At 42.9% G+C, this 72,089-nt stretch overlaps 1 long non-coding RNA gene and 1 other non-coding gene across 3 annotated transcripts; one reads left to right on the forward strand and one right to left on the reverse strand.

Moving 5' to 3' along the window:
• Positions 1-776: 776 nt before the first annotated feature.
• On the forward strand, positions 777-56,921 carry LOC133260309 (uncharacterized). Of its 2 annotated transcripts, XR_009740740.1 has the most exons (4): positions 777-1,039; positions 6,205-6,299; positions 40,719-40,893; positions 56,590-56,921. It is a non-coding gene; the product is annotated as an uncharacterized LOC133260309 (long non-coding RNA). The 2 variants fall into 2 exon arrangements; XR_009740739.1 differs by lacking the exon at positions 6,205-6,299.
• TRNAC-GCA (transfer RNA cysteine (anticodon GCA)) lies at positions 28,712-28,783 on the reverse strand. The gene has a single exon. It is a non-coding gene; the product is annotated as a tRNA-Cys (tRNA).
• Positions 56,922-72,089: the final 15,168 nt, after the last annotated feature.

Consider the following 72,089-nt stretch of genomic DNA (forward strand, 5'->3'; position numbering starts at 1 on the left):
AGGCTGGCCACCCTGCACTGGAGCCTTCGTCCAGCAGCAGGTCTGTGTCTTCAGCTGGCAGCATCTTCAGGGCCAGGTCCCCAGCCCCTGCGTAGCCATCACCATCAAGGGAGCCAGGTGCCCAGGACACAGCCGGCCCTCAGGCTGCACAAACCAGGGACCAGATCCCTCGGACCACGACCCAGGGGAACTGCTGCTGCAGGGCCCATCACCATGCAGACCCTTGGCAGAGCCGCCCCGCCCCAGTAGAATACTAGACACGCCACAGGACCAGTACCAATGTATTTGTGCTTTAAGATAACGTAACAAAAACTTACTCCATTTCAGGTTTCCTTCTGAGGACCCTTGAGGTAAGTACAAGATACAGTCCAACTTTAGCCCCTTGAGGTAAATACAATGATTCCTTTCCATTTCCGAGATTAAGACACAGGGGCTTTAAGAGTAAAGTGTTCCAAATTGCGCATCTAAGGAGTCCTGGAGCAGGGATGAAAAAGCGACTGCGGTAGCCGCACTCCAAGGGACACTCATTGGTGCCTGCCCCCTAGGGCTCACCAGGCAGAGTCTCCCCTGGTTGCACAAGGCCTAGTCTGTGTGACCGACAGCATACTGCAAAGCAACATCAGGGCAAAGAGGGGACCGCGGCTTCCACTTGAGTCTTGGGCTCTTTCTCTTGAACTGGAATAGGGGCAGGGCGAGCAGCAGCCATTACCTCGAGACCTGTTAGTGCAGCTGTTACCGCGAGACCTTCCGCGCGAGACTGTATCAGTCCAGGCTCCACCAAGAGTCAGTCTGGCAGTGGTCCTCGCGGTAGAGAGTGTGATAAGATGCGATCAGTCACAGCCTTCTCCCCTGGCGCCCTCCAGCCCGGCAGGTGAGCTGAGGACCTGGGGACAGGCTGGTGCACTGACCCGTAGCGCCCCAGAGCCCTTGAAGGAGCAGCGGGCCTCTCCCCCATCCCCACCTCTGCGACCTCATGACAGTGGCGGACTCCATGGGCTGTGGTCCTTGGCAGCTGGAGCATACGGACACTGCCATTAAGGTAAGAGCTTCAACCGCCTTCAGCCTCTCTGTTCAAGTTTCAGAACTTGGTCCAGCTTAGCTGAGTTCTCTACCCCTAGGAAGTGGCCAGAGGTCAGGGTAAAGGTGCAAAGACATTGCACGTCATTACTTTGGGTCCGTTTCTGTGGTCGGGGCTATTCTCAAAGAAGAGCAGTTATGGTGAGCTGGGGATTAACCTGATTGCTATTTGCTACAACATGTGTTCCTGTTGATCTTGAACAAACGATTCTTTCCAGTTTAAATAAAAAGCCTGGGTCCTGGGAGCCTGGCTCCCCAAGTGATAATGGCTGGGCAGGGTCTGGGGACCAGGCCATATGGGCGCTGCCAGCTGACATGTGCCTCCTCAGCTGAGCTTGGGCGCTGGCAGGAGGACCCAGACTGGGTGCTGGACTTGGGGTGATGGGGTGATGCAGGGATCCACTCCTCTTAGCCAGGACTTGGATCTCAGAGGGCAAAATTCAAGCCTTGGAACCTTGCCTTTCTTGTCAGAACAGAGAATAACAGGTTTTAGGGGAGATTTACAGGAACATCCTGACTTGTCCATGACCTGACGTCAAGAACAAAGGATCTGACACCCAAAATTTGCAACAACTAATCATACGCCTCTCTCACCTTTTCCATAATAACGTTTTGCTGAAAGCTTTTAAGGAGTTCAGTTTTTACGACAGGAGCCGCCTGTCTCTTTGCAGTGTCCTGCACTAAACCTTTCTCTGCTCCAAACTCCAACATTTTGGTGGTGTTTGGCCTCAGTGTGCCTGGGGCATAGGGGAAAGGTGATAGTCGCTCAGCCACATCTGACTCTTGCAACCTCATAGACTGTAGCCCTCCAGGCTTCTCTGTCCATGGAATTCTCCAGTCAAGAATACTGGAGTGGGTTGCCATTCTTTTCTGTCGGGGATCTTCCTAACCCAGAGATCCAACAGAGGTCTCTTGCACTGCAGGCAGACTCTTTACTGTCTGAACCACCAGGGCATAAGGACTTCCATTCAATCACAGAATCACTTGCTTTGCGGGAAACCAACTGCCGCATCCTATGTACTGTCAGCAGTCTGGAGAGGCCCACTTGGCAAAGAGCTAAGGCCTCTTGCCAGGGGCCAGGGAGGATCTGAGGCCAGTCAGCCACCAAGGAATAAACTTGAAGGAGGACCCTACAGCCTTCAGATAACTGCACCCGCTCCAGGACTTGACTGCCACCTCATGGGATGTCTCAATGCTAGAATCACCCAGCTGAGTCTCTTCCAAATTCCTGACCCACAGAAAAATGAGAGGGAATAAAGTGTGCTGTTTTAAGCCACTTAGAAGTCTTAGTAATTGTTTATGCAGTCACAGGTAATGCAAATAGCCACTTTTTCCAAAACCCCTGTGACAAAGCACTGCTTTTACAGTTTATAATAATAGTTCTTTAAAAATAAATATAAATATTTCTGTTACCTTTACAGTTTATAAACAGCTTCTTCATGCTCTTCTAATAGAGGAATCCATTCTCTTTGCTTTACAAGGTGCTGACTCATTTCAGGATAGTACAGTTTCCAGTGGTTAACATTTTGCCTGATATTCAGCATAATATAGCAGGAAAATATGTGGGCACTGGAATCAGACAGACAGGATTATCTTAACTAGATAAAAATTCAGTGCGGTTCAGTCGCTCAGTCGTGTCTGACTCTTTGCGACCCCATGAATCACAGCACGCCAGGCCTCCATGTCCATCACCAACTCCCGGAGTTCACCCAAACTCATGTCCATTGATCCATCCAGCCATCTCATCCTCTGTCGTCCCCTTCTCCTCCTACCCCCAATCCCTCCCAGCATCAGGGTGTTTTCCAATGAGTCAGCTCTTCACATGAGGTGGCCAAAGTACTGGAGTTTCAGCTTTAGCATCATTCCTTCCAGAGAACACCCAGGACTGATCTCCTTTAGGATGGACTGGTTGGATCTCCTTGCAGTCCCAGGGACTCTAAAGAGTCTTCTCCAACACCACAGTTCAAAAGCATCAATTCTTCGGCGCTCAGCTTTTTTCGCAGTCCAACTCTCACATCCATGCATGACTACTGGAAAAACCATAGCCTTGACTAGATGGACCTTTGTTGGCAAAGTAATGTCTCTGCTTTTTAGTATGCTATCTAGGTTGATCATAACTTTCCTTCCAAGGAGTAAGCATCTTTTAATTTCATGGCTGCAATCACCATCTGCAGTGATTTTGGAGCCCAGAAAAATAAAGTCTGACACTGTTTCCACTGTTTCCCCATCTATTTCCCATGAAATGATGGGACCAGATGCCATTATGCACAAGTAAATAAACATTTTTAAAGGCACAGTTCAATGAGTTTTGACAAGTGCTCTTCAATGTACCGAAAAACACCAGTAAAATTAAGGAGCACTTCTGTCACCTTAGAAAGTTCTCCATAACCCTTCTAAATTTAATCCTTACCACCCTAGAGGCAACCAGTGTTCCGATTTCAGTCACCAAAGGTTAGTTTTGCCTTTCTTGAATAAATGAATTTTACATTTGCATTGTATATGATAACTTTCACTCACTAGAATATTCTTAGAATTCATTCATGCTGCTGTGGATAACAACACTTTATACATTTTATTGCTAATTAGTATTTTGTTGGGGGCTTCCCATGTGGCTCAGTGGTAAAGTATTCACTTACCAATGCAGGAGACACAAGAAATGAGCATTCGATCCCTGGGTAAAGAAGATCCCTGGAGTAGGAAATGGCAGCCAGCTGCAGTATTCCTGCCTGAAAACTTCCATGGACAGAGCAGCCTGGTGGGCTACAGTCCATGGGCTTGCAAAAAGTCAGACATGACTGACCAACCAAACACATTTTGTTAATATATTAATATAATATAATACACTGTATTCTCTTCTCCTATTGCAGGTTGTTTGCAGATTGGGGTTATTAAATTAAGCTCTCATAAACATTTTGGATAAGTCTTTTCTAGACATATGTTTTCATTTATCTTGGGTAAAATATCTATGAATGAATTTGCTAAATCATAGGGGAGATATATAATTTTCTAAGAAATGGCCAAACCATTTTTCCAAAGCATTTGTATCACTGCATTCCCACCAGCAGTATATGAGGGTTCTGGTGGCATTCCATCCTAGTCAACATTTGGTGTTACTGTTTAAATTTTAGCCATTCTAGTAGATATGTAATGGTATTTCATTATGGCTTTAATTTGCTTTTACTTGATGACTAAGGATGTTAAGCTTTTTCTCAAGCTCATTGCCCATTTATATACTTCTTTTGTGAATTATTTGTTCAAGTCTTTTGTCTGTTTTTATAACTTTTAAAAAATTATTAATTTACAAGGATTATTTTATATTATGGACATGCATCTTTTGTCAGATATAGGTACTGTGAATAATGTCTCTCAGTTGGCGGTTTGCCTTTTTCTTTTCTTAACAGGCTTGTTTTTGTTTAATGACTAGAGCTTTTTAATTTTTATAAAGTCTGATTTTTTTTTTTTTTCTTTTGGGTTTATTTTTTTATTTTTTCTAAGAAATCTCAGCCATACTGAAGTTTGAATACATTCTTCTTTTTCTTAAAGAAGATTAATAGTATTGACTTTAGTCAATAGTATTACATGTCCATGATTCATCTTGAAATAATTTTTGTGTTTGATGAGGAAAGTATTGGATTTTTTCCTCCATTTGCTGCATAAAATTTTCTTTGTTAAGTTGTTGGCATGCATTTTTTACAAATGAATTGATCCAAATGTACAAATGTATAGATTTATTTCTGGATTATCTAATTCTTTACTATTGATCTATTTTTATATCCTTAGGCCAATACTATACTGTATTGACTGCTGTAGCTTTACAGTAAATCAGAAATCAGATAGTTTAAGACTTTCAAGTTTTCTTTTATAATATTATTTTATTGTCTAGGTCTTTGCATTTTTATATACATTTTAGAATAAAAATTTCAATTTGTAAAAATCTTATGTAACTTTTATTGAATTATGCTTGTAAAGGAATTTATCCATGTCCTCTAAGTCATGGGATCTATGATCTTTTTAACATCGTCAAAATCTGTTGCTCTCTTCCATTCCAGTGTTTCTTTGTATTTATCCTGCTTTAGGTTAGCTGGGCTTTAGAGGTCTATAGGTTGATATTTTCATCAAATTTGAGACATTTTGACGATTATTTCTTGAAATATTTTTTTTGATGTATTCTCTCTACACTCTCCTTTGGGAACTTCGATCACATGAATACTAGAGAGTTTGTATTACTGCACTTGCTATTGAGGCACTTTTCCTTTTTTCAAGTTTCCCCCTGAATTATTAAGATTGTATCACTTCTACTGATCTATCTCAAGTTTATTGATTCTTGCTCTGCCATCTCTAATATATCGTCATTAAATAAATTTTATTTATGTATTATAATATTCACTTTTAGAATTCAAATTTTTTTCTCTTTTTAATTATTATAGCTATCTTTTCCTTTATATCCTTGAATGTATTCATAATAACTGTTTTATAGTCCTTATTTGCTACTTCCAATGACTGGATCAGGTACTGACTTATTTTTCTATAAATTACAGATCAAATTTCCCTACTTCTTCACATATTTAACAATTTTTAAATATACACTGAGCATTTAAAAAAATGCATTGTAGGAAGTCTGGATTGTGTCTTTTTTTAAAGAGCGTTAAATCCTGCTTGAGGAGTTATTAAATTGCTGTTAGATTTTCTCAACTTTCCAGGCTTGGATTTTTTTTTGTTTACATTGTTAATGGCTGGTTTGTTTTCACTTTTTCTGTATCCTAGGGATTGATTCTGTGTCTAGGATTTGGTCATTACTCCTCAGTCTTGGCCTTTATGAGGTCTCAACTGAATCCCTGAGGTGCTCTCCACTCTGTGGAGTGGGAGGTCTCTCCACTCTGGCTGGATTGAAATTCCCATACCTACAGGTTCTCCATGATCTCTGTGATGCTGGTGCCCAGCAGCTGCTCTCTGCTAGACTTTGTGGAGTCTCACCTCGTGCACATGCAGTGGGAACCCCCCAAACATATGTCTCAACTTCCCCTCCTTGCAGATCCCACCTCTCTCTGCTGAAGTTGGGCAAGTGTTTTAAAGCACAGAATCAGACCAAACATGAGGTTTATTTTGTGTGATTTTCTTTCACTAAAGATCACAGTACAATGCTCCTTGATATCCAGTGCCTGAAAACTATTGCTTTATGTACATATGTATTGTAAGTTGTTATCATTCCTTGAAGTAGGAAGGTAAGTTTGTACTAGTTACTCCATCGTGACCAGAGCCAGACTTGCTTTCAGTCTCTTGACATTGCTGCTGTGTGACCTTGAGCAAGTTAATTCATCTTCTGTGTTTCCATTTGTTTATTTATAAATGAGGCTCATAATACTTAGACCATAAGTTCAGTGATAACAGCTATGCCATTTATTTTTCTTATTTCTGAACCTTTAATAACTAACACAGTGCACTCAACACACATTCATTATTTAACTGTATTCACGCATTCATTCATTCAAGAAACGTTACTAAGTGAATACATGCTTCACAGAAATGTTTTTAAGAATAAATTCAATCATTTATGTAATGTAATCAGTACCAAACTTGGCTCAGAATAAAAATCCAGGACATTATAGGTATTTAAAAGGTGTACTGACTGAAATTAATTATATTTCTAGGTCCTAGAGTTTACAGATATTCTACTTAAGAAAAAAATCAGTAGGATTTTAGGGGAAAAAAGCATGACCATGCCTCATTTAGAATTTCACTAGTTTACAAATGCCACTATTAATCTAAAAAGGCATGGAGTCAGCCCATCTTCACTGTTGATCCTGTATATGGAGCATCATAAGCTCTGTGCTCCCAGTGTGTTAAGCACCGCGTTGATGGCTGACTGGCTGGTTGACCAGTAGGTATTAGGACTCTTGCCCTGCTAGGGTGAACAGGCTGGCTGAGCTTAGTTGGCTGAATCCCTGCAGCACTCCCCAAGGATGGAGTCACTGCCCACACTGATGAGTCTCTGCACTCCAATAACTTGCAAACAAGCCACGATTTCTGGCCCAGCGTGAACTACAACTGCAGTGGGGAAGCTGGGAGGGCAGGAAGCAGGAGGAAGCTGGATTTATGAAGCTCCACGGTAATGTTCAAGGCTCTGTGCTCCAGCAGTGCAATGACCACCTGATTAACAGTTCCTTTTCTGCATTCTGCTTTATTTTCCAAAGTGCTTTCTGCATCTGTGACCCCATTTGACCCTCACAACATCCCCCAATTGGATAAAGGGTATTATTACATGTCTACATTTTAAAGATATGGAAACAGAGCGAGAGAGAGATAATATGATTTAGCCAAGGCCCCATAGTGAGAAAATGTGAGAGCTGGGTTTGGAATCCTGCTGGCAGAGGGTAAGTATTTTTTCCATGATTTAGAAATGACGGTTTTCCATCTCTTTAGCCAAATGGTGGTCATTTCAGCATGCGTTTGGAAAGTGGATGGACGATTGGGATCCAGCAGTTCCTTCTGTCTCCGTACAGAGTCTTAGCGCTTCAGAGCTCAACGAGACCTCATATACACATAGTCCCAGTCACCTTACTCTGTGATGCTGACATGGAATCTCAGGATGTTTCAGCCACTCAGTCAAGCTCAACAGCAAGTTCTGAGGATGACCTGATACACCATTACTCATCTTTCCCTCATACCATGCTGTTTTTGCAAAAGCCTCTCTGGCCTCCGGCTTCACAGAATCAAACAAAACAGGACAATGACAGCTTTGGGACTTGGGTAGAGCTCTGGCCCTGACTCCACTCAGAGGCCATGGGTCAGTTTGATGGGTCGCCATCAAAGAGAGCCTTTATGAAGACGGTGCTTTGAGACACCCAGTCAGTGCGTTTTTGTTAGTTTCTCCAAACTTAAGCTGAGTCAAGCTGTATTGATTAAAACCGGTTGGGAAATGAATTCCTGAGGCTGATCTATAAAGAAATTCAATCTGGAGATGGAGCGAACTGTCGTCAGGATTCCTTATTAGGCACTTCGCACCAGGGGCTAAATAAAGCAAACAAACAGATACGTAACACAAAGGGCACACTTTTTCAGGGGATGAAAATGACACTGTGGTTGGGGAATATCACATCTAATACCATAGGAACTGACCATTTCTTAATAACCAACAAATCGATCCCTCCCTAACAATGCTTCCAAGAAGCGAGAATAAGAAGGGACTATATTAACAAAGAGGGATGGAAATGAAATTAAGTCCCTAACCCAGCCTTTTCAGTATCTCTAAGATAGGAGGGTGATCCTGTCAGAAACTGCATTCTACAAAGAATCCAGAATGGTTGCCTCATTTAGTTAGGAGGAGAAAAGCGTGTGGGGAGAGAGGGAGTCTTCTGGGTAGGGGAGTATAGCAAAGAGATCGAACCTTCTGTTTCAAAAGTTGCTTAGCAAAAGCAATTTTAATTGCTGCCTTTGTTATAACAGATTAAAGGTAGTTATGTCCTGGTGTACCTCACTTTAAGCAATCAATGTGTTCCTGAATAGTTATGTGCAAATCAAATTTTGTAAATCAAATCCAATTTTAAATGCCCTCAGAGAGCTTGTTCTTTCCAGGAAATTTTTGGTGAATTCTTTGGTAAGACCTAAGACAATCCTCTTAATTTATTGGGTTGGTAGCTTTAATTTCTTTTAGATGATGATAAATGTTATTCCCTCTCCCATATTCTGAAGAGGGGACTGAAAATAGAATGGAAATAAAATGACTTAATGATGCGATATAGTAACTGATGGTATCTCCTATGGTAGGTTAATTTAGTAAATGGTGAGCTTACCTCTTGTATTTTCTATGAATAATGACTAGTATTTAACATCGGGACAATGAGACTGTAAGAAAAAATCAAAAAGGATTACTTGGAAGGAGTTTTAAGAAATATCTAATCCAACCTTCAAAACTGATTTCTCTTTGCAGTATTCCAGAATAATGACTGTTTAGGCTCCACTTGAATACTGTTAGAATGAGCTGTGATATTCATTGATAAATTTATTCATTAAATATTTATTGAGCATTAACTATATGGGGGACAGGAAGAAAACTAGATATTGGCACCCACCTTCTTTAGAACTTAATTCACCTGGGAAGGCAGATATTCACTAAACAGTAACACAGTAATTGATACATTATTTGATAGACATTATGAAGATTAAATATAGGATGCTATGAAAGTGGTCAGGGAAAACTGACCCAAGGAAATTGCATTTCATCTAAGACCCAGAAGATGAATAGGTGCTGAGACGAAGAAGAGCCAGCAGAGGACGCCATGTGTGGGATTGACACTATATGTGGGACTGTGGTTTGAGATAGTTATTCTGGCTGCTGTGTGAAAAGTGGACTGGATCAGGGCAAAGATAGGAACAAATAGACCCACAGTCAGGGTAAAAGATGCTGGTGACTTAGGCCAAGATGCTAAATGTGGGGCTGGAGACAAACAGATTGTCCTGAAAAATTATTGGGAATATGCTCAGTAGGACAGAGTGATTGTCTGTATATGGAGGTGCATGCATGCTTAGTCGCTAAGTCATGTCTGACTTTGCGACCCCATGGACTGTAGCCCACCAGGCTCCTCTGTCCATGGGATTTCCCAGGCAAGAAAACTGGAGTGGGTTGCTATTTCCTTTTCCATGGTATATGGGAGTATGTGAAAGCAAAGAGTCAAGGATGATCTTGGCATATCTGAGTTGGGCAAATGGAAAGACAGTTATCCCGTCTACTGATATTGAGAGCATTAGCAGGAGAAGAGATTAGGGACAAGAGATTTGGTGCAAATAATTCTGGGCATGTTAAGTTAGAGGTGCCATCAATGGAAATGTCCAGCAGGCAGTTTAGTAACTGAGTCTGGGACTTGACTTTCATGACTGTGGCACCCTGTAAGCACCTTGCAGCAAGGCCAGCACACAGCAGCCCCCCACGACTGGCTGGGGGTTCAGGACACGGTTCCAATCTCTGGAGAAACAAAGTCCTAGACTGATAAACCAGGCCAGCAGCCAAAACTATAACTGGAACATAAGACCTAGACCTAGGCAGGAATTAAATGGGGAGTGTGGGGACCCAGGACATAGGAATGCAGGCGGGTTCAAGTATTAGTGTTCCTACTCAATATTTATGATTTGGGTCATTGAGGTAATAAAAGTAGTAGCCAGGAGACTTTTTTTTTTTTAATGTGGACCATTTTTAAAGTCTTTATTGAATTTATTACAACATTGCTTCTATTCTGCGCTTTGGTTTATGACCCCAAGGAATGTAGAATCCCAACTCCCTGACAAGGGATCAAACCCACATTCCCTACACTGGGAAGCAGACTACTAGACCACTAATTGTCAAACTGCTGGTCCCAACTTCTGGACCTCTAGGGAAGTCCCCAGGAGACTCTTTTGACCTCTGATGCCAACCAGCATTGTGATAAGAGGCAATATGCTCTCTGCTGCTGCTGCTAAGTCGCTTCAGTCGTGTCCGACTCTGTGCGACCCCATAGCCAGCAGCCCACCAGGCTCCACCGTCCCTGGGATTCTCCAGGCAAGAACACTAGAGTGGGTTGCCATTTCCTTCTCCAATGCATGAAAGTGAAAAATGAAAGTGAAGTCTCTCAGTCGTGTCCGACTCTTTACGACCCCATGGACTGCAGCCTACCAGGCTCCCCCATCCCTGGGATTTTCCAGGCAAGAGTACTGCAGTGGGTTGCCATTGCCTTCTCCAATATGCTCTCTAACTCATCAGTAATAAGCTTCACAAAATGTTTAAACCCCGTTTGGTCACCATAGAGAAGTGTGGACCATACCAGGCAGGTGCAACATTTGACTGAAATTCTCATATATTGGTGCCTCTGTCTGGAGACATGAGAACGGTGAGATAGGACTGAATTCTGTCTTGTTTATCATCTGCTCAAATTCAGCTGTTTATGTCTTGATACATCTTCGGATAACCTTATCTCCTTCCTCTGGGTTCTTGATATAGCAAAATTCAAGTCAACAGCTCATCAGAAAGGAACCTTGGTATATTGGTCCATGTCTTCCAGTTGCATATGACAGAGCCCCACCTAAAACAAGTTTAAGCATTTGACTGGAGTCAGGAATAGACCCATTGACACAAGCCAGGCACATGAGGGAAGTAGTCCATGGCCACTGTTGGAGAAAAGCAGGCAGAGACTAGCAGCCCGATGCTACTTGCCAGAAGAAACAGGGAACCAGCATCTCAGCGTCCCAGAAATGCAGTTCCTTTTGTGCTTTGGAAGGCCCCATAGGCCAGTTGTGATTGTCCTCTGCACACGGTTCTCCATGAAGGATGCAAAGAATGATATCCCTCGTAGAGAAGCCGGCACTAAAGTCAAGTTCCTCTATGTGTCGTGTCTCCCTCTTCCTTTCTGCCGCTTGTCTTCTTTCACATCTTACCAGAGCTATTTCTGTCTATGGGGAGTTAGCAGGAAGATCACATATTGCACAGAGAGCGGGGTGTTAAATTTATGCAAAGGCAAGGAATGTGTTATGGCAAAAATTATTTATTGCATGGCGTCTCCCTTGAGGGTTAGTCTCTTGTGAGAGTTTTAAGGACAGCAGCTCTATATTTGTCGCATGGCAGAGCCACACTCCTGCCTGCCTCCTGCTGTCGGTGCCAAAAGCATTTATGTAAAGTCGTGATGCAAAGCTGCCACCTTTAGGAGGCACAAAATGGCCCAACACAGAGCGTCTTGCCTTGTAGCCATTTGTGTTCTGAGAGGGGTGAGTCTGCTGCCAGTGAGAAGGAGGAAGGAGCAGAAAGTGCTGGATGTCCTGGAATTGGGCCATATCATGGCAAGACAGCTTGTTTAGCTAGCAGGACCATTTATGTAGCTCAGGGCATTTTAGAGACGCCATGCTGTGGTTCAGCGTCAAGAATCCATCAGATCTAAAGCTGGATCCTGTTTCTGCCATTTACTAGCTATGGATCTCAGGAGGAGTTAGCTGGCATCTCTGAGCCTTCATCTTCTTGCCTATAAAATAGGGACATTAATAGGCATTTGCATTGTGTTGTGTGGAGTAAGTGAAATAAAATGTATGTTCAATGGTAAGTGCTACCAGTTTTCTCCTTTAAAAAAATTAAAAAAAAATTTTTTTTGTTTAGTTTTTGCTTTTTATTTTTTGGCGTGTGGGATCTTAGTCCCCCTAACCAGGGATCAAAACCACACCCCCTGCATTGGAAGGAAGTCTTAACCACTGGACCACCAGGGGATTCCTTCTCCTTTCTTTTTATGAAATTAAGTGTCAGTTCAGTATTTTTCTGAGAGGCTTTATTCCCTGAATCTCACAGGTGGTGTTCTCTAGTATAAAAATGACAAATGCTTGCAAAGCCTAGCACAGCTTCCTTATTTTCTTTTAGCAGACACTGCTTATTGATTATGCCTCGCTTTGCTGAGAACCCCTCAGGGTCCTTCTGAACATAACCCTCAAGGGTCATTTATTAAAAAATAAAAAAAAGTCAGAGTTAACATAGAAAGTAAAATATTTTTTCCATCTGTGATCCAGAGCTTGTCCATAAATGACTTTGTTGATTATTGCACCCAGTATGCACAGATGGTTTGTAATGTACATTAAATGTGCAAATGGACCTCCAGGTGCGTGGAGGACATGGTGCTTCTGAGAGATGTGCCAACATATTCTTATTCTTGCTTCAAATGTTGAATCATAGAATTTCTATGTCACCTTTGGACATTTGTGCCCCACAGCATATGTTCTTGAGACTAGAGAGGTGTCAGCACTTCCTCAGCTTCTCATACATATCTAGAGAGTAGAGATAACAGGGAGGCAACATGTACATCAGAGGTTAAGAGCAGAGCTTCAGAGTCAGACAGTCCCTGCCACATACCAGCTATGTAAATTTGGTTAAGTGAGTCAAACTTTCCAAGCTTCGATTTCCCCATCTGTATTTTTGTAAATGAGTATCAGTAATACCTGTCCCCAAGGCTTGTGAGGATTAAAAGAGATAATGCTGGTAAAGAGTGGAGCCGAGGTTCAGGTTTATATTCACCGGTCATTATCATCATCATTATTAATATTAACTGAAATATATTCAGGAGAGCCCAAGATGTTCAAAACCATGTCATAAAAGAACAGAAAAAGAATGGGAAATTGAAGAAGCTGGGGAAGACCAGGAACAGATGGTCTGTATACTGCACAGTGGAATACTATTCACCAATCAACAATCTACACATCTATGCTACAACAGAGATGACCCTCACTGTGATATTTGACTTTTAATAAGAAATATGTGTTTGGTCATCATCTCCTGGCACAGAGCTACTAAAACCATTGGAATTTCCTGTGATAAGAACAGTAAAGATATCTTCTGTTGTGTTATTATGGTGACTTGTGGAAAGCCCTTAGGTAACCTAAGTAGTTGGGGGTGGGGGGATGGGGAGGTGGAGCTGGCTAATTAGAAGGTTAGAACTTCTTGATTAGAGGGTTGGAACTTTCAGTCACCCTTCATACCCACCCTCACCCAACCTTGGGGAAGGGAGACAGATGGAGACTGAATCAATCACCAATGGCCAATGATTTCATCAACCACATCTATGTAATAAAGCTTCCCTGAAATCCCAAATGACTGGGTTCAGAGAGCTTCAGGGTTGGTGAACACACAGAGATGTGGGGAGAATGTCACACCTGGAGAAGGCATGGGAGTTCCATGCCCTTTCCCCGTACTTTGCCCTGTGCATCTCTTCCATCTGACTGTTGTTGAGTTACATCCTTTTGTAATAAACCAGTAATCTAGTAAGTAGAATGTTTCTATGAATTCTGTTGAGTTGCTTTAGCAAATTAATTGAACACAATGAGAGGATCTAGATGGGTACATCTGATTTATAGCCAGATTTGTCAGAGACACAAGTAATAAACAGGATTTGCTAGTGGGGACTGAAGTTGGACTAAGAGGTGTCAGTCTGGAATTAAATGAACCCTTAACCTGTGGAATCTGGTGCTATCACCAGATAGGTAGTGTCAGAATTGAGTTGAGTCATATCATGGTATCATGAGAATTGCTTGCTGGGGTGGGGACCTAGTCCCCACTCCCAACATTGGAATTGATACCGGAACCTAGTCAGTTCAGTTCAGTTCAGTTCAGTCGTTCAGTCGTGTCCGACTCTTTGCGACCCCATGAATCGCAACACTCCAGGCCTCCCTGTCTATCACCAACTCCCAGAATTCACTCAGACTCACGTCCGTCGAGTCAGTGATGCCATCCAGCCATCTCATCCTCTGTCGTCCCCTTCTCCTCCTGCCCCCAATCCCTCCCAGCATCAGAGTCTTTTCCAATGAGTCAACTCTTTGCATGAGGTGGCCAAAGTACTGGAGTTTCAGCTTTATCCTCAAATTTTCTAGAAGGTCAGGTTTGACCGTATAGTTGATTGTATTATAGTTTTCAAATATTGGCTACCCTATCCATGTAAGTATCACATCTCTCAGCTTCTTTAATAATTGACTGGGCCATATGACTTACTTTGACCAATTAAACATGAAAGTGATGATTGCCATGATTAAGCTTTAAGAATCTGCATTAAAATTTCTCATTGGCCCCAACCAACATGGAGAATGCTCCTTCAGCCTGTGCCCTGAAACAACGCAGGTTAATGAGCAGAGACTGAGCCCACCTGGAGCTGTGAGCCCACCTGGAGCTGACAGGTACATGAGCAAGAAAACAACACTTGCTGTTGTGAACCATTGAAATCTAGATGTCATTTATTACTGTAGCATAAATTAACAAGGTCGAGGCATTTTCTTTTTAGTCTTATGGGGTATAGTTTCATGCCACTGGGTAGAAGATGTAACATTTCCTTTCAATAATCTTCTGTCAGTAAAATCTGTCTAAAAGTAGGGAGGACTGAGACTTCCTTGGCTGTCCGCTGGTTAAGACTTCACCTTCCAATGCAGGGGTGCAGGTTCTATCCCTGGTCAGGGAACTAAGATCCCATATGCCTCTGGCCAAAAAACCCAAACATGAAAAACAGAAGCAATATTGTAGAAAATTCAATAAAGACTAAAAATGGTCCACATTAAAAAAAAATCTTAAAAAATAAAAGTGAGAAGACTGCCTTGATTCTTAACAATGGAAAAATTCAAACAAAGTTGAATAATTACTTGTTTCCAGTATTATACAGAATTGTAGCAAAGAGACTTCTGAAGGTCAAAAGTTCTTGGTATTTGGGGAGAAATTTGCTCTAGAATCAAGCAGAAGTCTCTATGTCAGACTTAGAAAGTTTAATACACTGATATTTGCCATGCCTCTACAAAATGATATTGTATATATAATGTTTTCCAAACTTATTTCACCAGAACACCCTCCTCACTCCTACCCTACACCGTTCCCAAAAGAACATCTTATGGGACAAATGGGTTTTTGTTGTTGTTGTTTGTTTGTTGGCCACACCTCACAGCGTTTGAGATCTTAGTTCCCCGACCAGGGATGGAACATGCACCCTCTGCAGTAGGAGCTCAGAGTCTGGACCACGGCACCACCAGGGAAGCCCCAAGACAAATGCTTTCGAAACACACTTTAGGAAATGCCGGGTTGACAACTTCGTGATTGTCATTGTGTTATCCCAGATAGAGTTTGAGGTTTGTTACAACACTGAGGGTCGCATGAATTAGTCATGCTTTGAGCCTTCAAGGAGAATACCAAAGACTTGCTGGCGGCATGGGTGCTATTAATAGTTAAAACGAAGAGCTGATGCAGATTGAATCAGTTTGCATCCGACTCCACTGCTTATTGGTTATGTGCCTTGAGTAGGTTAGCTATTCCTTTTTTCTCAGAACTTAATGTTCCAAGAATTTATATCTTATCCACTCTGGAAAATTCACAGTTATATTTTTAAACATTGCCTTTCCCTCATTCTCTCTCTATTCTACTTAAATGATAGATTCTCTCATTCTGTGCAGTGGGTCTCACGCTTCCTTCAGAGGCTTTGTCTCTGGATTCCCTGTGATGCATTCTTCAGAATCATCTCTTCAGCTGTATCTAAACTGATACTTCATTTGTTCATTGGATTTTGAATTTTGGGGAACCCAGTTTTTAATGTCTTGATCTTTATCATTAATGCTTTTATCTTTCCAAGCAATTTGGCCTTTTCTAATAATATTATCTTTTTTTTTTTTTGTAATTACTAGTCTGCTTATCTGTTGGATGCTTTTAAAAATTCTGATTTTGCCGTTTCTGTGGACTGTTCTTTTCTCTCAAACTCTTGAGAGTTGCTCCCCTTGATGATTGTGATTGTTAAAACTGCTTTGTGGTGAGTCACTTCCCCATGTATTTTATACATGTTTATTGTTAAGTCAGGCCTCCCAGGAGGCTCAGTGGTAAAGAATCTGCCTGCAGTGCAGCAGATGTGGGTTCGATCCCTGGGTTGGGAAGATCCCCTGGAGTAGGAAATGACAACCCACTCCAATATTCTTGCCTGGGAAATCCCATGGACAGAAGAACTTGGGAGACTACAGACTGTGGTGTCACAAAGAATTGGACACGACAGCAACTAGACAACGATTGTTAATTCATCTTTACCAAAGATTAATTTTCCGCGTGATAGGAAGTTCATGTATTTTGGGAATGAATCAGTGTTTCTAAGCCTTTGTTTTCGCCTCTATGAAGGGGGTTCAGGTTTACCAGAACCAGGAATCATCTTTTATATTCATATTTTTCATTCAGATTTCTGAACTCTGTATCACAGCGTTCAGTTTCCAAACCCATCTGTAATGAAAGTTTAGGGGTTTTGTTTTTCACTACGTTTTTGGTTTTTTTTTAACCTTCAAAAGAGCTCTGGGTGGAGAAATGCATCTTTGTAAATTCCCAGGGTTGGTGGTTCAAGTTTTTCTAATTCTATTTTCACTAAGAATTAGTTTTTTATGGTTCCAGGTTTATGAAGTCACAGTTCCAACTTTCCACCTGTCACAGACTCCAGGCCTTATCTCCTGTGCTGTATGAGACTGAAACCCATGCCCATAAACAGGTGCACAGTTTTCTAAGGTCTAACATTATTCCCTACGCACAGTATGAGATGTTGTGCTTATCACTCTGGCTTTCAATTCTTTCTTTGTTTTTGGCACTTGGTAATTTTCTTGGCTTAAATACAAAATAAGCTACATGCATATATCTTGCTTTTTAATCTATTATATCTTTCCCATCATTTCCACTTGTAAGTTGTATATATGTAGTAGGAAGGCTTCTGGGTTACTGCACACTGTCAAGTACCTAGTCTTAGGACAATGTATATACACATATCTGTCTCATCCTCTATAAATCTAATGTAATAGCATCTACTTCATTGGTCAATATGAAGATACAATACTTAATGAAAGTAACACCCTCAACATAGTGTCGGCCATATAGTGAATGCTCAATAAATGTAGGGCATTATTATTGTTATTACAGAAACAAGACATATACATTTCGAAAAATAATTATAAATATGTCACAGAACCTTAGAAAGGGATAATCATTTGTATGTCCCTTCAGCAAACATTTCCGAGCCCTTTACAGACACAGTCGGCTTCTGGGAAAAGTCATTAATAGAGCTTGAAATTGCCCATCTGCCCTAGGCCCATTGGATCGAGGGTTTCAAGTGAGAGGGAGACAAAGCAAGTCCATTTCATGACCTCTCAACAGTACCCTCGTGGGCATAAAGCTCTTCTAAAGAAAGTGACTGTGGTGTTTGGCCTTATCTCATGACCTGACTGTGTGGGGAGAGAGGCACTTGAGAGTCGGCGTTCTGCTAGGTCATCCTACCCACCACACGGGGACTTGACAGGTCACCTTTGCAAGCAGGATGCGCGTGGTATAATGGCTGTGATAATAAGCTAACTACCCTTCTTTGAGTCCTTCCCATGGGCCAGGCTGTGTTCCAAGCCCTTTCCATACATTTCCCGTTCGATCTTTATAAGGAGTTAAGTGCCGTTACGATGATGCCTGTCTAAAGCTGAGGAAGGTAATTGCAGGGTTGCAGCCCTGTACCTGGCTGAAACATGAAGGAGCTGGCTCACCCTGCTTAGGAGCATCATAATGGCTGATACTGGGGGTGGGCAGTAAAAAGAAGCAGGAGCAAGTGGTGTAGTGGGGCGATAACTGACTCCAACATGGTGTCAGTGTTAGTCCAGAAAGCACAGCAGAGCAAAAGAAAAGGTGAATTAACTTAGACGGAGTGCTTGCTGGAAATAATACAGTTTGCATACATGCTGTCTGCTTAAAACGCATTTTCTAATTTAACTCCCTAGATTCTATGAGGCAGAGATGTCTATCCCATTTTGTTGCTGTTGTTCAGTTGCTGAGTCATGTCTAACTCTTTGTGACCCCATGATCTGCAGCATGCCAGGCTCTTCTGTCCTCCACTCTCTCCCTGAATTTGCTCAAAATCATGTCCATTGAATCAGTGATGCCATCTAACTACCTCATCCTCTACTACCCGCTTCTTCCTTTGCCTTCAGTCTTTCCCAGCATCATGGTCTTCTCCAATGAGTCAGATCTTTGTCTCAGGTTGCCTACATATTAGAGCTTCAGCATTAGTCTCTCCAATGAATATTCAGGATTGATTTTCTTTAGGATTGTTTGGTTTGATCTCCTTGCTGTCCGAGGGACTCTCAAGAGTCTTCTCCAGCACCACAATTTGAAAGCATCAATTCTTCAGCACTCAGCTTCTTTATGGTTCAACGCTCACATCTGTACATAACTTCTGGAAAAACTATCCGGCTCTTTGTCAGCTAAGTGATGTCTCTGCTTTTTAATATTCCATCTAGGTTATACATGGATAATTGATTTCTCAGGCAGGTAACTTGCCCCTGACTACCATCTACTAAGTAGTACTTGGGTGTCCTGACTCAAGCCTACAAAACATATCCCCCTCTCCAAGCCCGCAACCTCTGAGACTCTGAAGAGGTGGGACATGCATTTGTATCTATTTCAATGCCCAAGAGGAGTATGTGTGATATACCAACTGTCTGCCAGAAAAAAGAGAGACTTGAGGGATTTGGGGCTTAGGGATTATGTTAGGAAAAAATATAGAAATATAAAGAAGGAATATAAATATAATAATATGGTAGTAAAGAAGCAAAGGTAAACCGACGAGGACTGATGTTTGCCATGATAGGCCCTGGAGTCATGAAGGCAAGAAGGCTTTCATTTCCATTGAGAAGAAAATCCAAACCCTCATCTGGGGTATTGGGAGCTGAGTTTCCCAGAATTCTCTTTGTTCTGAGGTTCTGGTTTAGAGTTGGCCAAGAGAGAAAGTCATCCTACTCTCAGAAGGATGTCACGGTCACATATGGCAACGAACAGGCACAGAGAAAGCCAGCGGCTCCCACCCACCCACACGCTCCTTGGCGGCCAGCTCATCATCTCAGCTGCTGACCACCACCCAGGCACTGGCTGTGCCTCCGTGATAGCAGTTATACCCATGCAACTGCCCCCTGGAGACAACAGCTCCCAAAGACCACTCCTGAGCACCCACACCATTTCGGGAGGCCAACGTGCTTGTGGTTGTGGGTTTCCTGCAAGCTCTGACACCCCCACCTTGTCTGTGCTTCAGCAATGTATCTATGATCCTTCAACTCCCTCCCTCTAGATACCCACTTCCCCGCACCTCCTACATGTGTGGAAAGTCTAACTCCTATAATAAATCTCTTATTTTTGTGCTACTTGCAGGGGTTCTATATCCCCAACTGAAACCTGGAAGGTACACCTGGCCCACAAGGGCTCAGCCTGCCTCTCCAGCCTCTCTCTGAGCCATCTTCCTCATGCTCCTTCTAATCCACTCTCTCTAGAATATGCCGTGTTCTTCACCAGCTTAAAGTTTTTCCTGTTGATGTCTTTTTTGAGCATTCCTTAGGTTTTACCCATTGAGAACAAGAAGATAACAGGATTTGGCAAAAGAAGGAATATTCCCTTTCACCCTTCTGATCTCAGCCCAAATGCTGCATCCTCCTGAGACCCTTCTTAACCACCTCGGTTAGGAAAGTGTCTCAGGTTTCCTCTCACAGCACTCCATCTCTTGCATGTCCCTTACGTCCGTCTGTGCATTCTTCAGCTGATGTGTGTGCTTTTACACTGTTTCCCTGCACCAGAATGTGAGATGTGCGTTCAGTTCAGTCACTCAGTCGTATCCGACTCTTTGCGACCCCATGAATTGCAACACGCCAGGCCTCCCTGTCCATCACCAACTCCTGGAGTTCACTCAGACTCACGTCCTTCGAGTCAGTGATGCCATCCAGCCATCTCATCCTCTGTCGTCCCCTTCTCCTCCTGCCCCCAATCCCTCCCAGCATCAGAGTCTTTTCCAGTGAGTCAACTCTTCGCATGAGGTGGCCAAAGTACTGGAGTTTCAGCTTTAGCATCATTCCCTCCAAAGAAATCCCAGGGCTGATCTCCTTCAGAATGGACTGGTTGGATCTCCTTGCAGTCCAAGGGACTCTCAAGAGTCTTCTCCAACACCACAGCTCAAAAGCATCAATTCTTCGGCGCTCAGCCTTCTTAGCAGTCCAACTCTCACATCCATACATGACCACAGGAAAAACCATAGTCTTGACTAGACAGACCTTTGTTGGCAAAGTAATGTCTCTGCTTTTGAATATGCTATCTAGGTTGGTCATAGTGTAGGCATATGCTATTCACTCTCGTATGTGTGACCAGCACAGTGTCTGACACACAGTAGGGTTCTCAAAAATGTTTGTTGTACACATAAATGAATTAGCAGACCTGGCCCACTGTGCTAGCTTCTAGTATCACATCACATTGTGTTGGTCGTGAGGATGATGTTGGTACTGAGGGTGGGACAGGAGGGCAGAACTGGGTCAAATTGTTCTTCACTTTTCTACCTGTGGTTTTCATAACATGAGTTCTCAAAACAGAAAAAAAAGGGGGAAGGGGGATGGTTTGCTGAGAAAAGTAAAGGATTTAGGAGCAAAAGAGCTGGATGACAGAGGCAAGATGGATTTGAAGGACCTGGTAATGTTTGGCAGGGAAAAGAGAGGATCCAGGCAACCTGGATACTGTGGGAGGAAATGCAAAAAGGATGAGAATTTCCAGGGATCCTGTAGAAAAGGGAATTGGTGAAAGACAAACATCTACCAGGGGACATATATTTTTTCTTAATTTTGCTCCGGGTCGTGCTATGTAAATTTTCTCCATTCCATAATTGTCAGTGAATCCACATTGCTCACTAATGCTTTGGTGTCAGTGGATCCTTTAGGGGAATTGAACAGCTGTTGAAGTCTGCAGCCAGGTGGGTAATGAGATAAATGCAGAGACAGTACATGGCCGGTGGCCTTGAAGGCTGAGCTTCACCCTCAGACTTATGGTTGACACTCCATAATCCTATGTATTGAGGAGAAGGTTGGAGAAATCTCACAGTGACACACACAGAGGCTTCTACTCTTAAAACATACCAAAGAAACCAAATTAATGAATGTTATCCAATGCTTTTCCAGTCTTAGCATCCTAGTGAGTCTGAATCTCGGAGGTGGAAGAAGCTTGAGAACTGAAAGTCATCAGATCCCAAGAGTAGGAGTAAGAACCAAAGACTCTCTTTACTTAACGATGTTGTTAGAGCCTAGAACTTCTCGGTGGTCCTCCTCAGACTGATGTTTCCTGGAGAGTATAAATGCAAACTAGAAATAATGTGTATTCTTATAAGCCAGCTGCCATGTGAAAAGCTTGGTCTGGATTCCTGACTGATGAAAGACCATCTGGTGAGAAGGAGATGCCTGGCAGAGCTGAAGCGAGGCTCACAGCTAATAGCCAGCACCAAGGGTCCAGACATGTGCGTGAGGCCATCTTGGATGCTCCAGCCCGACAAGCTGCCCAGCTGACACCATGTGCAACAGAGTTGAACCATCTCTGCTAAGCCTGGCCTGAACTCCTGACCCACAGTGTGGGCAAAAACATGACTGGTGTTTTAAGTTACTGGAACAAACAAACGAAAAATGACATTGATACTACAGCACATACTGCAAGGTCAAACATGCTTTTTCCCCAGCATCTTTTGTTGTTCATGAGTTCCTTCATGTTGACTTGTTTGACTGTCTTTTACCTCTTGCTCTGGGAGAGGAGGCCTGGAAATTTACTGGAAATCGAGTATTCTGTTCAGTCAGGACCCAGTTAATCAACCATTTATAGATTCCTTCTGATAATGAGTTTGGGAAAATTGAAACAACAGAAGACCAACTCGAGAGAGTTGACCTAGATTATAGAACCAGCTGCTGGCCAGGGTCTCTCCCCTTTTCTCTAGAGGATAATTAGCACTCAAAGTTGTGAAGAGCTCTTCATACAAGGATGCTAGGCAAGAACATTCCTCAAGACACCACGAAAAAGGCAGTCTCCAAGGAAGTCCAATTAAAAATGTGTTTGGTTGTAAAAGCAGCCAAGTTTTAGTCATTCAGATGCCTGTCAGCACCTGTGGACTCTGTCTTCACACCATATTCTTCATCAGAAAGATTTCCCTGGACATTAAGGACTTTGAGTTAAGGTGACCTTCAGGTGCAAATATGTTAAGATAAATGGTTTCTAGTGAGGACATCTGAGGCATCAATAATAAGGCTGAAGGAATCATATGAATGTGCTGTTAATATAGTGAGAGGAAAATTCAAGGAAATCTGTTTGTCATAGAATGAAGAAGCTTGCTTGCACTGGAAGGAATTTGGGGTGCTGCTGACTCTGGGGTGCCCAGGTCAGCTCAGGTGTGCTTCCTTGGAGCGCAGCATTGAGAAAGCACCAACTAGACTTGGTGGAAAGGAGTACTTTGATAGGATGACAATGCCTATCTTTGCAACAAGATGACAAATGTAGGAACCCACTCTATTCATCTACCATATTTTATCTTGTACCAACTCTTTACAATTAGGCAATGCCTCATGGAAAAGCTCAGCATCCCACATGCTGAATGTCCTGTGGGAAATTAGTGGAAGGGCCAGGATTTGCCTCCTTGATTAGTTTGTACTAGTTTTTCCCACTCATATTTGGCATGGGGTTCAGATTTGTAACCCTATATTTGCCTGTTACACTGAGATCGACGTCCTTTGCTTTGATTTATGGCACATTTTAGGGATTTTGGCTCAGAATTTCCCCTCAAGTCCTGGAACTCAAGAAAGATGGATTGTTTTTGTTCAGTTGCTAAGTCATGTCTGACTCTTTGCAACCCAGCATGGACTGCAGCATGCCAGGCTTCCCTGTCCTTCACTATCCTTCGGAGTTTGCTCAAACTCATGTCCATTGAGTAAATGATGCTATCCAACCATCTCATATTCTGTTGCCCCCTTCTCCTCCTGTCCTCAATCTTTCCCAGCATCAGGGTCTTTTCCAGTGAGTTGGCTCTTTGCATCAGGTGGCCAGAGTATCAGAACTTCAGCCTCAGCATCAATCCTTCCAGTGAATATTCAAGGTTGATTTCCTTTAGGGTTGACTGGTTTGATCTCCTTGCTGTCCAAGGGACTCAGAAGTTTTTTCCAGATTGCCCTATGTCCAACCTTAATTAGCATCTTGCTTGGCCAGAACCTCACTAGGTTTTTGAAAAGGAACCAATACAGTATACTAATGCATATATATGGAATTTAGAAAGATGGTAACAATAACCCTGTGTATGAGACAGCAAAAGAGACACTGATGTATAGAACAGTCTTATGGACTCTGTGGGAGAGGGAGAGGGTGGGAAGATTTGGGAGAATGGCATTGAAACATGTAAAATATCATGTATGAAACGAGATGCCAGTCCAGGTTCGATGCACGATACTGGATGCTTGGGGCTAGTGCACTGGGACGACCCAGAGGGATGGTATGGGGAGGGAGGAGGGAGGAGGGCTCAGGAGGGGGAACACATGTATACCTGTGGCGGATTCATTTTGATATTTGGCAAAACTAATACAATTATGTAAAGTTTAAAAATAAAATAAAATTTTTAAAAAAAGGAAATAAATAAATAAAATGATCCAAACCATGGAAAAAAAAAAAAAAGAAAAGGAAATTTGGGCAAGTCTCTGTTTGAAGCTGTTTCACATATTATCTTTAGATTTAGTAGTTTTGGAAACATCCTTTATGCTCTGAGTGCAGGTCTGGATTTTGGGGCTCCTGTCTCTAGATGTATTTGATATGTCACCTGTGATGGGTTCCAAGACTCAAAAATACTGTGGGTTGCACGGCTTCAGTCCAAGTGCTCAGTTTCCCCTCCCCTAAGAGATGGGCTCGGCTACTGTCCATCCCCATGTGGAAGGACCAGACGAGAGCATGAAGACACTGAAGCAGCATCTGATCTCTCAGAGACTCCATCCAGCGTTTGGAGAAGAACATGTTCTTGCCGCTTTTCCAGTCTGACTCTAAAACGACCAAGCAGATCCAGTTGATGTTCTACCTCTGGGCTATTGACTCACTCTCAACCTGTGGGAACCTGGTTCTCATTATAGATGGAAATACTCTGACTGAGGTCACCTCCAGCTGCTGACCTGACAGCGTCTTAGGAGAAGAGCACCTCTCCTTTCACTCCATGCCTTCCGCTTGCCTGCCTGGTCTCTGACAGTCATTAAAGCTCTTATAACTACTGTCCTTCACAAACACACACACATGCATGCAACTGCACACACATGTGCACTCATCTGGTGTGTCTGTGTATATTGGGTATTGCTAACAGAGAACAGTAAAGCTAGAGACTCCCTAGAATAAAGTACCCCAGTCAGTCTCTAGCTCATTACTCTGATTTATTCTGAGTGTTTGCCACTGGGGTTTGTGAGCATTGTGACAGGGAGCATTAGGACAGTGCCTGGCAGATGGTGAGTGAGCAGTGCCTGTCAGCTGGCATCAACCAGATAAAGACAGCAGAGCTCCTGGGGGTGGGGATGGAACCACAAGCCTCCTAACTTCCTTCCTTGCCACACATCTGAGGCACCTTATTAGCTTAAACATCCCAACTGAATCAAAACAGCTCAGTTAAGAAAAGAAGCTGAGACCCAGGAGCTCTGTTATTTGGCCCAAGTCACACACCTGCAATAAAGCCAGAACTAGGTCCAGGTTGTCTGAACTCCATCTGGGTCCTCATCCCGCATGTCTACCAACTTCACTTCTCCTAAAGACTGAAGTGTAGTTAATGCAGACTAAGGTTCATCTACCATTAACTATTCTGGAATTAACAGTTAATAATTATGCTCATAGATGTGATATTAATGTGGAGTTACTAACTGTATTAGCAATTGAGATAAGAGTCATGAATTAAATATTTATGGTGATTCAAATGATCATAGTAACAGGATGGAGACTGAGATCAGCCAGAAAGTCTGCTTTTCTCAAAGCATTTCTTCTTATCAGATAGAGAGAAGAGAGGGTTTTGTGGTCACAGAAGTTTGGAAAATATACTAACTCCCTCCTGGAAATTCACCACACTCAGGAGCATATTAAAAGGCTCTGAGAAATGCTGCAGGAGAGGAATCTGTTTCTATGATTTTATTTGCCCACCAAACTGTCTTGAGAGATATTACCTGTTAAAACTCATTGAAAGTGTTTGTGAAACAAACCGCAGTAAATGTAGCTATGAGCCCGACTAGGTACATAAGCACAGGCCATCTGGGCTTTCCGGGTCCCCTGCAGCTGTGGGCTTTAACCTGCAGAGTTTACTTTATCCTAAATAGAACATAGCAGGACTTCCCTCACAGTCCAGTGGTTAAGAATCTGCCTTGCTTGTATATTTTTGAGATTAGTTGTTTGTCGGTTGCTTCATTTGCTATTATTTTATCCCATTCTGAAGGCTGTCTTTTCACCTTGCTAATAGTTTCCTTTGATGTGCAGAAGCTTTTAAGGTTAATTAGGTCCCATTTGTTTATTTTTGCTTTTATTTCCAATATTCTGGGAGGTGGGTCATAGAGGATCCTGCTGTGATATATGTCGGAGAGTGTTTTGCCTATGTTCTCCTCTAGGAGTTTTATAGTTTCTGGTCTTACGTTTAGATCTTTAATCCATTTTGAGTTTATTTTTGTGTATGGTGTTAGAAGGTGGTCTAGTTTCATTCTTTTACAAGTGGTTGACCAGATTTCCCAGCACCACTTATTAAAGAGATTGTCTTTAATCCATTGTATATTCTTGCCTCCTTTGTCAAAGATAAGGTGTCCATATGTGCATGGATTTATCTCTGGGCTTTCTATTTTATTCCATTGATCAATATTTCTGTCTTTGTGCCAGTACCATACTGTCTTGATAACTGTGGCTTTGTAGTAGAGCCTGAAGTCAGGTAGGTTGATTCCTCCAGTTCCATTCTTCTTTCTCAAGATCGCTTTGGCTATTCGAGGTTTTTTGTATTTCCATACAAATTGTGAAATTATTTGTTCTAGCTCTGTGAAGAATACTGTTGGTAGCTTGATAGGGATTGCATTGAATCTATAAATTGCTTTGGGTAGTATACTCATTTTCACTATATTGATTCTTCCAATCCATGAACATGAACGACCCAATCAAAAAATGGGCCAAAGAACTAAATAGACATTTCTCCAAAGAAGACATACAGATGGCTAACAAACACATGAAAAGATGCTCAACATCACTCATTATCAGAGAAATGCAAATCAAAACCACTATGAGGTACCATTTCACACCAGTCAGAATGGCTGCGATCCAAAAGTCTACAAATAATAAATGCTGGAGAGGGTGTGGAGAAAAGGGAACCCTCTTACACTGTTGGTGGGAATGCAAACTAGTACAGCCACTATGGAGAACAGTGTGGAGATTCCTTTAAAAACTGGAAATAGAACTGCCTTATGATCCAGCAATCCCACTGCTGGGCATACACACTGAGGAAACCAGAAGGGAAAGAGACACGTGTACCCCAATGTTCATCGCAGCACTGTTTATAATAGCCAGGACATGGAAGCAACCTAGATGTCCATCAGCAGATGAATGGATAAGAAAGCAGTGGTACATATACACAATGGAGTATTACTCAGCCATTAAAAAGAATACATTTGAATCAGTTCTAATGAGGTGGATGAAACTGGAGCCTATTATACAGAGTGAAGTAAGCCAGAAGGAAAAACATAAATACAGTATACTAACGCATATATATGGAATTTAGAAAGATGGTAACAATAACCCGGTGTACGAGACAGCAAAAGAGACACTGATGTATAGAACAGTCTTATGGACTCTGTGGGAGAGGGAGAGGGTGGGAAGATTTGGGAGAATGGCATTGAAACATGTAAAATATCATGTAAGAAACGAGTTGCCAGTCCAGGTTCGATGCATGATACTGGATGCTTGGGGCTAGTGCGCTGGGACGACCCAGAGGGATGGTATGGGGAAGGAGGAGGGAGGAGGGTTCAGGATGGGGAACACATGTATACCTGTGGCGGATTCATTTTGATATTTGGCAAAACTAATACAATTATGTAAAGTTTAAAAATAAAATAAAATTAGAAGAAAAAAAAAAAAAAAGAATCTGCCTTGCAACGCAAGGGATACCAGTCCGATCCCTGGTCCAGGACGATTCCATACCCCTGAAGCAACTAAGCCCGTGCACCACACCTACCGACCCAGCACTCTAGAGCCCATGAACCACAGCTGCTGAGCACACGCGCTGCGACTGCTGAAGCCCATGCACCCTGAGCCTGTGCTCCGCAACAAGAGGAGCCACTGCAGTGAGAAGCCCCGCACGCTGAGTGAAGAGTAGACCCTGCTCGCTGCAACTAGGGAAAGCACGCATGCAGTGGTGAAGCCCCACCACAGCCAAAAAATTAATATTACTTTATTAATATTTAAAGAATTAAAGAGAACATTGCAGAGAAAGAGGTGGGCTCTGTATAGCCTGGGGTCTTTGCCTGTTTCCTCTGCTTCAGCCAGAGAGGTTCAGCTTTTCTGTGGTTTGGATATTGATACTGTGCATAAAATAGCCATCTGCTTATTCAGCAGATAATGCCCAGCATGTGCCAGCCACGTCTGATGCACTTAGGATAAATCACTGACCAGAAACAATGGAGATTCTGACTTCACAGAACTTGGCAGAGAAAGAGGAGACAATAGATAATAAATGTGATAAGCAAGAAAATTACAGAGTATGTTCAAGGATGATCAGTACTATGGGGGAAAAAAGAAAAAATAGAGTAAGGGGGACTGGATGTGCAGGGGGCTGCAGGGGTGTCATTTGAAGTAGGGATCAAGGCCAGCCTCACTAAGAAGGTGATACTTGGACAGAGAATTGGAAGAGATAAGAGAGTAAGCCCTGCACACATCTGAAGGAAGAGCATCCAGAGAGAACAGCCAATGCAAAGGCCCTGAGGCCAAATGGAGAGCTGAGGAGAGAGTGCCAGAGATGTAATAGAGAAGCCAGAAAGGGCTGTGATCAGGGATGGGTGTGCTTATGCTCTGATGGGCACTCAAGGGCACAGAAGTAAATAAACATGTAGAAGAGACCAGGTTGGACTATTTATTGTAACTTGTGATGTACCCATCAGAATCTAATCAATAAAACAGAAATGACTTGCTTATATTTCAGAGAGAGAATTTAATGTGGGACATTAATTAAATAAGTAAAGTAGCACAGTCACGTCTGACTCTTTGCAACCCCATGGATTGTAGCCTACCAGGCTCCTCAGCCCATGGAATTTTCCAGGCAAGAGTACTGGAGTGGGTTGCCATTTCCTTCTCCAGGGGACCTTCCCAACCCAGGGATTGAACCTGGGTCTCCTGCATTGCAGGCAGATGCTTTACCGTCTGAGCCACCAGGGAAGCCCTCTTCATTAATTACACAATTGATAGGAAAATTGGGGGAAACAGGGCCAATGATCAGTAATACCAGCAGACACGCCCAGCCCTCCGCTGGAGGGACGGAGGAAGCAGTGGAATGGTGCATGGGGGCTGGGCTCACATGCCAGAACCTGAAGCCCGAAAGAGCTAGATGGACAGAGGAGATGCAGTCTTGGCCAGAGACACTGCTTGAAGCTCCCTCCTTCCTTCTGCCTTTCATTCTCCTGTTAAGACTCTGCCTGGAAAATACCACCTGCAGAGATGAGCCCTTCTCCAAATAGCTACCCTAGGAATGGCTTGTGGTGTCACAAACTACCCCACAGTTCTGTGACTTAAGACACAACCATTTTTTTAAACTTTTAATTTTGTATTTGGGTGTGGCACTAGTGGTAAAGAACCCACCTGCCAACGAGGGAGCCATAAGAGATGCAGATTCAATCCCTGGGTTGGGAAGATCCCCTGGAGAAGCGCATGGCAACCCACTCCAGTACTTCTGCCTGGAGAATCCCATGGACAGAAGAGCCAGGCAGGCTACAGGCATGGATTTGTGAAGAGTAGCACATGGCTGAAGCAACTTAGCATGCACATAGCCAATTAACAATGTTGTGATAGTTTCGGGAGGACAGAAAGGGACTTGGCCATACATATACATGTATCCATTCTCCCCCAAACTCTTCTCCCATTCAAGCTGCCACAGAAAATTGAGCAGAGTCCCCTGTGCTATATAATCGGTCCTTGTTGGTGATCCATTTAAAATAAAGCAGTGTGTATAAGACACAACCATTTCATTTGCTCAGTTTACTATACTTTGGGCAGAGCTCACCCAGGACTGTCTGTTGCTGCTCCAGCAGACCTTGGGAGGACAACTTAGAGCTGGCGGGTCCACTTCTGAGATGGCTCTTTCATGTGGCTGGACATTGGCTGGGAGCTCAACTCACACTGTCTGTAAACTGAACCACATAGCTTCCTGCCTTTGCTCTCCAGACTAAATAGTAATCTTTGTGGTCTGTGGTCCTCCTCCACCTAGATGTCTGGCAGGTGGAAATAATAATGGAGGCTCTTAAATTTGGATGTTGAAGAGATTGGGTGGGGCTTAGGGCCAGCCGTCTAGTCTTTCAGAATCCTGGTCTGCCCATCCATAACAGCAAACCGGCCATGAACAAACCTCCCTTACAAACTGATTCTGAGACTGAACGAGATCAGGACCAGCACTGAGCAAATGACTGCTCTCTTGGTCTGTCTCCCCAGCTAGCAATACCAACCAGAATAAACAGAGGACAACCAGGTTCTTCTCAAAGAAAGCTTCCTTGCTTTAAACTCTTGAACAATGAAGAGAAGAAACAAGAGACCAGGTTGGCAGGAAAGGATGGATGCAAGAAGAAAGGAATCAGCCTGTCCGTTTTAGCTCCGTGGACTGAGTTAAACTGGCCTATCAATTTCAGTGTCCCCCAGGTTAATCTGTAATGGAAAGAACACTGGCTTTGGGCTGGAAGGACCAGAAGTCAAGCCTCAGCTCTGTACTAGAATGAGAATAAGTTGGGTGACCCTTAGGCAAGGCTCTGTATGACCTTGACTTTCCATACTTAGACCTATGGATATTTCTTCCTCCCTCTTAGGTTTCTGTGCAAATTGAACTAGGTAATTATATATTTTCAAGCGTTCTGCAAAGCCAGATAAAAATGGAATGGATTAATTATAATTTCTATAACTATCACCGTTGCCATTTTAGACTCTGATTTCAATCCCTTCTTCCTTTGTCTTCTGGGATGCTCCCTACTTTGCCCAGAAAACTCATTCATTAGACGTGGGAGGATAATTCCCACACGAGAAAAAGATACACGGCTTCCAGATCAGATAAGTGGAAATGTTTAAATTTTTCATCTATTCCCTTGTCTGCTTTTTGGTCAATAGCTTATTCTGACAACTTCATTACCTCCTAATTACTCCAGGTTCCTTTGCTCATTTTCTGTGTGTGATAAAAACCCTCCCAAGAAAGGGATTTGACACTAGAAGTCACTTGACTCCTGACGGACAACCAGACTGCCCCTGCTCCCTTGAATGTGGTTTTCTTTCTCTTTGTTGGAAATATTTGCAAAAGCCCTTCTAGTGCCTTGCGTGATGGTCCTCTTCTGCACACTTTACCTGCCACTGGAAGATGTGAGCGATAAGACACATTGTCTTCTTTCTCTCGTCAGAGCTGATTTATCCTCTGCCTATAAATCTTTGAGCAGCCTTCAAGAAGCTGTATCAGATGTGCCTTAATCTTTGTATTACTCATTTCTTAAAGGAATTTTAATCTATTGGGCTTTAATTATACGTCCCTCAGAAAGTGCCAGCCTTTTCTTAGCAAGGCACTTTATTCTTGGGATTTGATAATCACTCTCACTTTCTCATTGGAGAAGGCAATGGCACCCCACTCCAGTACTCTGGCCTGGAAAATCCCATGGACAGAGGAGCCTGGTGGGCTACAGTTCATGGGGTCGCTGAGTCAGACATGACTGAGATACTTCACTTTCACTTTTCACTTTCATGCATTGGAGAAGGAAACGGCAACCCACTCCAGTGTTCTTGCCTGGAGAATCCCAGGGACAGAGGAGCCTATTGGGCTGCTATCTATGGGGTCGCACAGAGTCAGACACGACTGAAGCGACTTAGCAGCAGCAGCAGCTCACTTTCTCATGAGGCTATACTTAGAAAATTGGAGGAGGAAGGGGGCTTTGAGGTCACCCAGCCTCCTGTGATGCCCAAAGCTGGCAGCTTGTATTAATCCCAGGGCTTTTTATTAAAAGTACAGATTCCCAGACAACTCTCATCTGAGTGGAGCTCTATCAAGTGTATGCTTAAGGTGCTACACAGGTGATTCTAGTGAACAGGCAGCTGAAGGAACCATGAGTCTAGTCCATGGATTTCAAATCAGAGATGACTTCAGGGTGGAAGGAAAGAGCAAAGAGTTTGGAATTTGGGGGATGGGATGCGGGGTCAAGTTTTGTAGCCTATTCATACCAGTGGAGCATCCTAGGGCAAGTTCCTGATTCTCTGTGGCCTGAATTTCCTAACGTGTAAAGTGGGGATCATGGCGCTACTTGTTGTTGTTTTGTTTAGTCAGTAAGTCATGCCCAACTCTTCTGTGACCCCATAGACTGCAGCCCACCAGACTCCTCTGTCCATGGGATTTCCCAGGCAAGAATACTGGAGTGGGGTGCCATTTCCTTCTCCAGGGGATCTTCCCAACCCAAGGATAAAACCCACATCTCCTGCATTGTCAGGCAGGTTCTTTACCACTGAGCCACCTGGGAAGCCCTTCATGGTGCTATAGTTCTGATGCTTAAAATATAAAAACATGTAGAGGTGTCTAGCGTAGTGTTGATCCCTTCCCAGTGGGAATTTGATCCCTTCCTCTTCTCCCGTGTGCTGTGTGCTTAGTCACTCAGTCGTGTCCGACTCTTTGCAACCCTATGGACTATACCCAGTAGGCTCCTCTGTCCATGGGATTCTCCAGGCAAAAATACTGTAGTGGGTTGCCATGCCCTCCTCCAGGGATTCTTCCCAACCCAGGAATTGAACCCAGGTCTCTTGCAGTGCAAGTGGATTCTTTACTGTCTGAGCCATCAGGGTCTCTGTTATTTCCAATTTTGCACAGTTTAACTAAAATTATGTTTTTATGATTACCAATGTTTCCTTGGTGATCATTTATGTAGCCCCTAATTTAATCCTCACAACATCACTATGAGGACAGTACTATTATTATCTCCAATTTACATATAAGAAAAAATATATATAGTTAAGTTATGCAAAACTCCACAACTCAAGTGGTGGTGTTGGAATCTGAATACAGAGCACCTGGCTCCAAAGCCCATACCCTCAAAGGTCCCATCTGGCCCATGAAGCTTCTACTGACTTCCTTCCCTACTTGGCTGGACCGGGACTAGGGAGTGGCAAGCAGGGCGCTGAAGAGACTCCATTTAAGAAGGCTCTCACTCTCACTGAACGATCTGCCCTTGCAAAGCCCCAAGAGTAAGGGTCTCCTTAAATTTTGCTCCCTAAGGTTCTATCCGTATTCTCTTTGGTCAGACCCTAGTGGGAGGGCCTTCCAACCAGAGAAGAATAAATAACTGAAAAGTGAAGAAAAGGGCATTGCTGGCCTCTTCTGCTATCTTCCCATCCAAAGGGACATGGCACTGGGGCATTTATTCCCTGACATGCAGAAGGGCCTGAGAAGGCTGAAGGAAGAACAGGTCCCCATGAGTTACAAGGAATATCTGAGCTCTGGCCTCCACTCCCACCCCCTATAACACACACACACACACACACACACACACACACACACACACACTTTGGACCAAGTTCGAGCACTTTGGTTAGCTTGAAGCTAATGACCCTTCCCCAGATGATTCTCAAAGCTGGCTAGAGAATGGAAGGGAAACTGAGGCAGGATGGCCTTTAGCTGGGAGCCAATGGATTTGCCACAGGGAGAGCAGAACTATGAGTGGGGTCGAGAGGGCAGGACAGTCTTGACTTTAGATTTCCTCCCTCAGCATGATCCAGGGCATCACTTTGAATCTTTCTAATAACCTTGTCAGAATGCCATTCATAGTATTTTACAGGTGGTAAAAACTGAGGGTTAAGAGGGAAGGTCTGTTCAGAACTAGAAGACAAGAGGTAGAAAATGAGTATTAAGTAATGAGTATTAAGTACTATAACTTAAAAATGTTCACAACCTAAAAGTTGAGAGTTATGTTTTATTCAGTGGGAATTTTTAGGACATCAAGCCCAGGAGACAGCGTCTCAAGTGCCCCGCCGAGAGAACTGCTCCCCAGGAGGTGAGAGGAGGAGCCAGGTTATATACAAGTGTTGCAACAAAGGGCAGGTAGTCTGAACTTCAAAAGATGATTGTTAATTACAGAAAGCCAGATATCTCCAGTTAAGGAATTTAGCACTTAACTAATTATGGGGATATGCAAGAGTCTGGGCTCACTGAAATCATTCCTTTGATATGCACCTCAGCTCTTGGGGGCCAGGATGCTGTGTTTTCACATCCTGAGTTCCCTCGGGGCTCACCAGCTCACCGTCTGTGGTGGTTGTAATTGCTGGCAACTAGGACACCTTTGTTTATTGATATGGCAGGAAATATTCCATTTCTCAATACCTACCCCAAGCCATATTACTTGTGCTATTTAATGTTATTTAAATAGTTTAATGGGGAGGGAGGAGGGAGGAGGGTTCAGGATGGGGAACACATGTATACCTGTGGCGGATTCATTTTGATATTTGGCAAAACTAATACAATTATGTAAAGTTTAAAAATAAAATTTAAAAAAAAAAAAAGAAAAAAAATAGTTTAAAGTTATCACAGGCAGGCATGTGATACTGACTGTTGTGAATACAGAGAGGGCATGTGGGTTTGATGAGTGATGTCATCTGGGTTTGATTCGTGATGTCTGCCATGGCCTTGGAGGGAAGCGTGAGCATGCATGCCATCCGTACACCACAGTCTTTCCAGGAAACTAACCCCACACCATGGATCAGGAGGAAGTAGATCCAGAAGGTGGGACACCACGTCTTCTGAAAGCAAACTCCACACCTCTGTCACCATCTCACATCCCACATTGTTTTCATGAGTGCTTACTGTGAACTTCTTCCCGGGCATTTCTGTAGCTGCAGTGCCTATAGCAACAAAGATGCACTTACTCTGAATTCATTTGCTACACTGACACCCGAATTGACACATTTACCTGAACTGACTGCATAGTGAAGATGACAGGAATTTTGCCCCTTTACACAGATGGAGGACCAAGGCAGAATGTCAGAGCTAGTCAGCAGAGAAACTGGGATTCAGATCTGGAACTGTGATCTCCGCATGGTATTCTCAGCACTAACGCCTGTGGAGGGAAGAGGGGTAAGAGGGAGGAAGCAGTGACAGTTGTTCTGGGAGGAGGCCGTGAAGAGAAGAAATTGCCGCAGGTCTGTTTGTTCACACCTCCCTCTAAATCAGGGCTGTGTGTCTCAGCACAGAAACAATGAAATAAACTGCCTCTGGCAGCCCCAGGGTTGGGTATCAGTGTGAGGAGGCCGGCTTGCTGCGGTGCTTGGTGTTCTGCTTCAGGGGCAGGGTAGGAGGAACAGGCAAAGAGCCTCTGAATTGGAAAGAGAGGCCAGCCTGAGACATGGACTCAGGGGCTAAACTAGCCTTTTCAAAGAAGCTGATTCCTTTTCAGCCTATTCTCCAAATTCCTCCATCCTCCCTCCTGCTTTCTGATCTTTGACCCTAAATAACCATTTAACTCCACAAGGAGAGAAACTCAAGATGCCAGCATCCCTGAGAGGCTGGGAATTATCAGCCAACTTCATACTAAAGTGTAAATGACTGATAGAAAGAACTCACATCTGAACTCTTCAAATACTATTTGGAGAACAGTCTGTGCAGAGCACTGTGCTTGTACCTGTCATGGATAAGTTCTACATCCCTAGGAGATTTTCAAACATAGGGAGCAGGCAGTGGATACATTCTCTTCTCTGTACCCTCACATCCCTTTGTATTGGGTTGTAAAAATCTCCTATTTCATTCTTTGAGCACTTACTCTGTGGCCTTTGCAGTGGAGATGCATAAGGCGAGACTCTTCTCTACCTGGAGCTCACAATCTTCCCTGGGACATGGCAAAGGAAAAAGAGCATCGTAGTCCAGTGTGAGAGATCAGCTAAGTAAAGGACACAGTAAGAGACTGGGAGGGGAAGGCAAACCTTCCTGAGAAGGCGTGACGGGCTTAAGAGGGGAAGAGACTCCTAATCGAGATGGAAAGGACAAAGGCAAGCCTGGATAGAGACAAAGAGAGGCAACATCAGAGCTTGAGAGTGGCTCATGGGAAGATAATAAGCTGTCTTTAAAAAAATAAAGAAATGATGGTTTTGTGTGTGTGTGTGTGTCTGTGCCCACAGACTATAAAATTGAAGAAAACCTAACAAGAAGCAAGATTGGTGAAGTAGATAAGCGCATGATGGGAACCATGAGTCTAGCTAAGAAGTTTGAACTTAGAGGTCAGGAGGAGCCACTATGGGCTTTTAAGCAGAGAAATGAAAAGACAAATGTGAGTTTCACTCTGCCTGATGAGAGGAGAGCAGCTGGGAGTGTGGCAGACCAGATTATGGCTCCCAGCTCTTCCCTTTCTCCCAGTGTTTATGATTATGTATCAACACCCTTTGCTATGCTATTTTGCAGTGAGGTTTCTTAACCTCAATGATATTTGCCGTTTGTATTGGGTCATTCTTTGTGGTGGGGGCTGGCCAGGGTATTGTAGGATGTTGAGCAGCATACTACCCACTTTCGGTTGTTGTTTCTTATCTCAACTGTGTCTGACTCTTTTGAGACCCCATGGACTGTAGCCCGCCAGGCTCCTCTGTCTGTAGGATTTCCCAGGCAAGAATACTGGAGTGGGTTGCCATTTCTTTCTCCAACTGTAAGGCTTTTAGCAGCATCCTACCCTCTAGTTTCCAGTAAAATCACTGCCACATCCCCCTGCCTCCATCCCACCTGTGAGAACCAAGAATATCTCAGAGTAACCCTGGAGGGGAAAACAACTCACCCTGCTCCCCTAGTTGAGTACTGCCATTCTAAAAAAGATGGAATATACAGCTCTGGCCAACTGATCATTTGCTTGGGCTAGAGGAATGCGAGCAGTTGGTATATATGCTGTAGCCAACCAGCAGCTTTAAATGAGCTTTCATGTCTCAATGAACTCTTCTGGCATCATAAGATCATGCCCCAAGTAATCTCTTTCAGCCTGGATTCTGGAATTAAGACATTTGCAGCTGACCTGGACCAACCTGAAGCCTGGAGTCAGTCAAGTCTAACTGAGCCTAGCTGAGATCAGGTAAAACAATGCCAGCCTGAAACGCATGAGCCTGAAATAAAAGGCTGCTTTATAGGATTTCCCTGGTGGTTCAGTGGTTAAGATTCCATGCTTCCAATGCAGGGGGCACGGGATAGATCCCTGGTCGGGGAACTAAGATTCCACATGCCTTATGTTGTGGGCAAAAAATAATAATATATATGTGTGTGTTTGTGTGTATATATATATATATATAATAAATAATTAAAAAATACTGACTAGTAGAACTAATAGCATTACTTATTACGCAGCTTTACTATAGCAGAACGCCTGGCTATTACGAGTAAAAGCTAGATGCAGGGAGATCAGTGTAGATTTGTTTAGAGCCAGTTCACTGTAAATTGCTCTTCCTGGGTAGATGGAAATGGGATGGGGGTAAGGGTGGGACCTGGGGTGGCTGGGCAGAGGTGAAAGTTTCATCATTCTCGTAGCTTCGGATTGAATGAACTAGCTCCCCACCATTAGCTCATGCAGCCACATGACCCTGGGCAAGTCACCCCATCTCTTTAGGGCCTTCTTTTTCCATCAGGAAAAGGAAGCATCTGGTTTCACTGATGCCTACAGTGGCCTCAAGCTCTGGTCTCAAGTACAGCAGTGTTAAGTTAACTAGAGGTGCCTGCCCTGCCTGACCAGACATTGCCATAGGACTGTCACCACCCAGCTGTGGTCCAGTGATTGAGAAGCTCCCCCTGCAGCTCAGTTAGGAACTGGATGTTTTGAGCTCTTGACATGAAAGAATCGAGGAGTTTTCTTGAGAACTCCCTGAGACAGTACCTATGGCTAACTCAACTGGACTCGTGTAATCCAACTCTCTCTGGACTGACCGGGAGGAGGGAGGAGATCTGACTTTTAGCCCAGGCCCTGTTCTCTCATAGTTGCATGATCCCATGCCACGACTGGAAGACCTCTTCAGGAGCTTCCAACCCTACTATTCAGCGAATCTAAGAAAGCTCTCATTTGCTTCTCCAGTGGACTCTAGGTATTTGCCATCCCTGCACCCTACTGTTTTCAATCATTGCTGGCACTGGCCCTTCTAGCCACTCATTCCTCATTTCCGTATGGTAAGGAAAGCCACCACTTTCCTTATTTCTTCCACCATGATTTAGTCCTAGCAATCATTCCTCTCCTGGGACAATAGCAATATTGTAAATAATTACCCAACTCCCACGATTGAAACCCCTAGTTCACCCACCATGCAAAAGACTAAGTGATGTTTTGAACATGTGAACCAGAATGCGTTACTTCCTTAATTAAAATCCCATTGCATTTGTAAGAAAATGGAGATTCAGGGCCTCATCCCACCGAGCACCCCACGCTCTGCCACACCTCCACGCACTCCTTGGCACCATCCTCCTGTCGCTCCAGCCGCAATGGACTTCCTCTTGCTCAGACACAGAAAACTCTTTCCAGCCTTTGCCTGGACACATTGCTTCCAATGATACCTCCTCTGACAATTCCCAGTTGCCAGTCTGGAGAGGCCACTCTTTGATTCTCCCTCAACGCACCATTTTTGTTTCTTCCTTGTACAAAACAAATGTTACAGTGACACCTGTGTTTCGGGGTTATTTGAGTAGTGTCTGTATTGGAAGCTACTTGGAGGTCATATTCCTGTAGGTCTTGTTCGTTGCTATATTCCTGATGCTTAAGGCCAACCCTAACACCTAGTAGGGACGGAGTGTTAAATGAGTGATGGGATGAATGAAGAAGTAAGAGTTGGCCACCTGTAAGACGAGGGGAACTGTGTTCCTGGCAGAGGGGAAAAGATGGGCAGAGGCATGGAGGCATCAAATAATAGTTCTTCTCTCTCTAGGATCAGTTGGACTCCAGCGTTCCTTAATTGCCTTGGGATCTTAGATGACCACAGCTGGATGTGGCTGTGGAAAATGCCCCCTTTGAATTCTCCAGATTCTTAGTGGGGAAATTGGACTTCCAAGAGGGTGAATCCCCAGGCCAGCTCCAAGCCTGGCCTCCTCATCCTTGGCATAGGCTTTCCCATTGGCCTTACCACCCTGAGGAAGTAGGAAAGAAAACTTGCTACCTGGAGGTGCCCTCTCTGGAAACTCACCCAGCAACAGAGAAGAAATAGTTTCAGAAACCAATTTTTTGTCTGCGAGAGGAAAACAATAAAGACATTAAGAGGGAAATAAACTTGAGGGTCGAGTGGCTGGCTAAGAGAAAATTAAGAAAAAACCACTGAATGATGGCAAGAAAAAAGAAAAAGGACCATGTAGGCACTTGAAAGAGTAGGTGAGGAAAGTATAAGGCAGAGTAAGACAAGATGCTGTATATTCAAGAATTCCAGGGATCAACATGTACACACTGCTGTATTTAAAATAGATAACCAGCAAGAACCTACTGTATAGCACAGGGAACTCTGCTCAGTACTCTATAATAAACTAAATGGTAAAAAGAATTTGAAAAATAATAGATACGTGTATGTGTGTGTGTGTATATATATATATATATATATATATACAAACTGGGCTTCCTAGGTAACGCTAGTGATAAAGAACCCACCTGCCAATGCAGGAGATGTAAGAGACATGTGTTCGATCCCTGGGTCAGGAAGATCCCCTGGAGAAGGACCTGGCAACCCAGTCCAGTGTTCTTTCCTGGAGAATCCCGTGGACAGAGAAACCTGGTGGGCCACAGTCCATGGTGTCGCAAAGAGTCAGACACGATTGAAGCGACTTAGCACACAAATATAAAACTGAATCACTTGTACACCTGAAACTAAAACGACATTGTTACTCAACTGTGTCCAATATAAAATAAAAATTAAAAAAATGAATTCCTGTAGCTGTGGTCAAGTCAGTCTCCTCATATATCACCCATGACTCCCCATTGCTTGGAAGACAAAATGAGAGAATCGTGGTATATGAGTTAAAAGCCTGTCTGATGGGTGCCTATCTCAACCATCCTTAATTGTAAAATAATGTTTTTGAACTACCTAATATATATATAATTGTTGTAGAGAATAAAAAATATATGGTTGTTATAGAGAAATACCAATACTGCTGAAGTAAATTTAAAAATTGTTCAACCCACTCCCTTGCCCAAAAGTAACTGCTGCTAACAGTCCAGTGAGATTCTTTACAGGAATGTCAATGTATTTACAAATATTAGGTTTTTAAAATGGTATCCAGCAGTTGCACTATTCAAATTGTTCTCTGATTTACTTTTTTACATAATAATAAATATTTAGTGATTCTTCGAACTCAGTAAACAGGGATCTAGATTATTCTTTGCAAATGGTTGAATACAGTTTTATGAAGAGGAGGTACACATGATAATTTATGTGATTCTTCTCCTTTTAATTAACAGCTAGGATGTCTTCAAAACTTCACCATTAGACTGCTGAAATGAGTATTCTTATAAAAAGAAAAGTATGCCCTTGGGTGTTCTGTCTATAGGAGATACCTATAAATGGAATTGCATATGCACTTCTAATTTTAGCAACTTCATTGACAGTGAAAAAATAAAAATTAATCATCATTGAGTACTCACTATGTGCCAGGCACAGCTCGCAGCATTTTCCACGGATTGTTATATTTAATTTCACATAACTCTAAATATAGATATAGATGAGGAAAGCAGGGTACAGAGATGAAGTAACTTGTCTGAAGTCACACAAAACTGGATGGAGTGCTGGGTGGTCTGACTTCAGAGCCCATGTTCCTAACCAGTTTCAATTTTTTGTCATTTAATGAAAATATCCATTTTCCAGCAACTTAAATAACATTGGATTTAATTAACTATATAGATACATTCACTAACAGTATAAATTTTACCTTTTTAATTTCAGTGTGCATTCCCTTGATATTTTATGGGATTGAAAATGTTTCATATATTTATTAGCCTTTATATGTCTTGTATTAATGGTCCTTTTATATTCTGTTCCTATATTTCTATGAAAAATTTTAATGATTGGTTATAAAGAGGTCTTTATATATTCTGATTATTAGTCATTTCTTACAAATATTGTGATATTTTTCTTATTCTGCATTTTTTAATTTGCTATGTGTGTCTCATAGAAAAAGAAATGAAAAATGTATTATGATCAAGTATGTCCATCTTTGGGTCCATGGCTTCGCAGTATCAGACACAAATTAGCAACTGAACAACAACGAAAACAGCAACAAATATCAGTCTTTGTCTTATGGTGTCAAAACTTTTGAATCTTTAAATGGTCAATTTTCCCAACCTAAGGTAATAAAACTATTCCTCTATATTTATTATAATGTTTCCAAAATTTTGTTTTTAAAACATATCTTTAATACATCTTGGTATTATTTCCATGTATGGTGTGAGTCAGAGAGAGAATTTTTTCAATAGTTATTCAGCTGTCTAAACTCTGTGTCCTGAATTGTTACTCCTTTTATGTCAGATATGAAATGAAACATCATAAATTTTCAAATACCACAGTTTGCATTCTGACCTCTTTTTTCTGTTTTTTAAATTGATTTGTCTCATCTTTGGACAATGCCAGGCTTTGAGAGAAAAATTAATGTTCCTATCCCTAGAATATAATTTTATTTCTGATACAATGAGTTGATCTTATTATATTTCACATTCAAAATACACATAGGTATTCTTACTAATGTTCTCTGAAGAGGAATTTTAGAATCGGCTTATTGAGTTCTGTTTTTAAAAATGAGATTTCAATTCTGTCTCTATTTTACAAAGGGGGACTAAGAGCAGAGCAAAGAAGGCATTTATTCAAGGTCACATGTGTGTAAACGATATGCAAATAATTCATCTGTAGGGTAGCTGATGCCCTGGCTCTGGATCGAAGTCTTACCACTTTCTGCCCACCTGAGAGGTGCAGAGTCAAGCTTCCACACTGGGGTCTTTCTCCATCACATGTGTTGGGTTTTAAATCCACAGAGGCTGACCAGAAGTCAATATTTTCATCTCTGATGATTTTGTAAAGACAGACTCTCTTTCTTCTCTTTACTGTGTTTGTCCTTTAACTTGGTATCAACAAGCCTGACAACATGGGGCACACAGACCACATACAGCCCACCTTCCATTGAGTTGTTCACTGCCCAGGAATAAGACCGCCCCCCCTCGCCACACAGAAACACTTATCAGACCAATTTGGGTAGTTTTGTTCCTCAAGAAACAGCACACTCCAGCCCAGCAATGACTCCCCTCGAGAGTGACATGAGTGCCCTCTGACCAGCAGCTCAATGGGAGAACCCTTGTTCTCCTGAAGCATCTCATCAGCATGACTTAGGAGTGCAGTAATTAGTCGGACCAGGGAATCCAGTCCTATTGCCTTTACATTTTAAAAATTAAATCTTGAAATAATTTTCCAGAGGAAGCCAACAGAGACATATCCCTTTATGTTAACTACCCATTGAAACAGTCCTCAGTGGTATTAATATTTCCCCAACCTCATCCACACCAATTACAGCATTTTAACCTAGAATGAATCAAAAATTGTTCGTGTGGGAGGGAGGCAGGCTCCATGGTGGGAAAGAGAAGAGACTGGAGTGAGGAAGTCCTGAGTTCCAACTTTAGCTGCTGACTGAGTGGGGTTTGGAAAGACAGTTGAAAAGAGAAAAGCATTTCAGGAAGCAATAGTGCGAGCGTGCTCCATGTGTGCTCAGTCTGCGACCCAATGGACTGTAGCTGATCCATCAGGTTCCTCTGTCTATAGAATTTTCCAGGCAAGAACACTGGAGTGGGTTGCCATTTCCTATTCCAGGAGCTCTTCCTAACCCAGGGATCAAACCCACATCACCTGTGTCTCCTGCATTGGCCCGCAGATTCTTAAACACTGAGCCACCTGGGAAGCCCATAAAACTGTGTGGAGTGATGGAATGCAAAAGCATCTGGAGAGATGGGTGAACCGCAGGAAGGGTGGGATGTCTGGAGAACAGGGCATGGCGGGGATCTGGTGGCAGGAGGTGAGGCTGTGCTTGATGCTAAAGAGATTTTATCTGGTAGCTGGTATGGTGCCATCAAATCCCCCTATACTGGAAGGTCTGCCCTGCTCCTTACTAACAGTGAAATTGAGATAACAAGACTTCTTTTGTAGAGTTGTTTTGAGGATTAGAGATGTTGTGTATAAAGGCTGTGGCACCATGTCCAGCTCAGAGATGTGCTGCTGTAGAGAGTTGCTTTTTTTAGGAAATGAATGGTCATGGGGAGTATTTATTGTGGTGTTGAAAGATCATCTTGCTGATGTTTGGAACATTGAGGAGAAATTTGTCAGAAGGGCACCCCGATAGGAGGTGATTGTGCTTTACTGGACAAGAAAGACCGAGGGGAAGGGGGCAATGCATGGGGGGAGTGGAGAAGGAGATGAGGGACCACTCAAAAGTAATTTGGAAAGCCAAAGCTACAGGGCCTGGGGTGTGTGGTAAGTGGTGGGCAGAGGACTGGGTGGGTTTAAGAAGTAGGAAGGGTTTAAGATGATGGGCAGATTTTTGCTTGGATAAAGGTTGAGAGTGATACCCCATTGAAGATAGAGAATAATAGGCAGAGGGGCAGATTTTCCATGGAAAAGATTCACTCTTAATTTAGGTTTAAGAAAAGCCAACACCAGGAAGTAAAAATACAAGTTCCCAGGTTATTTATCTGACCCTTGGTCAAAATCCAAATATACAGAGGCAGTGAATAATCATGAACGAGCAGTGGATCTTGATTTAGAAGATCAAGCATGTCATCTCTATCTAATCTTGCTGTGTAATTTTGAGGGAAAAAAAAGCTCAGCTTCTATGAGCTTCAGTTTCCTTATCTATAAAACAGAAAATGAGCATCAACCCTGCCACCTCCATCACAGTGTGATGAGACTCTCCAGAGCCACTGTCTCAAGACCTTGGTCTCATGGAAGCAACCTAGATGCCCGTGAACAGATGAATGGATAAAGAAAATGTGATACATATATGCAATGGAATATTATGAAGCCGTGAAAAGGAATGAATTCATCAGTTCCAGTGAGATGGATGATAAACTTAGAGCCTATTATACAGAGTGAATAAGTCAGAAAGAAAAAAATATATATTAATGCATATAAATGGAACCATATATATGGTTTGTGACATTGTACAGGAGGCAGGGATCAAGACTATCCCCAAAAAAGAAATGCAAAAAGGCAAAATGGTTGTCTGAGGAGGCCTTACAAAGAGCTGTGAAAAGAAGAGAAGTGAAAGACAAAGGAGAAAAGGAAAGATATACCTATTTGAATGCAGAGTTCCAAAGAAGAGCAAGGAGAGATAAGAAAGCCTTCCTTGGTGATCAATGCAAAGAAATAGAGGAAAACAACAGAATGGGAAAATCCAAGAGATTTCTTCAAGAAAATTAGAGATACAGGGAATATTTCATGCAAAGATGGGCACAATAAAGGACGGAAATGGTATGAACCTAACAGAAGCAGAAGATATTAAGAAGAGGTGGCAAGAATACACAGAAGAACTATACAAAAAGATCTTAATGACCCAGATAAACACGATGGTGTGATCACTTACCTCGAGCCAGACATCCTGGAATGCGAAGTCAAGTGGGCTTTAGGAAGCATCACTACAAACAAAGCTAGTGGAGGCAATGGAATTCCAGTTGAGCTACTTCAAATTCTAAAAGATGATGCTGTGAAAGTGTTGCACTCAATATGCCAGCAAATTTGGAAAGCTCAGCAGTGGCCACAGGACTGGAAAAGGTCAGTTTTCATTCCAATCCCAAAGAAAGGCAATGCCAAAGAATGTTCAAACTACCGCACAATTGCACTCATCTCACACTCTAGCAAAGTAATTCTCAAAATCCTCCAAGCCAGGTTTCAACAGTACATGAACTGTGAACTTCCAGATGTTCAAGCTGGATTTAGAAAAGGCAGAGGAACCAGAGATCAAATTGTCAAAATCCATTGGATCATTGAAAAAGCAAGAGTTCCAGAGAAACATCTACTTCTGATTCATTGACTCCACCAAAGCCTTTCACTGTGTGGATAACAGCAAACCGTGGAAAATTCTTAAAGAGATGGGAATACCAGACCACCTTACCTGCCTCCTGAGAAATCTGTATGCAGGTCAAGAAGCAACAGTTAGAACCAGACATGGAACAATAGACTGGTTCCAAATCGAGAAAGGAGTATGTATATTGTCACCCTGCTTATTTAACTTATATGCAAGGTATATCATGTGAAATGCTAGGCTGGATGTAGCACAAGCTGGAATCAAGATTGCTGGGAGAAATATCAATAACCTCAGATATGCAGATGACACCACCCTTATGGCAGAAAGTGAAGAAGAATTGAAGAGCCTCTTGATGAAAGTGAAAGAGGAGAGTGAAAAAGCTGGCTTAAAACTCAACATTCAGAAAACCAAGATCATGGCATCTGGTCCCATCACTTCATGGCAAATTGATGGGAAAACAATGGAAACAGTGAGAGACTTTATTCTTTTGAACTCCAAAATCACTGCAGATGGTGACTGCAGCTGTGAAATTAAAAGACACTTGCTCCTTGGAAGAAAAGCTATAACCAACCTAGACAGCATATTAAAAAGAAGAGACATTACTTTGCTGACAAAGGTCCGTCTAGTCAAAGCTGTGATTTTTCCAGTAGTCATGTATAGATGTGAGAGTTGGAGTATAAAGAAAGCTGAGTGCTGAAGAATTGATGCTTTTGAACTGTGGTGTTGGCAAAGACTCTTGAGAGAATCCCTTGGACAGCAAGGAGATCCAACCAGTCCATCCTAAAGGAAATAAGTCATAAATATTCATTGGAGGGATTGATGCTGCAGCTGAAGCGCCAATACTTTGGCCACCTGATGCAAAGAACTGACTCATTGGAAAAGACCCTGATGGGAAAGATCAAAGGCGGAAGAAGAAGGGGACGACAGAGGATGAGCTGGTTGGATGGCATCACCGACTCAATGGATGTGAGTTTGAGTAAACTCCAGGAGTTGATGATGGACAGGGAACCCTGCAGTCCATGGGGCTGCAAAGAGTCAGACACGACTGGGCGACTGAACTGAACTGATAGAATCTAGAAAAATGGTACTGATGAAGCTATTTGCAGGGCAGGAATAGAGATGCAGTTGTAGAGACTGGACTTGTGGACATAGTGGGAGAAAGAGAGAGTGGAACAAATTGAGAGAGTAGCATTGAAACATAAACATTACTATATATAAAACAGATAGCCAGTGGGCAGCTGTTGTATAACACAGGGAGCTCAACCTTGTGCTCTGTGATAACCTAGAGAGGTGGGATGGGGTGGGAGGTGGGATGAAGTTTCAAGAGGGAGGGGACGTATGTATACTTACAACTGATTCATGTTGATATGGCAGAAACCAACACAACATTGTAAAACAATTATCCTCCAATTAAAAAAAATAATAATAAAAAACCTTAGTCCCTAGTGCATCAGACCCACTCAAGGATGGGTCGGCCTTGTGATCTTGTGGGTCATGAATGAGCCTGTATTTTCAAGGGGCAGGTGTAGATTTCCAAATTGTCCTGCTTGCCTTCCTGGCAGGACTCGCTGAGAGACTCTAGAGCGGGGACAGTGTGCTCCCTGTGGGAACACACAGCAGTCCGGCCATCTGCCTGAGGCAGAAGGCAATGGAAACAGCATTCTGCCCTCTTCAGGGACTGGCACTGCGGGAAGAGGAGGAACAAGAAGATCTGTGCCCCTCAGTCCCGAGAGAAGGGCTGCTGAGCGTTTTCGCTGGGCTTTCCTGAAGCCAAGATGAGAAGGAATATGAGGATTTTAATAGGAAGGATGGAAGGAAATAAATATAGAAGCCTAGAAAGAAGCAAGAGAGGGAGAGTGGAAGGAAGGGGCTTCAGTCCATAACCTGACCTCCTCCTCCTCGTGTTTTCAGCAGTCAGGACCCAGTACTAGTAACTGTGACTTCCAAGGCCAGTCCTGGTGCCTACACCTTAATCCAGTGCTCCTGTTTGTTCTTCATGATTCCGCCCAGGTGGCATCTCTCCAAGGGGCCATTCTTAACCGTCATGGGCAGGTTAGATGGTCCCCAGATGCTCCCACAGTACTGTCTTTCCACATACTCCCTTTTTTATATAGCAATGATCTTATTACATGCCTCACTTCCTTACATGGGCTTCCCCGGTGGCTCACCCAGTGGTAAAGAACCTGCCTGCAGTGCAGGAGCAACAGGAGACACGATTCAAAGATCGTGTCTTTGGAAGATCCCCTGGAGGAGGGCATGGCAACCCATTCCAGAATTCTTGCCTGGAGAATCCCATGGACAGAGGAGCCTGACGGGCTGTGGTCCATAGAGTCACAGAGTCAGACACGACTGAAGTGACTGAGCACGCATGCACACCGTCTTCACAAGACTATGAAATCCATGTTATTACCACCACCATCCTTCATAAACACACAAGTTGGTTGGAGCTCAGAGAAATTAAGTAACTACCCTAAGGTCACAGAGCTAGGATGTGCAGATCCAAGATTTAAACCTGCCTTACCCTGGTCTCATTCCAAATCTCTTCATTTTCCCCATTTCAAACTGTTTTCTACAACAAATAGATTGCTAAAGTGCCCCCATTGGAAACATGTTTCTCTAAAGTGAACCTCAAGCTGGACACTCAAGAGTGGTCCCAAGGGTCCTGGGGCAATGGAACATTCTGCCTTTCAAAGAGAATGATCTTATAATTCACAAGTTTGCCTTTCAATTAACTGAGGACTGTGACTCTTTATTTAATGTTATTTCTACATAATCTAATTTCGGCTGCAGGTTAATGGACCCATGGGGAGTTATTGCTACTTCAGTTTCAAAAGCATTCAGCAGCATTCCCAGATTATTGGTCATTAATGGAATCACCCAGCTGTTTTGACTTTCTCCCAATCCTTTTTGAGGTGACCTTAGAGGAAAGGACAAAAACAGAGACCAAGGGACTCACTCTTAGGATAGTGGGACTCGCTGAACTCTTATCTACTTCTGCCAGCCCTGTGACCTGTGGATTCCAGGTCCTAGAAAACCAAGGCTCATCTCCAGACCCTACTTGTCCTAGACTATTATTAATGCAAATACACTTACTAAGCAGCTAGTATGCCCAATATACCACGCTAGTATGGTTGGACACATAGAGATGAGTCAAGTATGGTGTGAAGTAAGAATCCCACTCAGTTGGGATAATCACTAAAGCTGTAGCTTCCTATTAATGTGTGCAGGGTTCATGTACAGTTTCATCATGGTGCTTATTATTGCTTATTTATCCAAGTAATATGGATGGAAAATCCAACATGAATTAGGTCCCTTCTGATGGTAACTTCTGGTGAGTCCAACCTTGTAAGAGCTGATTGTCTCCTGAGGGATGCAGATAAATTAATAGGTAGTGACAATTCAAGGAGATGAGTCAGCAAAGTTGGAAGCATCAGAGATTATGAGAGCATAGAGGAGTCATTCCTGTTCAGGATCGAGGAGTCAGGTAGTCTTCCCAGAGAATCTTACGGTTTCATCAAAGTTTAGACCTGAGGGTGAACAGGTTGTTGTTCAGTTGCTCGGTCGTGTCCAACTCTTTGCAACCCCATGGACTGCAGTGTGCCAGGCTTCCCTGCCCTTTATCATCTTCCAGAGTTTGCTCAAACTCATGTCCATTGAGTCAGTGACACTATCCAACCATCTTATCCGCTGTCACCTCCTCCTCCTCCTGCCGTCAATATTTCCAAGCATCAGAGTCTTTTCCAAGTGAGTTGGCTCTTTGTGCCAGGTGAACAGAAGTCAGCCCCAAGAATCAGTAAGGAGATAGAGGTGGAGAATGTTTGGTTGGAGGATCAGTATGAGAAGAAACATAGGATGAGAAAGAAAAGGTCACAGTGGGGAAATTGCAGTGGTTAATGTGCCTTAAGTAGAGTTCAGAGTAAAGACAATAGTAAAGAGGAATGGAAAAAGCCTGTGCAGAACATAGACGTTCTACGGAAAAGTCTACGGAAGAGGTTGAATTTCGTCCTGTAGATAATGAAGAGTGTGTGGAGGTTCTCATAGGCGAGTGATGTGAATAGATTTAGATTTTTGACAAATCATCCAGCTGCCCTATGCAGATCTGATTTGGGCATTGAAAAGGGGAGTTTGGAGGAACTGGACCAGACAGTGACCAGAGCTACTGAGGAAGCACTAAAGATGAAGAGAAAGGGCACCAATGTGAAGAAAAATTTGGATTAGTGTCAACAGAAGATATGAGAAGTGAGATGAGTTTCTGTAACTTCAGATATTTGACTTTCAGAGAAATACAAGCTAGAAACTTCAGCCCACCTCAAGCCCAGATTTCCACCTTTTGTGAATGACTGACATGCAAGTTAATCAGGTTTTTCCATATTACGGAATATAAGATCAAAGCCATTCTACTCAAGATTGTATGTATTTAATACCATTTGAAGAATAAAGAGTTTGGGGATCTACTAGCACAGATGGCTTTGATTGTAGTCTACGGGGGTGATTCAGGATCCAGTAGGTCATGGAAAAATGTCCCCAAATGATGACAAGGTAAACGAACATCTTTCATTTTAATGAGTGTACAAGCTTTGTTTTCATGGATTTTTAAAATTATGCTTCATTGGTGCAATATTTAACTTGCTTTAGAAATGAAAAAAAAATCTTGGTTCCTCAAAGGCATGGTGGTGATAAAGATTGGTGGCCTGTTTCGTTGTATTCCACTTATAAAATGGCTTCACAATTGCACAGAAGCTACTGGAAGCAGAATATCTTAACAGATTTTTAAAAGTATGAAAAGTCTTCACTCTGGAGAAGACGATGTTTCACGTTTTCTGAAAATCACACCCCAGCTTTTGTACCACTAAGGTGTGAGCAGAAGTGGAAGGACACGTTGTCTGGAGGCCAACCGATGAGCTTTGAACACCTGTTTGCACCTAAGCCAGCTGCACAAGTTCGGGGAAATCACTCAGTCCTGGTGGTGTGCTGTCTTATCTGTGAAGTGAAGGTGGTGATGAGCGCCCACCTCACAGGGCAGCTGCAAGGTGTGAGTCAGAGCACTCTGTCTTCCCTGGCCCAATGCTGCATCGTCATCTGTAAGGTGACGAGCCTACATCCTACCAAGCCTACTTTCCAGGCTGCCATAAGCTCGAGGGACCCACCTGATCCTGGCTCCTGTTCAAATGCTGAATGTCTAGCGGATGGGATCTTTAAGCACTCCTGTCACCTGGCTCCTACTGGCACTCCATGGAGTTGCCAGAATTCAATCAATCAAAAGGAATTTGACTTCTGTGTTGTTCACTTGTAAAATGTAAAATGCACTATCTTTGGAAAAGGAGAAGAAAGCACTGTCAGAGTGATCTGTGGTTTGGAAAGAGGCTCTCTCTAGGTCACTTTCTGACATTGGTGTTGGGCTTCCCTGGTGACTCAGACGGTAAAGAATCTGCGCAAAATGCGGGAGATCCAGGTTTGATTTCTGGGTCAGGAAGATCCCCTGGAGAAGGAAATGGTTATACACTCCAGTATTCTTGCCTGGAGAATCCCATGGACAGAGGACCCTGGCGAGCTACAGTCCATGGGGTCACAAAGAGTCAAAGACAAGCGACTAACACTCATTTTCACACTTTACTGACATTGGTATTACCCAAACAGTAGCCTAACGAGCTCTGCCATCACACTGTCCCCCAGAGACCCCTGCACCCTAACCCTCACCCCTGGCTACTGCTCACTCCTAACCCCACCGCCCCACTCTTCTACTGCCCTGATCTGGGCCATCAGGAGTGAGTTGATAAGACGAAAACAGAGGAAAGAAATCAGAGATTGACAACTTGACTTCATCTACTTGAAATATTCTCAGAGACAGGATAGGGGGATATTTAATAGCTGATTAAAAGAAGAGGTGCCTCAATAGTATCTCTGAAGACTACAGCTGTGCCCACCCCCTCCCCTGCCCTGGTTCAACTCTTCATATCTTCTCACAAGAACCCTTTCAAGAGTATCCTAAGCTTTCTCTCTTTCCCCACAGTCCTAGGGTTTCCCTCCCACACAGGTCTGAATCTTCCACACCCGTCCCAAGCACTCCCCTTATGAAGAGTATAGGCTTTGCAGACCCAGTGGCAAATCCCAACTCTGCCATGTGGCTCCTGCAGTCCTCCCCTGACAGATTTGTTGCAAAGAGCAGTAACGATGCAGCTCAGACACAGAGCAGCCATGCAAGAAATGATAGCTCATATTATTTAAAAAGGAAAGCTCCTGACTCCTCAGCCTGGCTCTGATGGCTTTCCATGCTCAGCCTCTGACTACCTCTCAATTATCTCACTCTCCAACTCTGAACTACTGTCCAACTAGGTCAGCTGGGGGGCCCAACATGTATAAAAGGATGAACCTGAGGTTCTGAGGGACCAGAGTGGGTGGCTGCAGTGGGGCTTCCAACCATTTCATGAGCATTTCATGTGAGCATTTCTGACCAGTGGATTGTGAGAGGTGTCTGGTGTCAGGGAGATGCATAATCTTCTAGTTTTCTTTCTCCATCACAACACCATTGCTGAAATGCAACCATGAGATCCAAGAGCCCAGCTTGCTAAGTCACTGAGTGAAGGAAAACTGGCCTGGAGAGTCTCTGGGACTCTGCATGGCTAAGCACCCAATCTTTGCTGTGCTGTGCTGCTTAGATTTAGGGGCTGTTTGTTACTGTTGCATAACCTATCCTATCCTAACTAATACATAGGTGAAATATTTATTAAATAGTTATTATTCCTGACTTTACACAAGATCATTATAATAAGTGATAACAACGATACCCATGAGCACTGTTTTCATTTAGTGAACTAATGATGAAGTACTGCATCAACAGACGATTACAATACAGTATGATACGTGTGTGTGTGTGCTCTATTGTGTCTGACTCTTTGCAACCCTGTGGACTGTAGCCTGCCAGGCTCCTCTGTCCATGGGATTTTCTAGGCAAGAATACTGGTGTGGGTTGCCATTTCCTTCTCCAGAGGATCTTCTCAACCCAGGGATCAAACCTGAGTCTCCTGTATTGGCCAGCACATTCTTTACCTGAGAAGTCCAGAGTGGTATGTACTCAAATACAGTTTGCTCTAGGAGAATAGAACAAGAAAATTCAATACAGTCTGGGGTCAGGAAGACTTTCTTAAAGGAAGTAGCATCTAGTCAGAACCTAAAGAATGAATGACAGGGGATATGCTGGGTTGTTTTGAGGATTAGGTGATATGTTCATTATGAATGTCATGGTCAATAAATAATCCCATCTCTGACCTTTACTTTTCAAGTGCTTTAACCCGGATCTAGTCACTTCTTTCCAGAAAAATGTAAAAGTCTTTCCCTTTAATTATTAGCACACAAAATCCTCTTTCTACGCTGAATACCCTTTACTTGGAATTCTAGAATATCCAGACTTACTTTAGTACAGTCATCCGATATTTTTTGGGCTTCAGAGATAGTACAGACGAAGCATGAGTCATTCCATCTTGTGACTTAGGGAATGTGTCTTAGAGACTGAGTCATAAAATTATAAAGTCGTGGGACATTTGGATGGAAGACCAAAGGGAGAAAAAAAATAAAAGTTCTTCTTGGCATATGAATTATCTTGAAACAGATTTGTAATAGGATGCTGAAACTGAAGCCTCTAATAAGCACCATGAGATAACAGATGAAAATTCAAAGCCAGATCTCTGGGTAAGGAATTTGCAAAGAAAATGTCAGAGGACCTGTCCCAGAGATCGAGGACCCTCTTCCTCATTGAGAGTTTAAAGAGAGTTAAGGGAAACAGAAGGAAAATTGTCAAGGAGCTTTCTTTAGAGATACTGTTATATTGATGTATCCCAACTAAAGTGTGTCAAGAACTTTCAGTGGAATCATTCTAAGAGATTTGAAGTATGTTCCCTATATCTGAGGTCTGATTCCCAGACAGGAAATGCAGAGGGTAGAAGAGGGCTGGTAAGCTGCTTTGAGGGTAGGACTTCGGGAATCCTACTATGCAGGGACTCAGTGTTTCTGGAGCAAAAGATGTTGGTGTTCCCCATGAGACAGTGTGGGATTCTTTGCAGTGAGGGAAAGCCAGAACAGGAATATTTCAACTCACTGGGCTCCCCAGGGTGGATGGAATTCTATCATCAAGAGCCTGAGTTCCAGACTTCCCTAGTAGTACAATGAATAGGAATCTGCCTGCCAGTGCAGAGAACATGGGTTCAGTCCTTGGTGGGGGAAGACTCCACATGCTGCGAGGCAACTAAGCCCATGCACCACAGCTACTGAACCAAGGTGCTGCAAATACTAAAGCTCATGCGCCTCGAGCCTGTACTCTGCAAGAAGAGAAACCACCACAATGAGAAGCCCGTGCACAGCAAAACAAAAAAAAAGAGTAACCACACTTGCTGCAACTAGAGAATGCCCAGCATAGCAACAAAGAACCAGCTCAACCAAAATATAAATTAAAAAAAAAAAAGAAGAGCCTGGGTTCCTAGGGTCTGAGTTGGTTCCAGCTGGATGAGGGGAGCCTCAGGGGTGGTTCTCAGTGGTAGGATTTCTGAGATCCTCAAATGCTGATACTCCTGCCAGGTCTTGGGTTGCTGGGGCAGCCGATCGTGGTGCCATCCCAAGAGGGCATTCTATTCTCTTACCTCTCCTCCCCTGCCATCCTGAGGGGTCAGAAGCTACTGAGAAGCTGTAGTTTTGGAACCTGTTAAAGCACAAGTCAGAAGAAAAACAAGTTGGTCCTGAAGTCCCCAGCTTTCCCTTCATGGGTTCCACCCTACAAACATATGAGCTGGGATAAGCAGGAAGTTGTTCAGTCACCAAGTCGTGGATGACTCTTTATGACCCCATGGACTGCAGCACACCAGGCCTCCCTGTCCCTCACCATCTCCTGGAGTCTGCCCAAGTTCATGTACATTGAATCAGTGATGCCATCCAACCATCTCATCCTCTGTCACCCTCTTCTCCTTCTGCCTTCAATCTTTGCCAGCATCAGGGTCTTTTCCAATGAGTCAGCTGTTTGCATCAGGTAGCTAAAGTATTGGAGCTTCAGCTTCAGCATCAGTCCTTCCAATGAGTATTCAGGGTTGATTTCCTTTAGGACTGACTGATTTTATCTCCTTGCTGTCCCAGCAAACTCTCAGGAAGTAGGAAGACTCACTATCAAGTCTTGTTTAGATTTTTGGCTCACACCTTTGACTGGACACTTAATTTCTGAGACTTAAAATGGCTATGGAAATGCCAATTACCTGAGAGTCATCAGAAAAGTCTTGGACTTAACCTTACTTTCTTCCAAAGGCAGAAGTTGCCCCATTGGATACATTTTAAAGAAGTGGTGGGAGAACCAAGCACAAGTGCATTTTAATTGCTTCACAAGCTGTGCTTGTTCAGCCTGCATCTCATGAAGGATTTTCAAGCATCCCTTTGAAACTGCAGGGAAGAAGTAATTTTTTAAGATCCTTAAAAATTATTTAAGAATAAAAATGGCAAATGGATGCCAACTGTATAGGGCTCCTTCCCTGGTGGCTCAGTGATAAAGAATCCACCTGCCACTGCAGGAAACATGGATTTGATCCCTGATCCGGGAAGATCCCTGGAGAAGGAAATGGGAACCCACTCCAGTACTCTTGTCTGGAGATCCCCATGACAGAGAAGCCTGGCAGGCTACAGTCCATGGGATCACAAAGAGTTGGACACGACTTAGCAACTGAACAACAACAGCAGTCATTCACTCAAGATGTACAAAACGTCCCTTGTGTTTGCTTGATTTAGTATCAACTTTCATTCCTTCCTTTTAGGAACTTCCGTTTCCTTTCCTAAAGCAGCTGTCATCTCTCTCCATTGGCCAGAACCCTGCTCCCATTCCATACCCCATCTGCTTACACACACTGTTCCTGGTTTGGCTGAACAAAGGCTTAGTCTTTAGCCAAGTCCCAACCAGCTGCCCTGGGCTTGCCCTGGGCTACTGAGATCCTCAGGCAATCCCAGGGACACTGAGGGGTGGATGTGGTTGGGGCAGGAGGTGGGGTCCTGGGCATCAATACTGCTTCGGTGCTTAGGGTGCCTTTCTTCTTTTTTAGGAAATGACTGCATCACGCCTCTAAATTTTCCTTTCCTGAGGGTTTTCCCCCACAACCCTGTTCTAGCTGACTGAAACTACAGAAAGACTAGGTGCAGCTCCCATGAAATGGGTCTTCACATTAGTGGAGCCTCCAGAAGGGGAAAAGATTTCCTCTAACTTTGACCTCATAGGCAAATTATTTCCTGTTACAGTGTACTACCAAGAAATAGGAACTCTGTCTCCCTCCTTTTTTGAAAGCAAAATATTGCCAATAATTTTGCCAATTCAATTAAGTGAAAATATTCTTTGTTCCTCCGAATCTGGCCCTGCTAACCAGCCCACATTCTCTCTTTTATCCATCTTCCTTACTGAATACATATGGTGGTTTATAATTGAAAATGCGTGAACATGCAGAAACCCAGGGAAGCTGGCAACTTCTTTTAATGTGTAAATTGTGTTCAAAAAGTAAGTACACCTTGGCATTCTCAAAAGTCATGCTCCCTTGCCATCAGCTGCAGGAACAGAACTAAATTATAAATTAAAGCCAGTTGCCAAGCATATATATATACACACACAAAGGCATTCATTCCACAAGTGCATCCTAATTTGGGACCTTATTACGGGGGCCAGTGACAAATAGTTCTGCAAACTTTCAAGAAAGCAAGAGAGCAAGAAAAGTAGAATACATTTGGAGAGGAAAATTAAATGGTATTTCATTACAAATGGCCATCTGAAGAAATTCAGATCGGGGACATCGGTCTTCAAAGAGTTCAAAGTTGGCAATAAAAAAAAAATCTATATCCACTTAAAAGAACCAAATATTAAAAAAAAAATACAGCTTAAAAAAATCATCTCCTTTCTCAGCACTGACAAACTCATTTCTTGGCCAGCTCTGTGTAAGAAGGCTGCGACATCTTGCATTTTGCATGAGGGACACATTTTCAAAAAACTGTAAACTGTATCAACTAGTTTTTATTATCTAATTTTATATCACTTTGTCAACAAAGCTATGGTTTTTCCAGTGGTCATGGACAGATGTGACGGTTGTGCCATAAAGAAGGCTGAGCACCAAAGAATTGATGCTTTCAAACTGTCGTGCTGGAGAAGACTCTTGAGAGTCCCTTGGATTGCAAGGAACCCAAAACAGTCAATACTAAAGGAAATCAACCCTGAATATTCATTGGAAGGACTGATACTGAAGGTGAAACTGCAATACTTTGGCCACCTGATGCAAAGAGCTGACTCATTGGGAAAGACCCTGATTCTGAGAAAGACTGAAGGCAAAAGGAGAAGGGGGCAGCAGAGGATGAGATGGTTAAGTAGCATCATGGACTCAGTGGACATGAATTTGAGTAAACTCCAGGAGATAGTGGAAGACAGAGGAACCTGGCAAGGTGAAGTCCACGGGGTAGCAAAAAGTTGAACATGACTTAGCGACTGAACAACAATGACAGTTTTACTTAGTGACACCCCATTCTGCTGCCCCTGCCCATGTAGCCAGTACTGAATATAGAAAGAGGCAATGAGGCATCCTCTGATCTAATTAGAGTCAGAACTAATCTTTGCCAGAGAAACCTGCAGGAATACATCATGGCAGGGTGGTGATGGAGAGCGGGAAAGATGGGGTGGGTGGCCCAGGGCACTATCTCACTCCAAAGAGCTGTATGCCCATCTGGAAAGCAGGGCATGTTGGGGACAGTTCTGGGAGGGGTCTCTCTAGTATCTCCTCAGCCCCTGTCCTCTGCCATCACCACTGCCCCTTGAAACAAATTGTACATGATCCAGACTCTTTGGATAGCTCCAAAAGGAACAGTAAGTAAACTCCGGGAAGAACCTTAGCACTCGATGGAAGAAATTCCATGATTGATTCTTGGCTTTGAAAGAGTTTCCACCAATCAGAATTTGGTTTTTAAGTCATAACTAATTGTTTCCTCTTCCTAGATTAATCATCCATGGGTATAAATCAGCAGATGATAAATGCAAAGCAGGAGACAGCAATAAAACACTATCAACTGGAGCTTCTGCAGCAGACACTCCTGGCTGCCTGACCAATGACCAGCTCCCTCATCCTTCTGTGTCAAAGAAGAGCCCACCTCTCCTGACGGCCAGAAAGTGCTGGATCCTTGCTTTTGAGCTTTCCTGGCAGTGAGGGGTGTTCGTGGAAATCAATCTGGGCTAATGACATGTAAAGGAAAGTTTGCTGTGTTTGGAGGAGACTTCCAGAAAATACTCCTCCCTGCTCCATGATTAAAATGCTGCTGTTTAGTCATTAAGCTGTGTCTAATTCTTTTGTGACCCCATGGACTGTAGCCCGCCAGGCTCCTGTCCCTGGGATTTCCCAGGCAAGAATACTGGCATGGGTAGCCATTTCCTCCTGCAGGGGATCTTTTTGACCCAGGGATCAAGCCCATGTCTCCTGCAGTGGCAGGCAGATTCTTCACCACTGAGCATATGAGGGAAGTCCCATGATAAAAATAGATTTTATTTTAAGAAGCAGCATGCCTCCCTTTTCCTTTTGCATTGCCACCTTAGGGCTGTGCGTGGTGACAAAGCTCATCAGCTCTGAGAGAAGGGAACAGGTGGGTTCTTGACGGCACTGACCCGGTGCTGAGTCAGTACTGGAACCACCGGCTACTGGACACATTGTTATTGAAAACAAGACCTCACCTTGAAGCCACGATTAGTGAAATCATTTGCCTTTTTTAGCTAAAAGCATCCTAACTAGTATGATTATTTAATAGGTTACCTGTTGCTTTGGTCACCCACGAGACTGTTGTTTAAGTAGAACTCCTACAGAGCCTTTGTTAATGTTGAGGATTGCTGGTAAGTCTGCACTGTTACCTCTGGGAAACCCCATGAGAAAAACTAATGTTCTTGTTTTCCAGAGAGAAGGAGCTGAAAGGACTGAATCCTGTCTCAGCTTCTTTCTAGCTCTGCAACCTTGGGCAAGTCCTTAGCACCCTGGAACTCAGTGTGCTCATCTGTAACATGAAGCCTATCACCAGGACTTACTCCAGCTCCTGGGGGGTTGAATGAACTAATGCCGATAAGGCGCCCAGCACAGTGCCTGGCGTGCGGGGAGAACGCAGCCCGCTGTGCTGTCGCCTCTGTTCCCCACCTGCAGGGGGTGTGAGAGTGTCCAGTGGTTCTGAGTTGCTGGTAGACCAACTAGCTCTTGTTTTCCCTTACATGTTAAAGTAAGGACCACGCACCTGGACCTCTTAGCAAAGGAAGACGCAGTGTGAATCCTTCGAGAGGCTAGAGGGCTATGAGAGAGAAGTTCAACTTCCAAACCATCACTTAAGAAGGCTGTTCTACTCTGAGACCTGTCACTTTTCTCATCTTATTTCTGGGAGTTGCTAAAAAAGGACTCAATGCTAGAGCCATTCTTGGGTCTTACCTGAGTCCCCCTCTTCTGTGATTCCTCATGGATTTGTCCAGGCTGCTCCCAGGCCTGGGGCATCATTCACCATCACCTGGGGACTTCTGTCTCTTCACCTCCTAGGAGCCTCATTTCTCATTCTGTAGACTCTCTGCTGGCCCCCATCATAGAACCCTTCACGGGTTTGATTTCTCCCCCTACTAAATTGTCTCTTCAGTCCCAACACATATCTTGCCTGTATCAAGTAGTAAATAAATCTTGGTTGAATGACAACATACCCATAAGATTAAACTCAATGGTAAGTAAACACTATTCTATGTGGTTGTATATTCGATCTAGCAAAGTTATTTCTATTTTTTTTCTGTGAGATAAACCTGATTGTTTATTATCTCCACCAGAATTTATTTTTTTTCTGAGAACCTTCTGCTTTATTGCTGTAAGGAGAATAGACTACCACCACTTTGCTAGAGTGAAATTGTGCAAAGAAACACAACATATGTTTAACAATTGAAAAGTAACAATTAATAATTCATGAATTAGAGCAGAATTCATAATGGAAATTCAGAAGTGAGTAGTGATAAAGGCATTACATGTTAAATTATGAGTAATGTAATCTAAAAGGTACTTAGATGGAAACATATTGTCTTAACATATGTATTAGAAAAAAATGAAATCTTAAGCTACTTATTTAATACAAAAACTAAAAGTAAAGAACCATAGAATAAACTGAAAGAAACTTTAAGTAAAATCAGGATAAAACCAAGAGTGATTAAATAGAAAATAAGGACACGGTAAGGAGATTTGTTTTCAAAAGGGTAGTTCATTGAAAATATCCATAAAATAGCTCTCTGACAAGATTGCTCAAGAAAGAAAAACACAAATAAACAATATTTAGAATGATAAAGGAAATATGCTGCAGTTTTAGAAACATTTTAGCAATCATTAAACCATGGTGTGAAGAGTCTTATGACAATCATTTTGATAACTAAGATGGGATTAATATTTTCAGAAAAATGAAAATTATCAAAATTGACTCAAGAAGAAACAGAAAACCTCAATTGACCATTCAGGAAATTAAATTTGTGGTAAAAGAATCTGCCCACCCTCCAAAGAAAAGCAAGATAATTTCAAGTTTTACCAAACCTAGGAATGCATAATTCTTACCTAATACAAGCTTTTCTAGAGACTAGAAAGGAGGAAACTAGCTGAGAGAAGGGGCTTCCCAGGTGGCTCAGTGGCAAAGAATCCACCTGCCAAGCAGGAGATGAGGGTTTAATCCCTGGGTGGGGAAGATCCCCTGGAGGAGGAAAGGACAACCCACTCCAGTATTCACACCTGGGAAATTCCATGCACAGAGGAGCCTGGCGGGTTGCAGTCCATGGGGTCAGAAAAGAGTTGGATAGGACTTAATGACTAAACAACAGCAAAGTTGAAAGAAAAGGGTTAATAGAAACCTTCTCTTCCTAGTTGGATAAATTTGACCATGTTGTAAGCCCAAACTCCTGATAAAGGTGAAAGAGAGCTCTGTTCCAGGCAATGTAATTTACAGTTAAGGAAGCACAAGAAGCCCCATGATTGATGAGCTGCTTCATTCCTGGGAGAACTGTGGATAGACTATCAGTGCCTGGCAGGATGCTATAATCTGGGTTTCCTGTGTGGAGCAATCTATACCTGGCCTTTTCTCTTATGGAGATATAGAAGCTATGGCTACAGAACTGTTACAGCTAGCTATGTGAGTTCTTATTTCAGATAGGAGTTCTAAATCCACTCAGGTGGTCTCTCTGCCTTCACCTGAGTCGTCACTGGGGTGATCTGAGAATAGTCAGTGACTGCCAAGACTCACACCTGAGAGAGATGTCCTGCTGACAGGTGTGTCTGACCTGCAGGCTTCAGTGTCACCTGGTGGCAGGTGTACCCTGTGGATTCAGCTTGAGAGTCTAAAGATCCAGTTGAACACTAAGACCACCGTTCGTGGAGGTTGCAAGATCCACATCGAGAGGCCAGTCTAAACTTGATACAAAATAGAGAAGGATCAGAGTGGAAAGTAAATTATTGGCAGTGTCACATTTGAACGAAGAGGCAGACATCCTGCTATTATTGTGGAGCACACAACGGAAGTCTCACTTTCATACTTGCATTTGGGCAGTTCTTTAAGGTGGTCCATGGATACAGACCTGGATTCATGGAAAGACAATACTGGTTCTAGCCCCTCCTCTTCTCATCACTAAAGAGAGGACTTTGATCAAGTCACAATTTAGCTTCTTGGACTCAGGAAACTGGGGATAATGATACCATTCTGGGAGGTTACTGTAGCAGTTCTATGAGATAAACTATGTGCGAGCTTGTTGCTTCTTATAAATATGTTATAAGTCATTCAACTAGGTTTGGCTGGTGTTTAATTCAGGCTGAAGAATGGAGATAAAATCTAAAGATGGAAATGCAAAAGGTCTGGGGAGAACAGAGTAAAGGGATGGATTTTGAGTAATTCTGTAGAAAGAAAGATGGTCATGTTGGAGAAAAACCCAAAGAATTTCCAGACCAAGAAAAGGGCATTTACTTAAGTTGACTTGCTGGGAGCCAAGGGCTTTACACAGTTGCAATGGTCTGTTGTCCATTTCTGAACACAGTTGTAAGCAGCTTGTCCCTGGGAGGGGACAGGAGCCAGTGAATGGCCATAAAGTCTATGCTGGATTCTATGCCTGCTCAACAGAGTGGAGAACGTGGTGGGGCTGTACACAGGCAATAGTCTGTATTATAATGAGAGCCAGTTTGGGCGTATAGCAGGGGGGCTTTCTAAACCTCAGTGCTTTCTGCAGAAAATGGAAGTTACCCGTCTCTTGCAAACCCTGGCAGGAGAAGGGATACATTTAAGAAACCAAACTGTTTCGAATATTACTGCTAATGCCACAGGACATTTGGACAGCAGGTTGAAACAGCAGTTTCCTTCTTTCCGAGTCCCCGCTACTTCAAAAATTTTCAACCCCAAATGTAGCCTGTTCCTGTGCTTGGACCCTTTGGAGCTGACGCAGTTCACCAGCGTTAATGTGCCTCAGAATTCTTAACAGAGCTTTTTAACAAGCATAGCAGATAGAGCCCACCCAGACCTACTTAAACTAGAGTCTCTGGAGTGGAACTTTTTCTAACCTTGTACGAAAGGTAATTGCAGTCACAGCTAGGGCAGAGAACTCAAGCTAGGAGCCAGTGGATTGAAGCATTGCATTTCCAGGCTTCCCTGTTAGAAGGTAAATGTCACCCAGGACAGGTGAATATGAAGGTGTAGCCCACCTTTCACACTGAAATACAGTCATTGGTGGGATTATTTGTTATCAGTCAAGGGGACCAGGAGGAGATTCCTAGGATGTGTTAGAGGGAACATGGAAGCTGTGAGTGAAATCACTCAGTTGTGTCCAACTCTTTGCAACTCCATGGACTGTAGCCTTCTAGGCTCCTCAGTCCATGGGAGTCTCCAGGCAAGAATACTGGAGTGGGTTGCCATTTTCTTCTCCAGGGGATCTTCCAAACCCAGGGATCGAACCCGGGTCTCCCATGTTGCAGGCAGACACTTTACCATCTGAGCCACCAGGGAAGCTCCAACACAGCCTCATCTATCAAATGAGGTCGTATTTCACAGAGTTGTTGACGGATTGAGTGACATGAGGGGTTGGTGCTCCATCCATCACATCTCCTTTCAGAGGATGGGTGAGGCAGGAGTGCTAGGAAGGGGGTGCCGTCAGGACACCCAAGCTGGATGGGGATTGAGCCTGGGCTGTCTTCGTAGGTGGGAGCTTTGATCAGCAGGTTCATGGTACAGGTGTGTCATGGAGAGAGGGGCCTGCAGTCTGTGGAGCCTGTGTGGTGGGGAGAAAGGCAGAAAACAGGCATAGAAATATGAGGCTTGTTGTTGTTCAGTCACTAAGTCATGTCCAATACTTTTGCAACCATAGCACGTAGACTATAGCCCGCCAGGCTCGTCCCTCCACGGGCTTCTCCAGGCAAGGATACTGGAGTGGGTTAGCATTCCCTTCTCCAGGAGATCTTCCTGACCCAGAGATCAAACCCATGTCTCCTGCACTGCAGGCGGATTCTGTACTGCTGAGCCACCAGGGAGACAGCATGCCCAGCAACTGTTCCCCACAGATTTCCCAATAAAACCAAGCCTCATGGCTCAATGACTGTGTTAGTTTCCTAGGTCCAATGTAACAAAATACATGAAAGGCTGGCTTAAACAACAAAAGGTATTCCCCCACAGCTCTGAAGGTCAGAAGTTCAAACTCAAGGATCATGCTCCACTTGCCATAAGCCAGATCCACTCCATGCTTTTTTTGTAACTTCTGGTGGCCATCCATCCTTGGCCTTCCTTTAAAAAAAAAAAAAAAACAACCTCTTATTTTACTGTTGTTAAGATTATCAATCATTTCTTGTGTCACCAAATTTTTAAAAAGTCAGCAGTTATTTGTATTTTCCTGAAAGTAGATTCAAGGTTCCTGGGTGAAGGTCAGATTAATGTTTTTTAAGTTTTATATCTATACAGTTCAAATTTTTTTCAATTAAAGTATAGTTGCTTTCCATACTGTTCATGGGCAGTATGAAAAGCAACTATAGGGAGGCAGTCCTAAGATGGCAGAGGAATAGGACGGGGAGACCACTTTCTCCCCAACAAATTCATCAAAAGAACATTTAAACGCTGAGTAAAATCCACAAAACAACTTCTGAATGCCGGCAGAGGACATCAGGCACCCAGAAAAGCAGCCCATTGTCTTCGAAAGGAGGTAGGAAAAATATAAAAGACAAAAAAAGAGACAAAAGAGATAGGGACGGAGCTCCATCCCAGGAAGGGAGTCTTAAAAGAGAGAAGTTTCCAAACACCAGGAAACACTCTCACTGCGGAGTCTGTGCCAAGCCTTGGAAGCACAGAGGGCAACATAATAGGGAGGAAAAATAAGTAAATAATTAAAACCCACAGATTAGGAGCCCAACGGTAACTCCCCCAGCAGAGAAGCAGCACAGATGCCTGCATCCACCACTAGCAAGCGGGGGCTGGGCAGGGAGGCGCAGGCTGCATTGCTTAGAGTAAGGATCAGGCAGAATGCCCCCAAGGGTATTCAGAGCGAACTAATTTGGGCTAGCAAACCAGACTGTGGGATAGCTACCACGCAAAAAGCCCTAAGACACCGCCAGGCCCATGCACAGAACAAAGGGCGGAACAAAACTAGCTGGCTGCAGACCATCCCCCTCCAGTAACAGGCAGCCAGAGCCGGAAGGGGGCAATCGCAGCCCCACAGAGACATTATCTACCAAACTGCAAGAAGGCTTCTTTGCTTACTAAGACTTCTTGGGGTTCTGGACAGTCATCCACCTGAGAAGGTGCGCCGGTTGTACACCCAGAAAACCGAGCGGCAGGGACTGGAGAGGCGCTAAGTCTCAGTGACCGCGCTCGGCAAACACCTCATCACCCGAGCTGCTCGGAGCTGGGAAGGGCACAAAACGCAGGCCCAACGGAGTCTGCGCCTCTGAGGACTACCCGAGTGCCTGAACCTTGAGCGGCTTAGACCTGGGAGCTGCATGCAGCCCAGGGCCAGCCTCGGACAGTTCCCGGCAGAGCAACCTAGAGCCTGAGCAGTGTGCACAGGGAGGGCACATGCGCCGTGAGCGGGGGCAGGCCCAGTGTGGCTGAGACACTACGAGCACACGCCAGTGTTATTTGTTTGCAGCATCCCTCCCTCCCCACAGCACGACTGAACAAGTGAGCCTAAAAAAGTGTCCACCACCCCGCCTTGTGTCAGGGCGGAAATCAGACACTGAAGAGACCAGTAAACAGAAGCTAAAACCGAGGGAACCGCCTTGGAAGTGACAGGTGCAATAGATTAAAACCCTGTAGTTAGTACTGACTACATAGGAAGGGGCCTATAGGTCTTGAGAAATATAAGCCAGACCAAGAAACTATCCGAAAATGAACTGACCCCACACTGCCCACAACAACACCAGAGAAAGTCCTAGATATATTTTTACTATTTTTACAATCATTCTTTCCTTTTTTTTTCTTCTTTTTTTTTTCTTTTTTTAACTTTTTAAAAAATTTTTAAGTCCTCTATTACTCCTTTAATTTTCATTTTTATAACCTACTATTACTTTTCAAAAAGACTTTTTTTAAAGCAAACTTCATATATATATATATATATATATTTTAATAACTTTTGTGACTTTGTTTTTTTTCTTCTTCTTTTCTTTAATATTGTATTTTTGAAAATCCAAGCTCTACTCTAGAATTTTAATCTTTGCTTTTTGGTATTTGTTATCAATTTTGTACTGTTAAGAACCCAATCTTCAGTACCTATTTTTACTTGGGAGCGAGATTACTGGCTTGACTGCTTTCTCCCCCTTTAGACTCTCCTTTCTTTCCATTAGGTCACCTCTGTCTCCTTCCTCCCCCTTCTCTTCTCTACCCAACTCTCTGAATTTCTGTGTATTCCAGATGGTGGAGGACACTTAAGGAACTGATTACTGGCTGGATCTGTCTCTCTCCTTTTCATTCTCCCCTTTTATCCTCCTGGCCACCTCTGTCTCCTTCCTCCCTCTTCTCTTCCCTGTATAACTCCATGAACATCTCTGAGCAGTCCAGACTGTGGAGCACACATAAGGAAGTGATTACTGGCTAGCTTGCTCTCTTCTCTTTTGATTCCACCTCATCTCATTCAGGTCACCTCTAACTCCTTCCTCCCTCTTCTCTTCTCCATGTAACTCTGTGAACCTCTCTGGGTGTCCCTCACTGTGGAGAAACTTTTCATCTTTAACCTAGATGTTTTAACAATGGTGCTGTATAGAAGAAGGTCTTGAGACTACTGTAAAAATAAGACTGAAAAATCATAAGCAGGAGGCTTAAGTCCAAATCCTGAGAACATCATAGAACACCTGACTCCAGGGATCATTAAGCGATAGGAGCTTATCAAATGCCTCCATATCTACACTGAAACCAAGTACCACCCAAGGGCCAACAAGTTCCAAAGCAAGGCATACCACGCAAGTTCTCCAGCAACACAGGAACACAGCCCTGATCTTCAATATACAGGCTGCCCAAAGTTACTCCAAATCCATTGACATCTCATAACTCATTACTAGACAATTCATTGCGCTCCAGAGAGAAGAAATCCAGCTCCACCCACTAGAACACCGACACAAGCTTCCCTAACCAAGAAACCTTGACAAGCCACCAATACAACCCCACCCACAGCAAGGAAACTCCATAATAAAGAGAACTCCACAAACTGCCAGAATACAGAAAGTCCACCCCAAACTCAGCAATATAAACAAGATGAAGAGACAGAGGAATACCCAGCAGGTAAAGGAACAGGATAAATGCCCACCAAACCAAACAAAAGAGGAAGAGATAGGGAATCTACCTGATAAAGAATTCCGAATAATGATAGTGAAAATGATCCAAAATCTTGAAATAAAAATGGAATCACAGATAAATAGCCTGGAGGCAAGGATTAAGAAAATGCAAGAAAGGTTTAACAAGGACCTAGAAGAAATAAAAAAGAGCCAATATATAATAAATAATGCAATAAATGAGATCAAAAACACTCTGAAGGCAACAAATAGTAGAATAACGGAGGCAGAAGATAGGATTAGTGAAATAGAAGATAGAATGGTAGAAATAAATGAATCAAAGAGGAAAAAAGAAAAACGAATTAAAAGAAATGTGGACAATCTCAGAGACCTCCAGGACAATATTAAATGCCACAACATTCGAATCATAGGAGTCCCAGAAGAAGAAGACAAAAGAAAGACCATGAGAAAATACTTGAGGAGATAATAGTTGAAAACTTCCCTAAAATGGGGAAGGAAATAATCACCCAAGTCCAAGAAACCCAGAGAGTCCAAAACAGGATACACCTAAGGAGAAACACCCCAAGACACATATTAATCAAATTAACAAAGATCAAACACAAAGAACAAATATTAAAAGCAGCAAGGGAAAAACAACAAATAACACACAAGGGGATTCCCATAAGGATAACAGCTGATCTTTCAATAGAAACTCTTCAAGACAGGAGGGAATGGCAAGACATACTTAAAGTGATCAAAGAAAATAACCTATGGCCCAGATTATTGTACCCAGCAAGGATCTCATTCAAATATGAAGGAGAAATCAAAAGCTTTACAGACAAGCAAAAGCTGAGAGAATTCAGCACCACCAAACCAGCTCTCCAACAAATGCTAAAAGACATTCTCTAGACAGGAGACACAAAAACGGTGTATAAACTCGAACCCAAAACAATAAACTAAATGGCAACAGGGTCATACTTATCAATAATTACCTTAAACATAAATAGGTTGAATGCCTCAACCAAAAGACGAAGACTGGCTGAATGGATACAAAAACAAGACCCCTACATATGCTGTCTATAAGAGACCCACTGCAAAACAGGGGACACATACAGACTGAAAGTGAAGGGCTGGAAAAAGGTATTCCATGCAAATAGAGATCAAAAGAAAGCAGGAGTAGCAATACTCATATCAGATAAAATAGACTTTAAAACAAAGGCTGTAAAAAGAGACAAAGAAGGACACTACATAATGATCAAAGGATCAATCCAAGAAGAAGATATAACAATTATAAATATATATGCACCCAACATAGGAGCACCGCAATATGTAAGACAAATGCTAACAAGTATGAAAGGGAAATTAACAATAACACAATAATAGTGGGAGACCTTAATACCCCACTCACACCTATGGATAGATCAACTAAACAGAAAATTAACAAAGAAACACAAACTTTAAATGATACAATAGACCAGTTAGACCTAATTGATATCTATAGGACATTTCACCCCAAAACAATGAATTTCACCTTTTTCTCAAGCACACATGGAACCTTCTCCAGGATAGATTACACCCTGGGCCATAAATCTAGCCTTGGTAAATTCAAAAAAACTGAAATCATTCCAAGCATCTTTTCTGACCACAATGCAGTACGATTAGATCTCAATTACAGGAGAAAAATATTTAAAATTCCACATATGGAGGCTGAACAACACGCTGCTGAATAACCAACAAATCACAGAAGAAATCAAAATATGCATAGAAATGAATGAAAATGAAAACACAACAACCCAACACCTATGGGACACTGTAAAAGCAGTGCTAAAGGGAAAGTTCATAGCAATACAGACATACCTCAAGAAACAAGAAAGAAGTAAAATAAATAACCTACTCTACACCTAAAACAACTAGAAAAGGAAGAAATGAAGAACCCCAGGGTTAGTAGAAGGAAAGAAATCTTTAAAATTAGGGCAGAAATAAATGCAAAAGAAACAAAGGAGACCATAGCAAAAATCAACAAAGCCAAAAGCTGGTTCTTTGAAAGGATAAATAAAATTGACAAACCATTAGCCAGAATAATCAAGAAACAAAGGGAGAAAAATCAAATCAACAAAATTAGAAACGAAAATGGAGAGATCACAACAGACAACACAGAAATACAAAGGATCATAAGAGACTACTATCAACAATTATATGCCAATAAAATGGACAACGTGGAAGAAATGGACAAATTCTTAGAAAAGTACAACTTTCCAAAACTGGACCAGGAAGAAATAGAAAATCTTAAAAGATCCATCACAAGCATGGAAATTGAAACTGTAATCAAAAATCTTCCAGCAAATAAAAGCCCCGGTCCAGACGGCTTCACAGCTGAATTCTACCAAAAATTTAGAGAAGAGCTGACACCTATCCTGCTCAAACTCTTCCAGAAAATTGCAGGGGAAGGTAAACTTCCAAACTCATTCTATGAGGCCACTATCACCCTAATACCAAAACCTGACAAAGATGCCACAAAAAAAGAAAACTACAGGCCAATATCACTGATGAACATAGATGCAAAAATCCTTAACAAAATTCTAACAATCAGAATCCAACAACACATTAAAAAGATCATACACCTTGATCAAGTGGGCTTTATCCCAGGAATGCAAGGATTCTTCAATATCCGCAAATCAATCAGTGTAATACATCACATTAACAAATTGAAAAATAAAAACCATATGATTATCTCAATAGATGCAGAGAAAGCCTTTGATAAAATTCAACATCCATTTATGATAAAAACTCTCCAGAAAGCAGGAATAGAAGGAACATATCTCAACATAATAAAAGCTATACATGACAAACCCACAGCAAACATTATCCTCAATGGTGAAAAATTGAAAGCATTTCCTCTAAAGTCAGGAACAAGACAAGGGTGCCCACTTTCACCATTACTATTCAGCATAGTTTTGGAAGTTTTGGCCACAGCAATCAGAGCAGAAATAGAAATAAAAGGAATCCAAATTGGAAAAGAAGAAGTAAAACTCTCACTGTTTGCAGATGACATGAGCCTCTACATAGAAAACCCTAAAGATTCCACCAGAAAATTACTAGAAATAATCAATGACTATAGTAAAGTTGCAGGATATAAAATCAACACACAGAAATCCCTTGCATTCCTATACACTAATAATGAGAAAATAGAAAGAGGAATTGAGGAAACAATTCCACTCACCATTGCAACGAAAAGAATAAAATACTTAGGAATATATCTACCTAAAGAAACTAAAGACCTATATATAGCAAACTATAAAACACTGATGAAAGAAATCAAAGAGGACACTAATAGATGGAGAAATAGACCATGTTCATGGATCAGAAGAATCAATATAGTGAAAATGAGTATACTACCCAAAGCAATTTATAGATTCAACACAATCCCTATCAAGCTACCAACAGTATTCTTCACAGAGCTAGAACAAATAATTTCACAATTTGTATGGAAATACGAAAAACCTCGAATAGCCAAAGCGATCTTGAGAAAGCATAGAACTGGAGGAATCAACCTACCTGACTTCAGGCTCTACTACAAAGCCACAGTTATCAAGACAGTATGGTACTGGCACAAAAACAGAAATATAGATCAATGGAATAAAATAGAAATCCCAGAGATAAATCCACGCACATATGGACACCTTATCTTTGACAAAGGAGGCAAGAATATACAATGGATTAAAGACAATCTCTTTAATAAGTGGTGCTGCGAAAACTGGTCAACCACTTGTAAAAGAATGAACCTAGACCACTTTCTAACACCATACACAAAAATAAACTCAAAATGGATTAAAGATCTAAACGTAAGACCAGAAACTATAAAACTCCTAGAGGAGAACATAGGCAAAACACTCTCCGACATACATCACAGCAGGATCCTCTATGACCCACCTCCCAGAATATTGGAAATAAAAGCAAAAATAAACAAATGGGACCTAATTAACATTAAAAGCTTCTGCACATCAAAGGAAACTATTAGCAAGGTGAAAAGACAGCCTTCAGAATGGGAGAAAATAATAGCAAATGAAGCAACCAACAAACAACTAATCTCAAAAATGTACAAGCAACTCCTACAGCTCAACTCCAGAAAAATAAATGACCCAATCAAAAAATGGGACAAAGAACTAAATAGGCATTTCTCCAAAGAAGACATACAGATGGCTAACAAACACATGAAAAGATGCTCAACATCACTCATTATCAGAGAAATGCAAATCAAAACCACAATGAGGTACCATTTCACGCCAGTCAGAATGGCTGCGATCCAAAAGTCTACAAGCAATAAATGCTGGAGAGGGTGTGGAGAAAAGGGAACCCTCTTACACTATTGGTGGGAATGCAAACTAGTACAGCCACTATGGAGAACAGTGTGGAGATTCCTTAAAAAACTGGAAATAGAACTGCCATACGATCCAGCAATCCCACTGCTGGGCATATACACTGAGGAAACCAGAAGGGAAAGAGACACGTGTACCCCAATGTTCATTGCAGCACTGTTTATAATAGCCAGGACATGGAAGCAACCTAGATGTCCGTCAGCAGATGAATGGATAAGAAAGCTGTGGTACATATACACAATGGAGTATTATTCAGCCATTAAAAAGAATATATTTGAATCAGTTCTAATGAGGTGGATGAAACTGGAGCCGATTATACAGAGTGAAGTAAGCCAGAAGGAAAAACACCAATACAATATACTAACGCATATATATGGAATTTAGAAAGATGGTAACAACAACCCGGTATGCGAGACAGCAAAAGAGACACTGATGTATAGAACAGTCTTATGGACTCTGTGGGAGAGGGGGGGGGAATGATTTGGGAGAATGGCATTGAAACATGTAAAATATCATGTAAGAAACGAGTTGCCAGTCCAGGTTCGATGCACGATACTGGAAGCTTGGGGCTGGTGCACTGGGACGACCTAGAGGGATGGTACGGGGAGGGAGGTGGGAGGAGGGTTCAGGATGGGGAACATATGTATACCCATGGCAGATTCATTTTGATGTTTGGCAAAACCAATACAATATTGTAAAGTTAAAAAATAATAATAATAAATTAAAAAAAATAATAAAAATAAAAAAAAAAATTTTTTAAAAAAGAAAAGCAAATATACCCCAATTTTTAAAAAAATTCAAGCTGTATAGGTATAAAATTTTTTTTAAAAAAAGCTATGCTATGTTTTTTCCAGCAGTCATGTGTGGATATAAAAGTTGGACCATAAAGAAGGCAGAGGGCCAAAGAATCTAGGCTTTTGAACTATGGTACTAGAGAAGGACTGATGCTGAAGCTCCAATACCTTGGCCAACTGATGCAAAGAGCCAACTCATTGGAAAAGACCTTAATGCTGGGAAAGATTAAGGGCAAGAGGAGAAGCAGGTGACAGAGGATGAGATGGTTGGATGGCATCACTGACTCAATGGACATGAGTTTGAGCAACCTCTGGGAGCTAGAGAAGGACAGAGGAGCCTGCTGCAGTCCGTGGGGTGGCAAAGAGTCAGACATGACTGAGGAACTGAACAGCACCACCGCAGTTCTTTACAATGCTGTGTTAGTTTCTGCTGTGTATAGCACAGGGGGTTCAGCTCTGCGCTCTGTGGTAACCTAGATGGCAGGGGGAGGAGGTCCTAAAGAGGGGATATACGTATGCTTCAGCTGCTCCTTGGCCAGCCTTGGTTTGTAGATGCGCACTTCTGGTCTCTATTCCTGTCTTCACGTTCTCTCTGCATCTGTGTCCTCACACCGCCTGCTCAGGAGGACACCATTCATTGGATTTAGGGCCAATCATAACCCAGTGGGCTTCCTAGGTGGCACAGTGATAAAGAATCCATCTGCCAATGCAGGAGACGGAAAGACACAGGTTCAGTCCCTGGGTGGGAAAGATCCCCTGGAGGAGGAAATGCCAGCCCACTCCAGTATTCTTGCCTGGAAAACTCCACAAGCAGAGGAGCCTGACCATCTACAGTCCGTGGGGCCACAAAGAGTCAGACACAACTGAGCTTCTGAGCACTAACCCAATGTGACCTCATCTCAACTAATTACATCTGCCCAGATGCTATTCTCAAATAAGGTCCCATGCTGAGGTTCTGTGTGGATGTGACGTTTTGTGCAACCCTATTCAACCCAATCCAGGGATGATGATCACTGAAGACCCTGTGACTTTTCTCCTCTATACTGTATGTGCACTGAACTATAATCTCTTGCTGGTTGTTCACAATAGATAATAGCCAATTGTTTACAAGTCTATGTCCTACCAAATGGTGAGGTGTTGAGAGCAGAGCCCAAAATTTTGCTTTGTTTTTGTATTTTATTATTAGCTTGTTTGTTTTCTCTGGCCATGTGCATGCAGGGTCTTAGTTCCCTTACCAGGGATTGAACCTTTGCCCCTGCAATAGAAGCTCAGAGCCCTAACCACTGGGCCAATAGAAAGTTCTCCTGTTTGGGTTTTTTTTACACCTTTCAGTATCCAGGATGTAGCACAGGACCATGTTTATGACTGGCCTTCAGTAAACATGTATGAAATGTCGAGTTACAGTCATATTTTTTGCAAGACTGACCCTCTGCCCTTGAGGATGTTAGAATCCAGGAGAATGTCTGAAGATTTCTGGAGGCAAACAAACCAGGCCAGAGCTGAAAAACTCACCTACCACGCTGCTTCTCTGCCTTCAGGATTGGAAACGTCTAGCTGGTTTCT

The sequence above is a fragment of the Bos javanicus genome, chromosome 14 (assembly GCF_032452875.1).
Source record: "Bos javanicus breed banteng chromosome 14, ARS-OSU_banteng_1.0, whole genome shotgun sequence".
Lineage (NCBI taxonomy): Eukaryota > Metazoa > Chordata > Mammalia > Artiodactyla > Bovidae > Bos > Bos javanicus.